This window comes from Staurois parvus, unplaced genomic scaffold (genome assembly GCF_062004578.1).
Source record: "Staurois parvus isolate SC_StPar_1 unplaced genomic scaffold, SC_StPar_1.0 ptg001258l, whole genome shotgun sequence".
In the NCBI taxonomy this organism is placed as follows: Eukaryota; Metazoa; Chordata; class Amphibia; order Anura; family Ranidae; genus Staurois; species Staurois parvus.
The window spans coordinates 1-71446 of NW_028319054.1; the positions used below are offsets into that span (position 1 = coordinate 1).

The following is a 71446-nucleotide window of genomic DNA, read 5'->3' on the forward strand; positions in this document are numbered from 1 at the left end:
ATGGATACTCGACATCTGTTCATTAAGCATCAAAGTGGACATATGGTCCCGCACCCCCTGAAGAGGGACAGATGTACGTTTCCAAGCTTGAGCAATTGCTTTAGTTGCCCACAAGAAATAATAGCAGGCCAATTTCTGCAGGTAAGCTAACAGGCCCGGTATGGGACAATGAAGCAAGGCATACCAGGCTTCCCGACATATGGAGAGATGAAAATGTGTAGAGAAGGCCAAATACACGAGACCAAAACCGGATCAGTCTCGGGCATGACCACCATACATCTCCACGATGGCCACAACCCCAAAAGTAGCGATCGCTATAGGTAGAGTTCACCTGGGCTACAGTGGGGCAAAAAAGTATTTAGTCAGCCACCAATTGTGCAAGTTCTCCCACTTAAAAAGATGAGAGAGGCCTGTAATTGGCATCATAGGTAGACCTCAACTATGAGAGACAAAATGAGAAAAAATATCCAGACAATCACAGTGGCTGATTTGGAAAGAATTTATTTGCAAATTATGGTGGAAAATAAGTATTTGGTCACCTACAAACAAGCAAGATTTCTGGCTCTCACAGACCTGTACCTTCTTCTTTAAGAGGCTCCTATGTCCTGCACTCATTACCTGTATCAATGGCACCTGTTTGAACTTGTTATCGGTATAAAAGACACCTGTTCACAACCTCAAACACTCCAAACTCCACTATGGTGAAGACCAAAGAGCTGTCGAGGAACACCAGAAACAAAATTGTAGACCTGCACCAGGCTGGGAAGACTGAATCTGCAATAGGCAAACAGCTTGGTGTGAACAAATCAACTGTGGGAGCAATAATTAGAAAATAGAAGACATACAAGACCACTGATAATCTCCCTCGATCTGGGGCTCCACGCAAGATCTCACCCGGTGGGGTCAAAATGATCACAAGAATGGTGAGCAAAAATCACTGGACCACACGGGGGGACCTAGTGAATGACCTGCAGAGAGCTGGGACCAACGTAACAAAGGCTACCATCAGTAACACACTACGCCGCCAGGGACTCAGATCCTGCAGTGCCAGACGTGTCCCCCTGTTTAAGCCAGTGCATGTCCGGGCCCATCTGAAGTTTGCTAGAGAGCATTTGGATGATCCAGAAGAGGTTTTTGAGAATGTCATATGGTCAGATGAAACCAAAATAGAACTGTTTGGTAGAAACACAACTCGTCGTGTTTGGAGGAGAGAGAATGCTGAGTTGCATCCAAAGAACACCATACCTACTGTGAAGCATGGGGGTGGCAACATCATGCTTTGGGGCTGTTTCTCCACAAAGGGACCAGGACGACTGATCCATGTACAGGACAGAATGAATGGGGCCATGTATCGTGAGATTTTGAGTGCAAACCTCCTTCCATCAGCAAGGGCATTGAAGATGAAACGTGGCTGGGTCTTCCAACCTGACAATGATCCCAAACATACCGCCCGGGCAACAAAGGAGGGGCTTCGTAAGAAGCATTTCAAGGTCCTGGAGTGGCCTAGCCAGTCTCCAGATCTCAACCCCATAGAAAACCTTTAGAGGGAGTTGAAAGTCCGTGTTGCCCAGTGACAGCCCCAAAACATCACTGCTCTAGAGGAGATCTGCATGGAGGAATGGGCCAACATACCAGCAACAGTGTGTGCCAACCTTGTGAAGACTTACAAGAAACGTTTGACCTCTGTCATTGCCAACAAAGGATATATAACAAAGTATTGAGATGAACTTTTGATATTGACCAAATACTTCTTTTCCACCATAATTTGCAAATAAATTCTCTCCAAATCAGCCAATGTGATTGTCTGGATTTTTGTTTTCATTTTGTCTCTCATAGTTGAGGTCTACCTATGATGCCAATTACAGGCCTCTCTCATCTTTTTAAGTGAGAGAACTTGTACAATTGGTGGCTGACTAAATACTTTTTTGCCCCACTGTATATGAGCCAGGACCTAATACCAACGGAGCAGTACTTTATATGCCGCCTCCAGCGTATATGTGTTAAACATTCAGCTATAAACAACCAGGCCTTATTCCAGTCCTCCGGATCTACGACCGCCCTCAAATTGCGCTCCCATTGAGCAACATATGATAGGGAAGCATGCGTCGAGTGCCAACTCAAAGATGCATAGAGTAGGGAAACAAAACCCGGGGTGCCAGGATGCTTTAGGCAAAGCTGTTCAAAGGCAGATTTCTAGTATGGAAGGGTGGATGTGCCACACAGTGAGGTCAGCCAATTCCGCAATTGAAGATAACAAAAAAATTCAGCTTGGGGAACAATCCGTGATTCCCAAAGAGAATTCCAGGTAAGGAAAGACCGAGAGGTCAAGAAGTGTCGCACCTGCGAGAAACCATTGGCTGTCCACCAGGAGAACGCCCCCAGTTGATCTAAGCCCGGCGAGAAAAGAGGGTCATTAGTAATTGGGAGCAGAGGTAGAAAGGGTGACATCAAGCCACCAGAGGAGCGATCCGAGTCCCATACACGCAGGCCATGAAGCAAGATTGGGCTCAGTGTCGTCGGGCGTAGAGCAGGGGGAGCCATAGAAGCGTCGATGTTGCAATAGGGGCACAGCTAGGCCGTTCCAAAAGAACCCAAAGTGGAACATCAGAGGAGGCGTGCAACATAGTCAGGTAATCTGACTCGCCTGGCTACATTCGGCACCCCCAGACCTCCCTACAGCCTATAGACGAAAAGCCTAGTTCTGGAGACTCTGGGGCACCGGTCAGCCCAGATAAATTGCATAATCCTCGCCTGAATCAGACGGAGGAAATACAAGGGAACCCGCACAGGGAGGGTGCGAAAATAACAATTTTGCCAGGATAGTCATTTTCATCTAATTAACTCGTCCTATCCAAGACAGGAACAGGAATTGCCAAGAGCGCATGAGAGAGGACACGGAGCGAAGCAAAGGAAAATAGTTTGCCGCAAACAGGTGGGGGTCAGGTGAATATCCAACTATTCAAGCGAAAATGAAGCCCATTTGTAAGGGAAGTGGAACTCTAGGTGCGAAACCAAATCCAGAGCCAGGGTGATATTGAGAGCGACATTCTTATCTAGATTTATACAGAGACCTGAAAACAAGGAGAAACGCGCAAGAACCTGTTGCAAGTATGGGACCTTAGTTAAGGGACTAGTGAGAGTCAAGAGGGCATCGCCCACAAAAAGATTCAACTTAAATTTCTGTCCCGCGTAAGAGACCCCTGATATGTTGCAATCATTGCTAAGGCCACTGAATCAAGTGCCAGGATAAAGAGCGCCGAAGACAGGGAACATCCCTGTCTCGTCCCTCTCCAAATGGGAAAGGGATCTGAGAAATACCCTACATACTTAACCGATGCCGAAGGGAAGAATACAAGGCCTGAATCCAAGAAAGGATAGAATCCCTGAAGCCCCAGCGGGACAACACGAACCGCAGGTATTCCCAGGATAAGGAATCGAAAGCTTTATATATGTCCAATGACAGCAAGAATCCCAGAATTTTCTGTTGCAAAAGGTGTATAAGATGAACCACCTTGCGAACATTGTAGCCCGCATGCCTCCCAGGGACGAAACCCATTTGGTCCCTATGGACCAGGCTGAGCAAAAATTTATTGATCCGAAGGCCGAGAATGTTGCCCAAAATCTTCAAATCCTCGTTAAGAAGTGAAATGGGCTGAGACTTTCGGTTCCTGTACATCCTCCGTTGTCTTAGGAATCATTGAGATATGAGCTCTAAGCGCATCCGGAGAGGGCAAAGAGCCATGTCATAATTCATTGAAGTAACTAGCCAAGAAGGGCGTTAACAGGGTTGCGGGGCCGCGGAGGACCACAAGGATTTAATAGCTCAAAGTACTTCCAATACAGATATACCTGCATTAAAGGCCAACTGCGCCACTTCGTACAATCCAGGGAGCCGCAAATCTTGAAAAAAAGCTTCCGCCTAAGCTACAGGGAAGGGGTCCGGTTTGGTGTACAGATGCAAAAGGAAGTCCGTGAAGCGCAAGACAATCTGCTGGAGATTGGAAGTACAACCCCCACAGGGAGCCGAAACTGGACCGGCTTATAGGGTTTCCCCACAGAATTGAGTTTCCTAGTTGGCATAGGACCCGGTTTAGAGTATTAGCACAGGTAAAAAAAAACAAAAAAAAAAAAAAAAAAAAAAAAAAACTTACATTTGGTTCAACGCAAGGCCCGTTTAGCCTCCAAAGAAGCAAGTCCAGTTCTGCAGCTAGGGTGTCTCATGTACGTTTATGGGCCAGGGACAGTTGCAACTTCCACTAAGCATCCACCGAGGCCAGAAGGGAATGAAGTTCAGAAAGGAGTCGCTCCCGTTCCCGCTTCCGAGCCATGGGCAGGTGGATAACGTGGCCCCGCACCGTAGCTTTATGCGCCTCCCACAGGGGCACCGCCGAAGAAACAGATCCTGAGTTGTCCGCAAAATATATCCGTATAAAAGATTCAATTTATTGACAGGTGACCTGAGTGCTCAATAAAGACTCATTAATACGCCAATGAAAGGAGCGCAGTGCCATACCAGAGAAGTAAGACAAGGGGATCATGGTCCGACCAGAGTGAGGAAGGAATAGATATCCATCTAACTAAAGGAAGCTGTTGCATCTGCATGAATATGTGATCAATTCTGCAAAAACTGTCATGAGGATTGGAGTAGAATGTGAAATCAAGCTCAGTAGGTCGAAGTTCCCTCCAAGAGTCTACCAGCCCCACAGACTGCAGGAGCGAGCGCATGCGTTCCTCCTGCACCAAGTTGTGGGAAGGGGTCATCCCCCAAGCATAGCGCTTATCTAGAGCGGAAACCAAGGTAACATTTGAATCCCCCAAAAGAAGGTGGCCCTTTAAATATCGGGAAATGATAGAACAAAGATGTGATAATTTGTGCTGAAAGCAATTAGGGGCATAATAGGAGACAAAGGTGACCTCCTGGTATCTGTTTTGCATTTTTGAGAGAGTTTTCTAGCAGACGCTAGTACGCACGTTAGTACAAGCAGACACTCAAAAAGTACCAGTTACACTTACTGGTAATGGTGTTTCTGGGAAATCTTTCAGGACGGCACACCTGAGAGATGACTAGCTCCACCTGACAGGAAACACAATCAAAACAACAGAATTTAAATTCCCTGCCCTTCCCTCCACTCTTCAGTTATGTAAGAGTATTCCTGTATCCTGGTGCACGAAAGGTAATCTGCCTCGAATTAACCAACACCTGACATAGGTGGGAAGTAGGCATGCAGTCCTGGAAGATTTCCCAGAAACAAAGTTAGCGGTAAGTGTAACTGGTACTTTTCTCTAGTCATCTTCCAGGACAGTACACCTGAGACGAGAAACAAGGAAATCAGGCCTACCTTAGGGTGGGACAACTGCCTCTAATACTTCGTTGCAGAATGCCAGCTCCTGAGATGACAACAAATCTAACCTGTAGTGTCTCACGAAGGTCTCCTGGCTTGTCCATGTGGCTGGTCAGCAGACCTGTTCAATCAATGCTCCGGCCCTCTCCACCCAAGAGGTCGCAAGTGATCTAGTAGAGTGAGCCCTCAGGTGTAACGGAACTGAAACCCCTAATTGCTAATAAGCTAAGGAGATGGCTTGTCTGATCCATCTAGCTATTGTTGGCTTATAGTGCCTTGAAAAAGTATTCATACCCCTTGAAATGTTCAATATTTTGTCTTGTTACAACCAAAAATGTAAATGTATTTTATTGGGGTTTTATGTGATAGACCAACACAAAGTGGCACATAATTCTGAAGTGGAGGCAAAATGACAAATGGTTTTCTAAATTTTTTACAAATAAATATCTGAAAAGTATGGCATGCATTTGTATTCAGCCCCCTTTACTCTGCTATCCCTAATTAAAATCTAGGGGAACCATTCGCCTTCAGAAGTCACCAAATTAGTAAATAGAGTCCACCTGTGTGTAATGTAATCTCAGTATAAATACAGCTGTTCTGTGAAGAATGGAAGGAAAATGATAAATGGTTTTCAACATTTTTTACAAATAAATATCTGAAGAGTGTGGCATGCATTTGTATTCAGTCAAGACAAAATGTGGAATATTTCAAGGGGTATGAATACTTTTTCAAGGCACTGTAGATGCTTGCTGTCCCTTCCTTGGGCCACTAAACAAAATCAGAAGGTGACTCGACTTCCTGAAGTCACTTACTCTATCCAAATATGTCAGTAAACATCGCCTGACATCTAAAAATGAAAACTTTTCCCTCCCATTCCTAGGGTTTTGACAGAAAGACGGTATTACAATCACCTGTGTCCTATGAGACCGTGAGGCAACCTTGGGCAAATAAAGAGGATTCTGTATAAGCACTACCCTATTCTCATACCACCAGGAAGGGTTACTGGATAGACAGGCTCTGAAGGTCGCCTATCCTCCTTTCTGAAGGCTAACTTAAAAGATAAAACCCTAATAGAAATCTGAGCCACTGGCTCAAATGGTGGCTTGGTTAAAGTTTTTAACACTAAGGTCAGATCCCAAACCAGAAAATTATGCAACATAATGGGTGGTCACCCTTTCCCTGGCTCCCAGAAACCTCTTACTAGGGACTCCAACACAAGTCTCTGATCCAAAAAGACCAATAAGGCTGCCACATACACCTTTAGGATGCTTACTGCTATACACCTTTATCCACCCCTGCTTGGAGAAAGTCTAGGATCACTGGGACCATGGGAAGAGAAACCCCCTTCTCCTGACACCAACTAGAAAACACTCTCCACACTTTGGCGTATATTTTTCTAGTGACCTGCTTCGTACTGAGGAGAAAAGTGTCTATCACCCTCTCAGAACACCCCCCTTCTTTAAGAGAACAAACTCCGTATTGGAGTGCAGAGTTGGCCCCTGCAAGAGAAGATCCCTCCCGACAGGCAGAGGCTGCAGGGGAGCTACGGACCACCTCTTCAAAGTGGCGAACCAGGCTCTTCTTGGCAACCATGGAGACAGCAAGATCAGTCTGCAACTTGACCGAATAAGCTTCTGTAGTACCGGCAGGATCAATGCCAGAGAGGGGAATGCATATGCCAAATCCCAGTCCTGCACTAACGCGTCCAGACCCTCAGACCCCTTCTCCTTCCTGTTTCCCCTGCAGGCAAACAGATCTATTTCCGGGCTGCCAAAAACCTGACTTATCTGAAAAAGAAAAAAAAAAAAAAGACCTTGGGGTTGAGTTCCCACTCCCTGGCGGATTAATTTTCGGCTGAGAAAATCTGCTTACATGTTGGTCAACCCCTTTATGAAAACCAACAAAACTGAAAGGACCCTGCTCTTTACCCATCCTAGAATCTCCTACACTAGGTCCAGGATCTTCTGGGATCTGGTTACCCCGATGATTCAAGTATGCCACTGTCGACATACTGTCTGACAGAATTGGGACTTATTTTCCACCGATCCTTCAAGGCCTGACCTACTGCTAGCAGCTCACTGCAATTGGAAGAGGTCCCCCTTAGGTGTGGCGCCCACAGGCCCTGGGCTTGTTGTTCCTCTAGATCAGCTCCCCAACCTCACTCGCTTGCGTCTGTGGTTACCTGAACTTGGTCCCACTGTGACCATGATAAAAATAAAAGAAAGATATTCCTGCTCCAATACAAATTAAGTGAATCACCCTTCTAAATTGCTGCTGTGCAAAAAATGTGAATACACAATGAAATATATAAATAAACAGCGCAAAAACAGACCTAAAATCAAATATTAATTGATATCTTGAGAACGCCCGATGGGAGGGGCGAAACGTGTTGACGCATTTCCGGTTCATTCGCCTTACGTCTGACGTCACTTCCGGTGAGTGGAACGCACGCCGAGTGGTGCGTTCCAGCGGCCATTTTGCGGGATTTAGGTTGGTTCTCTGTTGTTCCTCTGCTCCATCTGGCTACATTGGTGTGGGAACCCTGGAGTATGTTGGCTGGTTTTGATCATCAGGCTGTCATGGGCTTAATAAATGTGCCTTTTACAAGCTATTGAAATGTGAGTGGCCTGGATTCTGTTCGTTATGGTATAAGATTGATCTGGCAATATTACACTATGTAAGTTTTTCTCTTTGATGATAGGGTGGAGCAAACTAGGGAGCCACGGTGAGGACCTGAAAGAGGATCTTATCTTGGAAAGGCTATCATTGAGCTGATGAAAAGAGGGTATAGGATTCCCCATAAAATCCTTAAAAGCTTTTCATTCACCAAAATCTGGTGAGTGTATTTGATTTTGGTGTGCACGGGTGAAAGGTGGAAGAAAAATCTATTTGGAGTTCGTATTTCTCACCACAAGGGACTTTATGGTGTTTTTTTCTTGAAAATGTTTTCTGATACAGATATGCACTAATTGATATGGGACATTTATATTTTGTGATTTATTAATATTTGATTTTAGGTCTATTTTTGCGCTGTTTATTCATATATTCCACTGTGACCATGGTCTTCCTTCCCCCAGATTCTGGGACCTGAGCCACCACCCCAGCAAGGTCTTTACATTCTCTGGGAGAGAAACCCACCCGTCCAGCGACTCCACTTTCCTGCTCCAAGAGGATAAAAGGAAGAATTGAGGCTTCCTGGAATGTAACTGTACCCACTCTATGGTCAGAATAAAGGCTGCCAGGCTCCTGAGTCCACACTCCCCAAGGTTATTTCTGGGGGCTCCTCACCGGCCTCATGAGGAAGGGAACACTGACTAGCACCGCCATCTTTACGGCGGAAGTCCCGCCTTACCTGGAAGTCTGACTGAGAACGAAGCTTGGTCCGCAGCCTCACTCCCCTTCCTATCCTGCGCCCACGGACTGTGGGTTCTCAGTTGACTGTCCACCAGCCCTAGCAGAGCTATCAGGGAACTCCACCGCGGCACTCCTGCCTGCCTACGGGTGCACGCCACGCAGTTCTCGGCCAGAGTTCCCACAGCACCCGCGAGATAACCTCACAGCCTGGTCCTCTTCTGTCTGCCTTCCGGCTGCCAAGAATGAAGGAAGAAGGGCGCTCGTCCCCGGAACACGAGGCACATCTCCCCTGTGCCCGGAAGGCTCCTACGTGCTGGGCCCCTGGAGTGGGTGAGTGACCCCAGTTCACAGCCTGCCCTCCACGGCTCAGCTGCTTAACTCCCCAGGGGGAACCTTCCAGTCCCAGGCCTTAGGTTTCCAAAAAAGAAAAACATTTTGCTGCCAGGGAAACAATTGAAAACTGAGGAGTGGAGGGAAGGGGGGGAATTTAAAAAGTTTTTTTTAAGCCAGTGTGCATGAAGCCTTAAAGCAGAAATCGGGGGGAAAAAAATGTTGCCGTCACAACCCCACTGTACAGGTCAAACGCTCATTTTTTTGTTTTAGGGGAAAGGACACCGAAGATATACTCACCTGACCCACCAATCCTCCCCACACATGACCGTTCCCCTTTCAACTCCTGCCAGACCCCCCACCCCCCTGTGGTCCAGTGGTTTTGTGAATGGGCTGTTCCTGACATCAGCACACTCCAGACAGGAACAGTCTAACACTAGACCATGGGGGAGCACTGTTTTCTGTAGGATCGGTGGGTCAGGTGAGTAAAACCTTTGTCCTTACCCCTAGAAAAAACAAGCAGCTGATCCATGCAGTGGGGGCACAGCCCCACTGCGTGGTAAAAAAAAATTAACTGGAGTTCTGCTTTAAGGCTGCAGAGGAACACATTAATGACTAGTGCAGTATCTCTGAAAAATGCTGGACTATTAACTATGGGGATGCTGCAAAGCTAGTGTTAGGTTTCAATAGGTAGATGGTCACTTTCATTCATAAGCTGATAGGTCAGGGAAGGGGTGTGGTTGGGGGAGGTTAGGGGGTTGTGGCTTTACTGAGGGAACTCAGTGAAGAGCTGGAAATTTTTCTGCTGCACTGTATAGTAGAAGCACAAAAGCAGCTATGAATAAAGCAGAAGGGCAGGTTCGGTGTTAGGTTGCATAAATTTATTAGGAGTCAGTTTAACAGTTAAGGATGGGTTAAAGGTCAGGGACATCTATGGTCACTACGCAGTGTTTTGCAAGTTCTACACGGAAAACTGGATGAGGAATTCCCAGAGTCAAAATCTAAATCTGAATAATGACTATTCATTTAATTCAAAACTTAAAAAATTAACATTGCAAAGATGTATTAAGAAAAAAGTAATTAAACTGTATTATATTCAAAATAAGCAAATATAAAGTCCCCAATTCTTAACTTCAATATAGTGAATCAGTAGATTATTTAGATAATGGATTGATACTTACTTGGTCTTGTGTTTTGTACCACTGATGTGAGCCTCATACTGTGCTATAGAATTCACAACAATATTGCATATGTCACAGGTGAAACCGTTCCCAGCTGAAAGACACAGGAATAGCATGCATTTATTATGATGGGTATCCCTAACGTAAAGGGCCACAATGCGCAAGACATCTCATGAATTGCGATGCTTCCGACTCCAACTGCTATGCGGCTTTGAAATCATTTGTGGTTACCCATACTTATTATTGCAGCAAGGTTCACAAAAAGAAATATACGGGTACAAAAGATAAGGATCGCCAGGTCTGTACAGAACACAAAAGGCTAAGCTCCCTGAAAGCTCAGGGAGAAATAGAAAAAGCAGACACTTTTAAAAATATTTTTAGATGCTAAGGAAACGTTAAAATTCATCTGCTTTTTGCTGTTTGTCATTGGAGAAAATTTCCCTTAGCTTCCTACCCCATAAAAACACAACCAAAAGTGAGGGGACCTCTCTCCAAGGTGTGCAAAGTCCTTATCCCAGTAACAATGGTCAGGAGCACAAAGACAACGATACACCTCTATCCAAAATTTAAAAAAAAAAAAAAAAAAAAAAAAAAAAGCATGACACACTTTTAAGTCCCATGTGTGATCATTTCAGTGTACCCCACACCGATTTGTTTTCTCAACATGTACACTTACCAATCCCAATATGCATGTTGGTTGTCTGACAAAATGTGTCAAATTATGTCAATATATGACTGTCCTCTATTGCCAGCCTAAGAGGGACCTAAACTTACATTTTGACTTTTAAAACTGAACTCCAGGCAGATATAATAGGAACACATTAATACAGCTCTGTATTCAGTAGTACATTATTCAGTGTATTTTTACTAAATACAAGGAGTTTAAGTACCTGAGTTTAACCACTTGCCTACCAGGCACTTATACCCCCTTATTTACCAGGCCAATTTTCAGCTTTCAGCGCTGTCGCACTTTGATTGACAATTGCGCGGTCATGCAACATTGTACCCATATGAAATTTTGATCATTTTTTTCTCACAAATAGAGCTTTCTTTTGGTGGTATTTAATCGCCACTGGGCATTTTACTTTTTGCGCTATAAATAAAAAAAGTGCAAAACATTTGAAAAAAAAAAAAAAAAAGTTTCTTTGTTTCTATTATAAAATTTTTCAAACAGGTATTTTTTCTCCTTCACTGATGTGCGTTGATGAAGCAGCACTGATGGGCACTGATAGGCTGCACTAAAGGGCACTGACAGGCAGTACTAATGAGGTGTCACGGATAGGCGGCACTAATATGCAGCACTGATAGGCGGCACTGATAGGTGACACTGATGATGGGTACTGATAGACGGCACTGACTGGCATCACTGCTGGGCACTGACTGGCACAACCCCTGGGCACTGACTGGCAGCACTGCTGGGCTGCACTGGTGGGTGGGCACAGGTGGGTGGACACAGGTGGGTGGCACTGCTGGGCACAAGTAGGTGGCACTTCTGGGCACAGGTGTGTGACACTGCAGAGTGGCACGGGTGGGTGCACTGCTGGGCACAGGTGGGTAGAGCTAGTGGGCGCACTGCTGGGCACAGGTGGGTGGAACTTGCGGGTGGCACTGCTGGGCACCGATCATCAGGGCACTGATCATCAGTGCCCTGATGACCGGTGCCGATCCCCGCTCTGACAACTGCCAGTTCTCGGCAGTACTTTCCTCACGATCTGACAGCGTGAGGAAAGTGCAGCCGAGAACCGGCACTTGCATTTCCCTCTGATCAGCGTGTCACTGGACACCGCTGATCACGTGGTAAAAGGCCACTGTGATTGGCCTTTTACCACATCACGTGATCAGCTGTGTCCGTAGGACACAGCGATCACGGAGATCGCCGGGTGCGTGCCCCCTGGGGCGCGCAGGAGAGTGCGTTCTGGGAGGATGTCATATGACGTCCACTCAGAACTGGCCGGCCGCAGTGTAGCCGTCATTCGGCTATCTGCGGTCAGCAACTAGTTAACCTGACAACAGCCTGGTGCAAACCTCTTTGTAGCAGAGCCCAGACTGGAGAATAAGAAGTGGCACAAGCAGCCAACCAGTTGTGCTGCAGTGCAATGAGTTTCCTGTTAGGAGGAGAGAGAAGTGTGACAGAGATGACCTCATTAGTCTGTCGATTCTCCTTTTACTGGCAAGTCACAGGCTGGGAGAAGCACAAAGCATGTTACTGAACTGCAGCAGATAAAAATTAGGTGGTTATTTACTAAAACTGGAGAGTGCAAAATCTGGTGCAGCCTGTGCATAGAAACTAATCAGCGTCGGTTTTTTTTCCAAAGCCTAATTGAACAAGCTGAAGTTAGAAGCTGATTGGCTACCATGCATGGCTGCACCAGTTCTAGTAAATCTACCGCCAGGTCTCCTGCCCTGCTAAACTAGGCTGTGCTATCATACAAAAAATTGGTATTTCACAAAATGGACTGTGACAGCAGTCTGTGTGCACATCCAGCAGTTATTACATCCCCCTCCACACAGCTCACGGGAACAGAGCTGAGGCTGTCAATCACAGCCTGTGCCCTCCCCTTCACCATATTTCTCTTGGTGTCAGGAAAACTTGTCAGAAGTGACTCATGCTTATAGCAGAGGAATGAAGCAGCAGACAAAAATGACTCTTAGTGCTCTGGATTGAGACAATCATACACTACGAGGGATATGCTTTGTTCATATTTCATGTCCGACGTTTACAACCACTTCAAGTCAAGAGGAAAGACTGCAATAGGCCATAGTGATCGTTTCCATGTAAGGACAAATGTGTCATTGCCTATAACTCTTGGTGAGACACCTACCCAGCTAGTTTGCATTGACAGTCTATTTTGTGAAATAATAAATGTTATTTGTATTATAGGGGAAAGCCTTGAAACCTACTTTTAACAGCTGAAACAAAAATTATACCCTGCTGGTATGCACTAGTGGCAAAAAAATAAATTATAAGATATGGTGTGATCTGTATGGACAGGCACTGCATTTGTGGCAAGGATAGATAAAAGTAAAGGTATCAATAAATGAGATGTTGGAGACTACACTTTACCAAACCTATGGTTTTCTGCGGCTATGAACAACCATTGCATAAGCATTTTATAATTGAGAATGGATTTACTTGCCAAAGGATTTGTAATCCTTTTAAGCTAGGTTTGTAACCCGCCCCTAAAGAAGAAGAAAAATAATGGCTACAGCGCTGACTGCATAAATAATTTTAAGGCTATGGTACTGCTAGTTAAGCCAGGGATGGATAGGGCACAGTCATATGAATGAGAGTTCAATGTAAAAGTTAAAATAAAAGTCATTAAAGAGCTGGCTACTGCTCCCCTAAATCAGATTTTGAGTATACCTAATACATATGTAAATATAAGAGAGTAGGCACCTCCATCTAAATGTAAACCATTTTATTAAAAGGAAAAAAAAAAAAAAAAAATGAATATGTGCTCACTGTATGAGATTACATCAGCATATGTGGAGAATGGAGTCATCTGTGAAGCGGCTCAATCTTGCAGAGATTGACAGGCAAGTGGCAGTTCCAAGGTTCAGCAGGTAAGTGGCTGGTGTATGCAGTGTTCGGCCGGGAAGTTTGTGTTCTACCTGCCACCTTGACACTGCCTTATCTCCTCCATCCAGTAGCTTCCTGGCCAAACTGGACATATGCCCGCTGTTTGCCTGCTGATATCTGTACCTTGGAAAAGACGCTGGCCTGCCGATCTCTGCATGACTGAACTGCTCCAAATTTAAAACACACTGCCCGAATCTGTCATGCAGTGAGTGAATAAATTTATTTTGTTTTTAATAAAATGGTTAACACTTAGATGAAGGCACCCTTTCTTGTTCTGATTTGTAACCCACCCCTGCCTGGCAGAAAAGCCAGATTCTTGACTGACCTCCAAAAGCAGCAGAACAGGTTGGACAAGAATACTCCCATACTGCAGCAGAGCCTGACTACCTAAAGGGCCTCAGTTCACTTAGGTCTTGCATTAAGACATGAGTTTAAGGAAATGCAAATTCACTTTCAGCAGATTAAAAAAAAAAGTTCTCAGAAGCCTCTGATGCAATGGACAAGCCTGAGTGCTGCTAGAATGATGAGCAGAGACCGATATGAATAAATACAGTTCAGGTTCTTTCTCTGTAAGAATTTAAAACATAAAATTGTAATGGATTAACCTACTGCATTAATCTGCATTGTATTAGGACTGTCTAGAGTTTAGATTACAAAACAGGCGTTTGTTCAAGGTTTAAATTAAGAAAATAGGAAAATATTTTTTGGAGTTTGTTAAAAAAAAAAAAAAAAAAAAAAAAAATGTATGCCTTATTGGGAGGAGTTGGGTGAAGTTTCCTGTGTTGACACCTAAGTCCAATAGTACTCCTGTACAAATTTAAAGTTGTGGCTATTGTGAATGTTGACAGCCTTCATCCACTGCTGTGCAAAATTTTATGAAAGCAGCACTACATGCTACAGTTTTTAAAAACATGCATGCTTTAAATGTGTCACAAATTGCAGCATTTAAGAAAATAGAGGCTAGAAAATATACTTTTATTATGGCTGCATAATCAAACGTTAACCACCGATTTTTCTTAACTGGAACCAGTAATTAAGATTTTCACAAGTAGATTTACCTTCACCTAAAGTGTTACTAAGCCCAAGACCCTGCATTCACTATATTTGGTCTTCCACAGTACATAGAACATGGAAATGCAATTACTTTAGTAAATATAAACTGCTAAATACCTTTTCGCATCAGCAGTATATAGCAGTCTTGTGACTTCTATCAGTGTCCGGCCAAGCACTGGTTAATCATGTAGTTTTCATTCTCCTCTGACTGTCCTATGAGGATGCATGACTCCTGACCCTCTGTCCAAACAGCGCTGCTGATTTGCCCACATGCACCCCCCCCCCCCCCAAAGAAAAAAGTCTAGCAATGCAGAGTATGTGCAGACTTGCTACTGCTGCTCTGTACGATGGAATGGGGACAGTAAAAGAAGGGGAGGATCAGAGAAGACAGGTTCAAACAGCCTTTTTACACACTGTGGAGGATTACCCTTTTAGGTTTCACAGCAAGTTTAATAAGCATGTTTTATTGCATCTACAGACGGATTTTACTGTTGTATTTAGTAACACTTTAAAGCGGTAGTAAACACTTGATCACTAGTACTTACAGGTAAGCTTATAATAAAGTTTACCTGTAAGTACAGTGAACAGCTCTTAAAATGTGCACCATTTAGGAGATATTCCTATTTTGTAGCAGTTGTGACATTGCAAGTGCACATGCACTGCGATCTGAATGGTTTGGTTGCTATCCATTCAGAGTGGCTGAGCCTGCAAACCTAGAAAGACGACCGGGTGAAGATGGAAGCCCTGGCAGCAGTGACAGCACACCGCTGGAGGGCTTCGTTTTAAGGCAAGTCTTTCATAATGTGCTAGTACGCAATGCATACTAGCACATGACATTAATCTGCAGGGGAAAATTCTCTTCTTTTTTTTTTATTCAAGAATTTACTACCGCTTTAAATGCTGTAGAGCAGAGTTTAAAGCATGATTCCAGGAAATGGCAACTTTGCAAAGTAGCTACATAACACTGGAACTGTGATATACTCCAGGGTACATTGAATGGACTTTGATGTTACCTATACCTAGGAATAAATACGTAATACATTGCAGTTTTTCAGTTGTTAGATGTGGTGGCTGAATTTGTTTTCTTTTCTCAACCCAATTACATTTTTGCAGGTATATAAAATGTCTTTTGATCCTACTAGTCCTTGTATCTTTCTGTGCACTAAACTGAAATATCAAAGTCATAATCCATCGCATCTTTCTTTCGTAACTTACAGAACACCTCCAAGAGGAGGTGTTTGTAGTTCAAAATGGGACAGCAGCTTAGGGCAACATTAATTCTCCCCAGACAAGACACAAAGGAAAGCACTGCTACTCCAGGTGAAAAGTGTTACAGGCAGGACCACACTGAAAATGTTTTCCTAAAGTGTTTTGGTACCTTCAAATATATTAGGATATGTTTTTTGAATTCATAAACTTGCAGGTAAATTTAACCTGTCTTTTTTCTTTTTCTTTTAATACCTTGTGGTCATCGTGCCGTTTTTCCTTGTTACTGCTGACAACACTGAGCATGGAAGCATATCCATACGGACGTAGTCATTTGTGTACCTGGGATTGCAGCCAGGTGTAACAGGACACAGTGCCGATGAATCGTGTGCATCTTCCATGGTCAGCTCTGCTACCGTGCCCCGTTAATACTTTCCAAAAGGAGCTACCATGCGGTGTGCCTATAGTGACATGCTGCCTTCCCAGTCCTGCAGAACTTGACTGACAGTTGCCCTTGGCAGAGATGATTGGCAAGACTCACCCTCTGCTCACCCTGCAAAATGTGACTGACAGAGGCTCCTGGGACTCATCAGTAGGGCTCTCCCCCAACCCTCAAAAGCTTGGGAGCATGAGCCGATATAGTGATCATGTGACTGCCAAGAAATCCCATTTCAAAAAGGTTTTAGAGAAATGCATTTCTCGTAAAAATAATCAGTTATATGGCATTTCCATCAACGCTGATAAATAGGAGCATGTATTTATGTACTAAATTATGTTGACACTTTAAATCGTACGTTGAGCAAAATACATTTGAGGAAGGGTTAGAATTCCTGTCAGAATTTTACAGCTATCTTGGGTTCCATTAGAAATATTTTCCCTCTCATTCCCTATCTGGTAAATCTGTTAGTGGCACAAAAAAAGTGTGAGAAAATCTACAAAAAGGACACACAGACTTCCCCTACTCTAATAAACATTTTTAGATCTGGTGTTGCTATTGAGGAGACCCCCTAACTTTTAGTGTCAGGAAAGTAAGTGAGAGTAAATCTCTAAGCCCTGGATAGCAGTAAAAACCCAACAGAGGTTCTAACCCTCCCTATTCTAGCAAAAAATAAATAAATATATATATAATACACACTCAAGTTAACATAATTTTTTTTTTTTTATAAATCCTTGTCGGAAATGTACCAACTTGCATTTGGTTTTGTCCGTAATCAAATCCCAGCAGGAGCTGGGTAAGCAATGCAAAAAAAAAAAATTAAAAAATAAAATGCATATGCAAGTTGAAATGATTTTACACAGCTTTATGCTTTTGGCTCTTGGTCTGGATGAACAAACTGAAGTGACTACCTGCGGCTGTCATCAATTTTAGTCCAACCATTCTTGTGTTTTGCAAATGCAAGAAAAGTAGCGGTGTGAACAGAACTCTACATTTTGTAGATCCAAACCAATACAAAAAACGTAAATTAGCCAGTTTTTAGTCATCTCTGCAGCTGCATACTCTATCATTTTATTAGTTCCTTCTTGCTTTTCTAGTCTACAAGGCGGTTGAGCTGCGGTTTAATCATACCCTTCAAGTTACAAAGGCTGGATGGGTTTATACACATGCTGCGGCTATGATGCTTTGTGGTATGGCAAAAGTTTTATCCCCGGTCATGTTCAGTGGGAAGCAGGGTGGATAAAAATCAATGATAAAAAAAAAAAATAAAAAAAAATCCGATGTTTTCATTTAAATTGGATTTTTTTTAAATAAAATGCTTTTTGAGGAAAATATATTACCATCCAAAGGTTATTCCATCATGAAATAAAGATTAGTTTTTTAATTATGTAGAATAAGGCTGTATAAGTTTACTTTTTTTGGTAAATAAATTCCATGAATCCATTCACAATGTCATGCTCTTCCAGAGGTTTTTGTAAGATTATTGGGCAGTTTCTCTGCCTACACGATATTATCACAGATGCTTGGTTTACTTTTGCAGTTCTCAAAACTGAATTTGACTCAGCGGAGATCACATGCCTCTTCTTCACAGCAAAAATGTTATAACATGAACAGAGTTAAGAAAAAGACCTTAATCCTAACTTCTACAAACCTATGAATACAGAATCCACCCCTTCAGTGCTAAGTTTCAAGAAGTTCAGTGAATAGAAACAATATTTTTCTGATTGTTTGGAGTGCAATAGATCTCCACAAGAAGAAAGTGAAACTAAGTGTGAGGAGGAAGGGGCTGACAGTCTAAGTTTCTTAAAATATATATATTCTGTTTAGCCAAATTAGTTAACAAACATGGATGTTTGTTTAAGCAAATAACATATGTTGTAATGTTATTGTTTCAGTTGAATAAATCTATTTAAATTGTTATTATTAAGGTAATGATTATTTTTCTCCTTCCTAAGTAAAACAGAAACGTTGTCCAAATATGAATGATTAACCTATTAAACTGGGGATAAAAAAACTAATATGAAAAGTTGTTATTCTAAAAATCTTCATCTACTTGCATATTAAAGTTATACCAGCAAGAATTAGTCTTTATGTAGAAAACTAGGATTTAAATCAAGCCTGACTAGTGATTTAAATTAGTTTGATTTAAATCAAATCCACCCTGGTGGGAAGTACTGCTAATGAACTAGTTATTAAGTGAATGGGGTTTAGAAGGGGCAGAGATCTTCCAGTTTATAATCACAGACTTCCATCATTATCAATATCAGAGTATCATCAGTCAAGCTTTAGTGCTCTAGAAAAAGTCCACTAGTCTCATGTCTTACAGGCCTCTCAAAACTTCTCTTAAGAGGCCCTAAAACAGCTGACTATTGTGATATAGGGAGATGGACACAAATATCTACAATTAAGTGGATCTCCTTTTTGTTGAAAGTGAAAAATCCCAGTGAGTAACACCCTTCATATGTATGTACGGGTGTCATGGCTCATATTGCTGAGGAAAGCGCCAAGAAACTGAAAAACTTTTAAAACATTAGGAGCATGGCACAGCAAATCATGAATAATACTGATTATTTTTAATATTTGGTGACACATTAAAAATAATTCAGCTACAATTTCCTCATTAAATAATGTCAGACAACTATATGAATGTGAAAGTTTAATACATTTTTTATTTTTCTTTTCACTCCAGGAAAGAATAATTTTATTAATCACAATCACATCTTCCAGTGATTCAGACCTACAAATACTAGTCAATACAACAGTAATGTTGGTTATTTAAAAATAGAATGAGTACTTATGATGTGGCATTAAAGGAGAACTTCAGTCTCCCCAAACAAAGAAAAGGAGAAAAAAGAAGCTATTTAAAAATGTACATCTTCCAACCCCAACCTATAAAAAAAAAAGACACTTCTAAAAAAGGAAACCTTCAGTTTTGTATCTACGGAAGAAAAAAACAGAATGGGAAAAGAAAAAAAAAAATTTTTCTCTCTCCTAAACTGAAAAAAAACTAATGCTCTTGCTCCTGTAAGTGTATACAGCTCTGGGAGAGGCGATAATGATTACTGGCACCCCAGACAACGTCATCCACTGGCAATCTTTGGCAAGATACTTGTAAAATAATGTACAGCTAGGAGGTATTCCGAGGGTGGGCTGTGATGTTTCTCATTACAACAGTGGAACTAACTGATCAGTTGTTAAAAGTAGGCAGATCTATCCACGTAAACACTTATCCCCCTCCCCCAGTAAGTCTAAAACATTTATAGAAGAAAACCAAGAATGAGCTCCGATAAAAGTTAGTTAAAATCAATGTAATGTATATGGAGGACTAGGAGGGGATATTTTGTCCATGCAACAAAACATGAGTTCACTTTAAGAGTAACCTGGCTTAAATCTATAAAGGCATATCTACAGTATCTAAAGTATGTTATATTTTACTCAAATGTTTATGAGATTTACAAAAGCAAATTGATTCTATGACTGCACAGTATACCCCTTCCTGTGTGTAGACCCCCTGCACACTGCCCCAATCTACTGCTGCAAGCCCCATAAGAGACTTGAATTCTGAGTATGGGGCAAACATTTCTTCTCTAATCCCGCTGTGGTGACTCCATTATGAAGATGGAATAAACAGCCAAATACAGCGTTTTAAAATGTAATGGTTTGGTAGCAACCTTCATGGCTGTAGTGGCAGATTTGGGGGAAAGGGGTGGGCAGGAGCACAACAGGCTTTCAATAAAAAAAAAAAAAAAAAAAAAAAAGTATGAACACAACAGCATCTAAATTTCTTTTGCACACAAAAAACCAATGTCAGGTTTTACTGCTGTAGGAGGCTCCAAATTGAAAGGATTTCCCTTCACTTCCTCACTACCTTTTTAGCTAACAGAGGTGACGGAATTTCTCCAACAGCAACACAAACAGGAGTAAAATATAATTTTCTTGCTTTGCGGAAAAACCTTTTCTTGGGATCCAGTTAGGGACACAGAAGTCTCATCTTCGGTTATACTGCCACTTGCAAGAGGATTAGACACTGGCAAAAAAAAAAAAACAAAAACCCTATAGCCCTGCCAAAGTATCCCTCCCACTACCAGCCATGTCTCGTTTTTTTTTTTTTTTTTTGCTACCAAGAGCTGCTCGATGCAAGACCAAGAAGCAATCACAGATCTAACAGAGTGAGCATCGGATGATGGTCTGTCTGAGCCATCTAGAGATAGTGGAACGAAAAGGAAATCTGTCTTTCTAAAAGAAGCAGTTGCTGAGAAACAGATCCTCACACAGCCTGAACCACACTCAGTCAATAGATGGGAAGGTGCCTTTGGTGAACAGGAGACAGACAAAAGGGATGGAAGACTAATGACCTGAATGAGGTAAAAAGGCACAAGCTACAAAGAAAGGAAGTCCTTGGCCTCACCCTCACACCATCATGTCCCTATGCAAAACCAGAAAAAGGTTCTTTGCAGGCGAACGCCACCAGATTAGACACTCACATCACAGAGATGACTGCTACAAAGAATACCGTCTTGAGGTGAGAGTAGAGAGAATAATGTCAGAGAATACCAGATTCAGTACAGGAACAGGGATACAAACTGAGGGAGATAGATGGGAGACTCCCTGTACAATAGCTATGCCCATTACAGCTAGCAATCAAGAAGCAGCATGGTAAATCAGACCTTAAAACAGAAAATCCAGACAGACAATCTTGTGAAGCCCAGAACTATTACTGATTGGCATACCACAACCACCTGGATCAGTCCAGCGCAATGAGGTCCACCAGAATGTACTCCATTTCAATCCTGCAAAGCAAATGAAGAAGAAGGTTTGGGGAAGAAAAGCATAGATCAGTGCATACTGATCCATGGAGTTACCCTGTACCTGGAGCCTTTGTTTGCTGTGGAACCTGGAGTCCAGACAACTATGTTGGAGTGAAGAAAGCAAAAGGGAGGTTTAACAGAGGAGAAGACTTCGGGCTCGTTCACACTTGGCTGTTTTACCAACGCTTGCCAAACTTCCCTATAGCGTTTGGCAAGCGTTGGTCCGGCATTTGCAGAGCGGTTTTTTAACGCTCGGCAAACGCCGCATGCGCGGTTTAGCGGCCTTTGCTAGGCATTTGCCGAGCGTTAATAACGCCCCACAAATGCCTATAATGCAGTTTGAGTGGTGTTACCGCTCCGCAAACGCCCCGCAACCGCCGGCCAGGCGTTTGCGGAGCGGTACCACAGACGAGAATAGGAGGCTTCAACGCCTCCTGACTCGACCAGAGGCGTCCGTTTTGCCCCGATGCCACGCAAACGCTCCCATTAGAACAGCACCATGTGCTGTAATGTGCAGAGGCGTTTGGGAAGCGGTAAAAACGCTTCCCAAACGCCTCTCTGCCGCCTGCACACAACGCTAGTGTGAACGTAGCCTTAAGAATCTGTTCCTTAGTTTTCCTCCATGTTTCAGATTTATTGAAGAGATGTCCCTTAAAGGCAAATGAAGATATGCAGGTTTTGCAATCCTTAACTTTGGTCAAAGTGTCCTCCATCTGTGTACAGACAGGAGACCCATGTGGGACAGGAGACAGGAAGTTTCCAGCAGACTGAATCCTAAAGCTACAACCTTTTGCTCCAAATGTTCTGTAATTAAGGGATCAACAGCAGCAGTGGTGGTAAGATCTTTTAAAAGCACTTCAGCCAAAAGATTTAGCGGAGTAAGGTCACAGGATCTGCTAGCCAGAACAAAGCTCTACATTCCTTAAAGCGGAGCTCCACCCAAAAGGGGAAGTTCTGCTTTAAGGGCTGCTCCCGATTAAGGATTGGCACCTTTGGGGAGGCGAAGGTGCACTGGTAATAGGAGGGGCTATCTTGGGCTGGCTTACACTTTTTTTTTTTTCTTGCAGTGTTTAATCCTCCTGTAGGCAGCAGTATAACCAGAAAGGTGAGAGACTCCTGTGTCCCTCAATGGACAAAAAAATAAATAATTTTTTTTTTTATTCTGCTACAGATCTTTAAGTAAATTTATTATAAGGCTTCTAAATCTCATTGTATGAAATTCAAAATGGATGGAATTTTCCAGCAGACACAAAACAAGAGCATCTCCTCATCTTCGGTCATTACCATAGAATTTCAAGGTGGGCACAGTAGGAGCAAGACAGACCAGTTTACAAAGCACAAAACAGTACCAGTCCTAATCTACATTGCATGTGTTGGTTTCTTTAAACTATCAAGCTACCTTTTAAAATATATACATCCCTAACGATATAGCATTGAATACACTAGCAGGTCATGCATACATTATGCAGAGATACAATAAATGCTGTAAACAGAAAAGGCTTGTAAATAAAAAGTATGGGACAATGGAAATATTTCCCCACTAAAAAAAAAAAATAAAATAAAATAAAAACGCTACGACATTCCCTCACACATTAGCAGGTTTTTCAGAATCAGGCTCAGCATTGAACTCACTTGAAGCAGAGCCTGGCGTTAGAGGTTTGAGAGGTGTACTTTGCGGCAAAGCATTCCCATAGCTGGTATATATAGTCATAAGCTCGCTCTTGGTCTCCTGTTTCTTGTGTTTCTTGCCCGCATAATGCTGTTGTGCCATATGAGGATTGTTAAATGTGGCCCTGCAGAGTTGACAAAACTTTTCAGGGTCTGACCGATCGACTGCCCCTGTGGTTTTTTCTGGAGCAGGTGTCGTTAAACGGAGCTTCTTAGGAAGAGGTATTCCTGTCAAGCACAAAAACTCAAGTTTATGTAAAGATAACACCTTAAAGGAAAGTTATACATATTCCATTTAGAATTTAAAAACTCAAAAAAAGGGCACATATAAAAATTACCTCTTACTATGTAAAGTTTAAAAAAAAAAAAAAAAAAAAAAAAAGTGTCAGAATAGAAAATGCTTTTTTTTTTTTTTTTTTTAAATCAACTCTATTGCTATCCCAAGGGATGAACAACATCCCTTGTGATAGCATGGGCCAGAACAGGTCCTCTTTACAGAGAGATATGGGGTCTATTAGACCCCAGATCTGCCATCTAGCCTCCAAAGCACCTGATCTGACAAAGATCGGTGGGAACGGCTGCTACACAGGTCGGTAAGGGCCTATTTACATCAGACTGGAAGTAACCATATACTCTCTGCTTCCAGGTTCTTGCTCTCTGATCATCTCTGCGGTCTGTCTTATCCTTGGTCATCTCTATGGTAAGCAGTCCGAACCGCTGGCTTCAGTCCCAGGCTCCCCGTTACTATGGAAGATCCCCTTCCGCCACGTTTAAAGCAATCCAGCTGCTCGGAATACTTTTAGTTTTCAGCATCACTGAGAACACGGATACCACAGTTATGGCTGCAGCTACAATCATGGTCCTGGTATACCCGCTTCAACCAGAGGACATACAGATACATCCTATGGTGCTGAAGTGGTTAAAGTGGAACGTTAATTATCAAATGAAGTCCTGATGTTATTACTCAATGCTGACCCCTTTTGCAGGTATTGCCTTGTAAAAAAAATTAAAAATAAGTACCCATACCATTTAAAATCCAATAAGGCGCTGTCTCACCCTGCTCTGTGTAACCTCAGTTGCTCTATTCTCAGCACTAGGCTGAGAAAAGAGCAGTGAGTCACTGAAGGCTGATATGCTGAAAGCCACAAGATTTACTTTCTCCTGAAGGGGAAGGCACCAGGAATGACACAGACTGTGCTGAAGAAACACACATTAGGGAGAGAGAAAAGCAGGAGAGGTGACAAGACAAACTCTGCTGCCAGGGAGACACAAAAGTTAAACATACAAGGACAGACTTATCTCCCTTATTTTCTCTCCTTTTTCCCTCCACAGCCCTGTGAATCTGAGCACTGTGCAGAGTCTGTCCTTCACCTCTAGCCAAGACAAACTTAAGGCTGGAAATACACACATTTTAATTGCAGAAATTGGCATAGTTTGAGACTAAACAGAGGGGGAGACCTTTCAATAAGAAGCGATTGCTCTGGGTCGCAGCAAATGGTGAAACAGGAGCAATGCTGGAGGCAAAGTTACAGTACAATTATGAAAGTGGAATGTATATTTGTTTTTTAAAGAACTTTAATTGTTTTCAAATTGTTATGCAACATTACCAATCATAGGATGTGGTGGCTGCATTAGTACTTTTTTTTTTTTTTTTTTTTAGGCTTTTCTCTGTGTTTACCTGGTGATCTGGCCAGTAAACAACTCATGTATTAGAGTGCGCCCACTCTGGAGGAAGGAGTACATGGGCACCTTTAGGCACCAGCATTGTTAGTCTGGGAGAAGGGGAATGTTAGATGCACAAGCAGATTTAAATACACTAAAATTGATGCTAAACTCCAGCTAATACTTTAAAAGCAGGTTATAGCAAACAGTTTTTTTTTTTCCTTTTGGGAAAAAGGTTTAACATGAAACCAACGCTGATCATTATAAGCACCCGCACTAGTGTAAAATGGTTTGTCTCATCCTTGTAACTGATTGATTCGCCTGGAGAGCTTTTTTTTTTTTTTTCAAAAGAACAACAGGCTTACTGGCTGGATCACCAGATTTAAATAGAAAAAAAGCCAGCCTAAAAAAGAAAACTAATACAGCCATCACATCTAAGAATTGGTAAGCTGCATAAATGTTTGATTTCGAGTTTAATATCACTTGAAGTTTAACAGTTGCTGGCCTGTCAATTGCCTGACCTCATGTACCACCGCCTATACCCTAAGGCTCCATGCATACTAGGAGTTTTAATAACTTTGGTAGCGTCAGCTGTGTAAAGTCATGATAAAAACGCAACTTTTTTCAGCAGTTTTTAGCGTTATTTGGCATTATACACACATTGTACTTAAACTGTTCTGAATTGACATTCATAAAATGCTTATGGGATCTCAGTGACAACAGACTGATGAATGGTAAGAACATATTGATTATGGTATGGAAGCACCAACATGATGGATGGCACATGTAGTACATTTTCTGCCCACAGTTCATTCTGATTTTTGGTAAAATATAAAAAGATGGTTGTATCAAGTATATAGCTACCAAACATGTCAAACTTTAAAATTATGCATACCTGTGAGACAGAAACAAGCGACAGTACCCAAAGTTGTCATAGGTGACATTTTAAAAGCCCTTATAAGTTATTAGTTTAGTGTTTACCATGAATGATAACCCTAGAATAGCTGCTCTCACTCCTGCGCACATGGCAATACCAAATATGTGGGGTACCATTGACACAATTTTCATGCAAGACATGCATGTTTACTTGTTCCTTGTATATGCACAGCCACCTGAATCACTTCCACTAGAAAGCCAACCGTCAGCTGAAGAGAAGTAAACAGACTCCTGGCTGCTATAGCAGGCAGGAGTTAATTTTTAAGGGCTTTGCTGCTGCGAATATAGTAGTTATGTCCATGGCAGCAAAAAGGGTTAAAAGCAATGGTGCTGCAAAATTAATATTCTAAAAACAAGGTTGACATGTACAGTGGGGATCGAAAGTTTGGGCACCCCAGCTAAAAATTTGTATTAATGTGCATAGAGAAGCCAAGGAAAGATGGAAAAATCTCCAAAAGGCATCAAATTACAGATTAGACATTCTTATAATATGTCAACAAAAGTTAGATTTTATTTCCATCATTTACACTTTCAAAATAACAGAAAACAAAAAAATGGCGTCTGCAAACGTTTGGGCACCCTGCAGAGTTAATATCTTGTACTGCCCCCTTTGGCAAGTATCACAGCTTGTAAATGCTTTTTGTAGCCAGCCAAGAGTCTTTCAATTCTTGTGTGAGGTATCTTTGCCCATTCTTCCTTACAAAAGTCTTCCAGTTCTTTGAGATTTCTGGGCTGTCTGTCACGCACTGCTCTTTTAAGGTCTATCCATAGATTTTCATTTATGTTGAGGTCAGGAGATTGTGAAGGACATGGCAAAACCTTCACTTTACGCCTCTTGATGTAATCCCCCGTGGATTTCGAGGTGTGTTTAGGATCATTATCCATTTGTAGAAGCCATCCTCTCTTTAACTTCAGCTTTTTCACAGATGGCATCAAGTTACCATCCAAAATTTGCTGAAATTTTATTGAATCCACTTTTCCTTCTACTCGTGAGATGTTCCCTGTGCCACTGGCTGCAACACAACCCCAAAGCATGATTGATCCAACCCCATGCTTAACAGTTGGACAGAGGTTCTTTTCATTAAATTCTGTGCCCCTTCTTCTCCAAACGTACCTTTGCTCATTCCGGCCAAAAAGTTCAATTTTAACCTCATCGGTCCACAGAACTTGTTTCCAAAATGCTTCAGGCTTGTCTATATGTTCATTTGCAAAGTTCAAACGATGATTTTTGTGGTGAGGACGTAGAAGAGGTTTTCTTCTGATAACTCTTCCATGAAGACCATATTTGTACAAGTATCTCTTTATAGTGGAATAGTGTACCACAACTCCAGTGTCTGCCAGATCTTTCTGGAGGGATCGTGCAGTCAAACGTGGGTTTTGAATTGTTTTTCTCACAATCCTGCGAGCTGTTCTCTCTGATATTTTTCTTGGTCTTCCAGATCTTGCTTTAACGTCCACTGTTCCTGATGACTGCCATTTCTTAATTACATTCCGAACAGAGGATATTGACATCTGAAAACGCTTTGCTATCTTCTTATAGCCTTCTCCAGCTTTGTGAGCGTCAACTATTTTCAGTTTCAGTTTTCTAGACAACTGCTTAGAAGAACCCATGGTGCTGATTGTTGGGGCAAGGTCAGATGAGTCTGAGCATTTAAAACCTTTGAGATTGACATCTGGTCTTCCCAGACGATGATTGAGAACAATCCATAACACTGGCAGGTCTCAGCTTTGCAAAGGGGGCAGTGCATGCTATAAATTCTGCAGGGTGCCCAAACTTTTGCAGACGCCATTTTTTTGTTTTCTGTTATTTTGAAAGTGTAAATGATGGAAATAAAATCTAACTTTAGTTGACATATTATAAGAATGTCTAATCTGTAATTTGATGCCTTTTGGAGATTTTTCCATCTTTCCTTTTTGCTTCTTTATGCACATTAATACAAATTTTTAGCGGGGGTGCCCAAACTTTCGATCCCCACTGTAAAGATCTTATACTTACCTGTTCTTCTGCCCACACAGCTGGTGTGCGATTTTCACCAACCCCTACATCATTGCAGGACATAGCAGTTGTTGGAGAGCAGAGATGCTATTGGAGAGCTCAGCTGCTACAATAAAAAGGCAAAAAGCACCCTCCCACAACAAGGAGCTTACCAGGGAGAACAACTTATAACATGGTGGGTGGAAAAAGGTTGACCCCTTTTATTGTTTTGTTTTGTTTTTTTAAGATATTAGTCAAATATTCTAAAGAAAAACAAAGCTGTTTTCAGAATGATGTTTAGGATACACACCTGTCTAGCCATTTTTAAATAGATATAAAATAAATTGATTACCTTCTCTAACTCCACCCTGCATTGTCAGCTTAAGATTTTTTGCATGCGTTTTTCCTTCATAGTGGGATGAAGCAACCACAGGAGATGAAAATGTCATGTTGCAGACTGGGCAGCACTTGTTCCTATCAGTCTCATCACCCATATCCTGCAAATACAAAAACAGGGAGTAGTTACAGAACAAAATTAAACCTTGTACAGTCAGAGTGCATTCTTTGATAACTTCCATTTTTAGGGATCGTTCACACCACGTTGCAGAGTGAGTTTTTCTGCACACATTCTGCAATGGCACAACAAAGGTGCCCTGTTCACACCACGACACTGGTATCACGTGCAGATTTTTTTCTGCTCAAGAATCTACGTGTATAAAACTCATCGAAGCTCACATGAAAACAGATGGCTCTGCAAGTGAAATCTGCACTTCAGTTTCCATTAGTTGTTTTTGCACATATTGTGTGAATGAGGCCTAAGATCAACCAATTAGGTTTTATCTGTGCAAACTAAAAGTGTATTTATTATGCAGCATAGAAGCAACAATCAAAATTTTTGAAATGTTAGGAATCAACCCTTTAGATACTGTTAATGTTTATAACAGACTCAGTCCTTTGAAATGTTACAACTTTACTTCCAATTTGCCAATATACTGTGCTTCATGGCAGATTTGAAACCGACTCTTGGGCCTCGTTCACACCAGTGTGCAGAGAAGTGAGTTTTTCTGCACGTGTTCTGCAAGGGCACAAAGAAAACCATTGCTCTTTATGTGCCTTGTTCACACCACAACACTGGTATCATGTGTGAATTTTCTTCTGCACAGGAAACTGCAACGTGTATAAATCTCACTGAAACGCAAATGAAAACTGTTGTAAACTTGTGCCTCTGCAAGTGAAATCTACCTGTTTTTCCCCATCAGTTTTTCTGCACATATAGTGTGAGCAAGGCCCTAGAGAGGTGAATACGGTTCAAAAAGTTCCACTTGGTGACTAAAATGAATCAACAGAAACCTTGGTTTCTAATTTTTTTTTTTTAACCACCACCCACAGTAGTGCTATACTTTTTAAAAAGGAATCAAGGAATAGATTCATATAAAATGTCAGACCAGTCAAAACCTTAAAAGCGGTAGTAAACTCTCCTATAGTATTGTTCCACATCATAACCACACTGCATTAACTTACATATAGCGGTGTTTTATATTCCTCAAAGCTTTGCTGTTTGTGAGAAATCCCCTGCTGTTCCCTGCAGTGGTGTTATTTGCGCATGTACCTTTCTGCCGTTTCAAGGCATGCTCTATGTACCATCAAACCTTTCTAAAAGGTGCCATGCCAACGTTATCGGCACTTGGCATCCATTTAAATTATGGGAGAGCTCTGGGCCAGCAGTGTAAATATCGGGCCGGGTCAGCAAGAGAAGTACAGCGCATGCACTGCCATACTATTGTAGGAAGGGCGGAAACGCACTCTGCACTGGAACAGGATACCAGGAGCTGACATGGTGCAGGCTGCAGCCGAAGGGCATATAAAGAAAGTAAGGAGAATTGACATTACAAATTACGCAAATAAGGAATTGACATTCTGGTGTGCTTTTTAAGGTTTGCAAATATTGATGCAATGATGAAATTGGATTCTGTGGGCTGTGTTTACTTCAGCTTTAAATGGGCAAAGTAAAAACTCACCTACTTATATAATACTAACCAACAGATAAACAGCACTGCATTTATGAATACTAATTAACCATTTTTGAGTAACATAAGATAATTACCAGAGCACGTTCAGCTCTTCTTTTTACTGGTGCAATACCCTCTCCTTGGTGAATGGTCAAGTACCGTCGAAATTTACTTGCATGTTTCTTGCTCTAAAGAAAAAGAAAAAAAAAAATACATTTACATGTTTGACACTGCAATATTAAAACTTTAAAGTTGTCATAAGAGAGTTAAAATGCAGATCTTGCAGTGATTTCAAAGTATGTGTGTTAATCTCAGTAGCTCTAGGGAGCCTCTAAAACTGAAGTGGCGTGGATTAAAACATAAATAAAACTTCAACTTCTAACCCAATTTGGTACTAAGCCATACCCACCCTTCTTATGCCATTTAATGGTCTAATTTGAGAACCACAGAGATTTGGATTATAAGGGATAGTTTTTATGTATGTTATAGATCTGTGCTCAAGCAGCTTTCAAAGCCCACTGAAATTCAATTTGATCAACAACTACTTGTGGGAACAATAAGTCCATGCATTTTAAACATTCATTTTAGATTATTCATCTGAAAAGTTCACTGTAAAAATGAATAGAAAGTTACCTGGTAATGTGCAAGCTTCTGTGACTCAGAAATCAAAACAGCACTGCACACTTTACAGTGGCCATCAGAGAAAAGGTGGCAATTTTGTCGGATTAAACGGTTTACTGAAAAGAACACAAGAAATGTGTTAAAATGTTTATCACATAACCAATTAAAAAATACACATACAAGAAGAGAGAATTGTAAAAAAATATAAATTCCAAAATATATGGTTCATGTTCTAAATAAGCCAAAAGGGAACTATGTGACTGGAAGCCACTCTGTCTTCGCATACCCACATGCTGTATATACCCCTCTTTCTTCATTTCTGAACATTAATTCTAAAAATTTTTCCTAGAGTGGAGCCTCAAGTTTAGATCTAACCAAGCTTAAAACTGCTGTACAAGGAAGATGCAGTCACGTGATCTCTTCAACAGCAAGGAGAGGAGAGAGTGCCAACAGCTTGAATGCCAGGGCAATGACATCACCCATAGGCTTACTATGGGGCATCCCTTGTCAGCTGTCCCTCCTCTCCCCTGAAGCCAGCGCTGGGAGCCGATCATGTGAGCAGACCAGAGCACCCTGAGTATAGGTAACTAAAAAGATCCTACTACTACTGGGTAGTTAATACAGGTGTTACCCGGGGGAGTATGAGCGGTTTTAGGCCCCTTTAACACTGACCGTCCGATCGGGTCTGCCTGTCAGTTTTTCAGGCGGACCCAATCAGACCATCCATCTATGGACTGGCGGGTGTCAGTGGACACCCACCGGCAACCGATCATGTACGCTAAAAACAGATGGATGGGGGTCAGTTTCCTATCCGTCTGGCAGATTAGATGACAGTCGGGTGGAAATGGACAAGCGGTCCTTTTCCATCTGACCGCCCCATAGGAAGACACAGGATGTGTGCCCCCGCTCTTCAGCGGACACAAACCTATCATCCGCTTGCTCAGCAGAAATTTCCCGCTGAGCAAACGGATCCCACTGGCGGGCCCGCCCCGTCTGAAAGGGGCCCGAAGCTTAGTTAGATTAACTTCTACTCTATTATTCTACTATTAACCTACTGGCTCTCACTAACATATGTGCAGCGGCAAAGAGGGTAGGCTTTAAAGTGATTGTAAACCTCAGACATGAAATATGAGCAAAGCATATCCCCTCTATTGTATGTACTTGTCTCAAGAGTACCAAGTGTCATTTCTGTCTGCTGCTTTGTTCCTCTGATATCCGCACAAGTAACTTTGGACAAGTTTTCCTGACACCAAGAAAAAAAATGGTATCAGGGGAAGAACCTCCAGCAGATTGACAGTCTCAGTTCTGTTTCTGTGAGCTGTGTGGAAAGGGTGCGTCTCTTCCCAACAACCAGTATGTATATTCAGCACTTTGAACAAATGTAAAGAAGACTGCACATAAGACATGTACAATTTATATAGGAGGATTAATTACATCTCTGTGTATCAGCTGAGGCCAGTCACTTCACATATGGCAGGGTTTACAATCTATGGCCAGAAAACGTTTTCTGCACTCACTGCACACTCTCAGCACGATGACCAAGCTGTCAGACAGCTCCCAATCCCAATAATGATTGAGAGCTGGCGGGACTGTTTTCTGATTATTGGACCAGGGTGACAGCCAATCACAGTGGTCATGTGATCAGACATGTTCCACCCACCCTAAATACGGGTGGAACATGTAACATGCTCCAAAGGTGTACTTAACCTTTAGGATCACAACACACTCCAAAGTTGGTTTCAGTAGGTTACTAACCACTTCGAAACATCTAATGTATGTTTACATCAGGCTTCAAAGAGTTTGATGCAATAAACCGTAACATGAAAAACAAAATAAGATTTCTGTGCCTCACTTTGAGAAAAAAAAAATCCATACTACCTATATTTACAGAGGTGAACAAGGGCTTGTTTTTACTGCTAGTTCAGAACATCTTAACACTTTAATCTGTACATAATCTGGACATGGGCTTTGTAACATAAACTGGCCATGCATGCCCTGTGTAGACAGCCACTGGGGACAAAAGGAAGAAAATTCTAGTGGCAAGTTTTCCTCCATAGAATGACTGGACAGAAATAAGCCCAGTCAGGACAGGTTCCCTTTTGAGGGGATGAAAGACTCCCAACACAGATTTTTGGAAACTTAAAATGACACTAAAAATCTGTATTCTTCATACATTTTCAATACCCATCCTCAACTAAATGGCCCTGTAATCTACTTTTCATGAAATTATGTTTTTCTGTCTTCCTGTAATGCTCCGTTACCCGCTTTTTTTTTTTGGTCCAATTGTGGCAGGGTCTTTAAGCATTTAAGTACTGGCCACCCTCAAAGAAACTGTAGCAGATGACCACAGAAAAGCAAGAATGCTCTCAAACATTTATGAAAGAATACATTTTTTTTAAAACACACAAAACACAATGCATTCCTTAGTAGGCATTTTAAAGCATTGCTGCCTTTCCATGGCTGTGATCACATAGTTCTTTTTCCTGTTCCTCCTGGTAATAGGACTGAGGTTGTCCTGTGTCTCCTGTCTTCCCTGAGCTGGCAACCAGGTGAAATACTCGCTAAACATTTAAATGAAACATTTTAAGAATAGGCTATGCATGCACACTTGAGGGGAAATGAGTGGGTGGGCTGCCCAAACAAACATTGATATCTTTTGTTTGGCCCATTAGGGAATATCAAATAAGACCTCCATCCTCCCTAAACAGCCTGCATGGAGGAATCTCCACTGCCAACTATTTTACTCTGACAGCCACAGCACCTACAGCAGAGGAGTACTCAAACAGTGACTGAATCTGATTGGATGTAGTCACTATTAAGCAAACTATTTTATGCCCAGTTATTTTCATTTTTTTAAATCCAAGTTTGTCAAGCCGGTTGGTGCTGAATGGGCAACACATGGCTACAATTTAAACCAGTTCAGCAGAAATTGGGCAACTCAGGCTGCTTGTGGATAGCATTAGTTTACCATGTCAGTCCTATTTTAAGGCCTTGTTCTGAAGTATTTTATTCCTTAAAGTAAAGGGGAAAGGTGATCTCAGTGCCTCCATTTTTTTGCACTTTGAAGATTAATTTCTACACAATGTTCAAGCCTGTATTTAATCCCTTTATGTTTTTTTTTTTCTTTTTTGCTGGAAGAGTCACTTTCAGGTAAGATATAAATTCAATCACTAAAAAGAATCACTGGAAGAACACATTGATGTGATTTCATAGCACATAAGGCTTGAAGGGAACCCATATGTACACTAAACCTCATACTCCAACCCCGCCCTATTTATCTTTCTCTTCCCACATTCTTGCTCACGCCATTCCTTTCACAAGTTCCCTCTCACTCCCGCCCCCTCATTTTATTCCCTTATCTTTTCCTGCATTCTTCCCCCCTTCTACTGCTCCCCTTTCAGCTATCCATTCATCTCTCCTGTTTATAATTCCCTATCCCTTCATTTCTTCCACTCCCTATCCTTCAATCTCTCCTACTCTTCATTCCCGTATCTTTCCTCCCACAAACTCTCCCACTCTCTGTTCCCCCATCATACTTCCCACTCCCAATCCCCCCCACTTTTTATCTCCCTCATCCCTTTAATTCTCTTTTTCCTATGCTTCCTAACCTGTTTCAAACACCCCCGCCCATCTCTGTCTTTTTCATCCTTTCCCTACTACTCTTTCGTCCCAAAACCCATCCTCCATCTCTCCTGTACTCTAACCCTATCCCCCCCCCTCTGTCTCTTGATATCTTGCACTCTCTCTCCAATTCTCTTTCCCTCCATCTCTCCCACTCTTTCAGTCTCTTCTCCTATACCTCCATCTCTCCCAACCCGTATCCCTCCATTTCTTCCCCTTACCCTCAGCATCTCACCCATGCTTTCTTCCCCTTTCCCTCCGTCTCTCCCACTCTTTTCTTCCCCTTTCCCTCCCACTTGTTGTCTTCCCCTTTCCCTCAGCCGTCTCCCCCACGCTTTCTTCCCCTTTCCCTCAGCCGTCTCCCCCACGCTTTCTTCCCCTTTCCCTCAGCCGTCTCCCCCACGCTTTCTTCCCCTTTTCCTCCCCCACGCTTTCTTCCCCTTTTCCTCCCACTCGCTTCCTTCCCCTTTCCCTCTCCCACTCACTTCCTTCCCCTTTCCCTCTCCCACTCACTTCCTTCCCCTTTCCCTCTCCCACTCACTTCCTTCCCCTTTCCCTCTCGCTTCCTTCCCCCCCGTCTCCCCCACTCGCTTTCTTCACCTTTCCCTCCACGTCTCCCCCACTCACTTTCTTCCCCTTTTCCTCAGCCGTCTCCCCCACGCATTCTTCCCCTTTCCCTCCGTGTCTCCCCCACGCTACCTTCCCCTCCGTGTCTCCCCCACGCTTCCTTCCCCTTTTCCTCCCACTCACTTCCTTCCCCTTTCCCACTCGCTTCTTTCCCCTTCCCCTCTCCCACTCGCTTCCTTCCCCTCCGTCTCCCCCACTCGCTTTCTTCCCCTTTCCCTCCGCGTCTCCCCCACTAACTTTCTTCCCCATTCCCTCCGCGTCTCCCCCACTCGCTTTCTTCCCCTTTCCCTCCGCGTCTCCCCCACTCGCTTTCTTCCCCTTTCCCTCCGCGTCTCCCCCACTCGCTTTCTTCCCCTTTCCCTCCGCGTCTCCCCCACTCGCTTTCTTCCCCTTTCCCTCCGTGTCTACCCCACTCGCTTTCTTCCCCTTTCCCTCTGCGTCTCCCCCACTCGCTTTCTTCCTCTTTCCCTCAGCCGTCTCCCCCACTCGCTTTCTTCCTCTTTCCCTCAGCCGTCTCCCCCACGCTTTCTTCCCCTTTCCCTCCGTGTCTCCCCCAGGCTTTCTTCCCCTTTCCCTCCGTGTATCCCCCACGCTTTCTTCCCCTTTCCCTCCGTGTATCCCCCACGCTTTCTTCCCCTTTCCCTCCGTGTACCCGCCACGCTTTCTTCCCCTTTCCCTCCGTGTATCCCCCACGCTTTCTTCCCCTTTCCCTCCGTGTATCCCCCACGCTTTCTTCCCCTTTCCCTCCGTGTATCCCCCACGCTTTCTTCCCCTTTCCCTCCGTGTATCCCCCACGCTTTCTTCCCCTTTTCCTCCCACTCGCTTCCTTCCCCTTTCCCTCCGTCTGCCCCACTCGCTTTCTTCCCCTTTGTCTCACCCACAATTTCTTCCCCTTTTCCTCCGCGTCTCCCCCACTCGCTTTCTTCCTCTTTCCCTCATGCTTTCTTCCTCTTTTCCTCAGCCGTCTCCCCCACGCTTTCTTCCCCTTTCCTTCAGCCGTCTCCCCCACGCTTTCTCCCCGTTTCCCTCAGCCGTCACCCCCATGCTTTCTTCCCCTTTCCCCCAGCATCTCCCCCAAGCTTTCTTCCCCTTTCCCTCCGTGTCTCCCCCACTCGCTTTGTTCCCCTTTCTCTCCGCGTCTCACCCACTCGCTTTCTTCCCCTTTCTCTCCGCGTCTCCCCCACTCGCTTTCTTCCCCTTTCCCTCAGCCGTCTCCCCCCACGCTTTCTTCTCCTTTCCCTCAGCCGTCTCCCCCACGCATTCTTCCCCTTTCCCTCAGCCGTCTCCCCCCACGCTTTCTTCTCTTTTCCCTCAGCCGTGTCCCCCACGCTTTCTTCCCCTTTCCCTCTGTGTCTCCCCCCACGCTTTCTTCCCCTTTCCTTCAGCTGTCTCCCCGTTTCCCTCAGCCGTCACCCCCACGCTTTCTTCCCCTTTTCCTTCGTGTCTCCCCCAATCACTTTCTTCCCCTTTCTCTCTGCGTCTCCCCCACTCGCTTTCTTCCCCTTTCCCTCAGCCGTCTCCCCCACGCTTTCTTCCCCTTTCCTTCAGCTGTCTCCCCCACGCTTCCTTCCCCTTTCCCTCAGCCGTCTCCCCCACGCTTCCTTCCCCTTTCCCTCAGCCGTCTCCCCCACGCTTTCTTCCCCTTTCCTTCAGCTGTCTCCCCCACGCTTCCTTCCCCTTTCCCTCAGCCGTCTCCCCCACGCTTTCTTCCCCTTTTCCTCAGCCGTCTCCCCCACGCTTTCTTCCCCTTTTCCTCAGCCGTCTCCCCCACGCTTTCTTCCTCTTTCCCTCAGCCATCTCCCCTACGCTTTCTTCACCTTTCCCTCCGTGTCTCCACCACGCTCCCTTCCCCTTTTCCTCCCACTCGCTTCCTTACCCTTTCCCTCTCCCTTCCCCTTTCCCTCTCCCTTCCTTTCCCTTCCTTTCCCTCAGCCATCTCCCCCACGCTTTCTTCCCCTTTCCCTCCGTCTCTCCCACTCGTTTATTCCCCTTTCCCTCCCACTTTCTTCCAACTCCCCCCCATGCTTTCTTCCCCTTTCCCTCTGTGTCCCCCCCATGCTTCCTTCCCCTTTTTCTCCCACTCGCTTTCTTCCCCTTCCCTCCGCGTCTCCCCCACACGCTTTCTTCCCCTTTCCCTCCGTGTCTCTCCCACACGCTTTCTTCCCCTTCCCTCCGCGTCTCCCCCACACGCTTTCTTCCCCTTTCCCTCTGCGTCTCCCCCACACGCTTTCTTCCCCTTTCCCTTCGTGTGTCCCCCACTCGCTTTCTTCCCTTCCCTCCATGTCTCCCATACTAGCTTTCTTCCCCTTTCCCTCCGCGTCTGCTCCACTCGCTTTCTTCCCCTTTTCCTCCGCGTCTCCCCCACTCGCTTTCTTCCTCTTTCCTTCCGCGTCTCCCCCACTCGTTTCTTCCCCTTTCCCTCCCACTCACTTTCTTCCCCTCCAACTCCCCCCATGCTTTCTTCCCCTTTCCCTCCGTTTCTCCCCCACGCTTCCTTCCCCTTTTCCTCCCCTTCCCTCTCCCACTTGCTTCCTTCCCTTTTCCCCCTCCCATTCGCTTCTTCCCTCTTTCCCCCTAACCTCCGTGTCTCCCCCCCACGCTTACTTCCCCTTTTCCTTCCTTCCCACTCCTTTCCCTCTCGCTTCTTTCCCTTTTTCCCCTCCCATTCGCTTCTTCCCCGTTTCCCTCCCACTCACTTCTTTCCCTCCGTGTCTCCCCCTCGCTTTCTTCCCCTTTCCCTCCCACTCACTTTGTTCCCCTCCCTTTCTTCCCCTTTCCCTCTGTCTCTCCCCACTTGCTTTCTTCCTCTTTCCCTCAGCGTCTCCCCCACGCTTTCTTCCCCTTTCCCTCAGCGTCTCCCCCACGCTTTCTTCCCCTTTCCCTCAGCGTCTCCCCCACGCTTTCTTCCCCTTTCCCTCAGCGTCTCCCCCACGCTTTCTTCCCCTTTCCCTCAGCGTCTCCCCCACGCTTTCTTCCCCTTTCCCTCAGCGTCTCCCCCACGCTTTCTTCCCCTTTCCCTCAGCGTCTCCCCCACGCTTTCTTCCCCTTTCCCTCAGCGTCTCCCCCACGCTTTCTTCCCCTTTCCCTCAGCGTCTCCTCCACGCTTTCTTCCCCTTTCCCTCAGCGTCTCCTCCACGCTTTCTTCCCCTTTCCCTCAGCGTCTGCCCCCACGCTTTCTTCCCCTTTCCCTCAGCGTCTCCCCCCACGCTTTCTTCCCCTTTCCCTCAGCGTCTCCCCCCACGCTTTCTTCCCCTTTCCCTCAGCGTCTCCCCTATGCTTTCTTCCCCTCAGCATCTCCCCAACGCTTTCTTCCCCTTTCCCTCAGCGTCTCCCCTATGCTTTCTTCCCCTCAGCATCTCCCCAACGCTTTCTTCCCCTTTCCTTCCAACTCCCCCCACGCTTTCTTCCCCTTTCACTCCGTGTTTCCCCCATGCTTGCTTCCCCTCCCGCTCACTTTCTTCTCCATTCCCCCTCGCTTCTTTTCCCTTTCCCTTCCTTCCCCGTTCCCTCTCCCACTCGCATCCTTCCCCTTTCCCTCTCTTCCCCTTTCCCACTCGCTTCTTTCCCCATCTTTCCCACTCGCTTCTTTCCCCTTTCCCTCCATGTCTCCCCCACTCGCTTTCTTCCCCTTTCCCTCCAACTCCCCCAACGCTTTATTCCCCTTTCCCTCCGTTTCTCCCCAACGCTTCCTTCCCCTTTTCCTCCCACTCCCTTTCTTCCCCTTCCCTCTCCCACTCGCTTCCTTCCCTTTTCCCCCTCCCATTCGCTTCTTCCCTCTTTCTCCCTCCCACTCCTTTCCCCCTTACCTCAGTGTCTCCCCCCGCGCTTTCTTCCCCTTTCCCTCCGTCTCCCCCCGCGCTTTCTTCCCCTTTCCCTCCGTCTCCCCCCGCGCTTTCTTCCCCTTTCCCTCCGTCTCCCTCCATGCCATCTCTCCCCCTTTCTCTCCCTCCATGCCATCTCTCCCCCTTTCCCTCCATGCCATCTCTCCCCCTTTCCCTCCATGCCATCTCTCCCCCTTTCACTCCATGCCATCTCTCCCCCTTTCCCTCCGTCTCCCCCCACGCTTTCTTCCCCTTTCCCTCCGTCTCCCTCCATGCCATCTCTCCCCCTTTCCCTCCATGCCATCTCTCCCCCTTTCCCTCCGTCTCCCCTGACGCTTTCTTCCCCTTTCCCTCCGTCTCCCTCCATGCCATCTCTCCTCCTTTCCCTCCATGCCATCTCTCCCCCTTTCCCTCCGTCCCATCTCTCCCCCTTTCCCTCCGTCCCCCCCACGCTTTCTTCCCCTTTCCCTCCGTCTCCCTCCATGCCATCTCTCCCCCTTTCCCTCCATGCCATCTCTCCCCCTTTCCCTCCGTCTCCCCTGACGCTTTCTTCCCCTTTCCCTCCGTCTCCCTCCATGCCATCTCTCCTCCTTTCCCTCCATGCCATCTCTCCTCCTTTCCCTCCATGCCATCTCTCCCCCTTTCCCTCCGTCCCCCCCACGCTTTCTTCCCCTTTCCCTCCATCCTCCTCCATGCCATCTCTTCCCCTTTCCCTCCGTCTCCCCCACGCTTTTTTCCCCTTCGTCTCTCTCCATGCCATCTCTCCCACTCCATCTCCTCTGTCCTCCCTTATCCCTCCATGCTCTCTTCCTCTTAAAAAAACTCTCCCTCCCACTCCATCTCTTTCTTTACCATCCTTTCCTTCCTCCTTCTCAACCGCCCTCTTCCATTGTCCCTCTCTTCCTCCATCCTTTCACCTCTCCCACTCCCCCTCCTCTCTCACGCTCTCTCCCCCTCCTCGGAGCCATGTCCGGTGTCTTCTATCCCGTGATCAATGAAGGACGAATGGTGCTCGCTCTGCGCCCTCCCACCTCTGTAGGTCTCTGCTCTTCTATCCAACAAGCAAACGGCCCCGTCTTGATAAAACCCCGGAATACAGAGAATATCCTCCCCCTAGCCGGCATGTCTGAGCAGCATGCGGAGATTCGCGCTTCTTCTTGTTCGGTGATCCGGCGTCCATGGAAGGCCCACGCCGGTCACACCCCTCCCTCTCGACCTTGGACACCCGTATCCCGTCGTAACCTTCCTAAACAGATCTTACCCGCGTCTATCCCCACAGGAAGGTCCATATCGTCCCCATTATCGAATATGTCCGCCATCTTCTAGCTGCTAAGTGACCCTCCGTGCACACGACAAAGTACACGCGCTGAAAGAGCTAATCTCGCGAGATGGCAGCCAATAGCTCGAACGTAATTCAAGCCGCCAAGCGTGTCCGCCCAGTTACAACAAAGCTTTATTGATAGGAGAACAAAGAACAAAAGCTTCACGTTAGCCGACCAGAGGGCGGGAATAAGTCACTTTTGTGTGGTAAAGACCTTAAAATGGTGTACGTGCACGTGTAGACAGAGGAAGTCCTATTAAGAGACTGCTAAAGCACTGCGTATAATAAACAGTTGACATTTTTTAAAAGCTTTTAGAACATATTAGAATGACTTAATAAAGCAGTTGCAAAACTTTTCTAGCATTGTTGCCCCGTAAACCACTTGAAGACTAGGCCTATTCAGACATGTAGAAATCGGGGTTTTTATAGCTAGAAAATTAAATAGAACCCCCAAATTTAGATTTTTTAAGCAGAGGCCCTAGAGAATAAAATGGTGGGTTTTGCATTTTTTTCATGTCATGTAGTATTTTCAAACACATTGAAAAATAAAAACAATTTAAAAGAGTTCACCTTTGTTCACCTTTTTTCTAAATTCCAACTCCACCTGCAGGGCTGCTGTTAGAAACTACGGGGCCCTATGCAGCCAACATGACAGGGCCCCCGCCCCAAGAAAAACTGTTTTCTGCTTTATTTATGAATGAACACAGTGATCAGTACCAATCAGTCATTGTGTTAATTCAGGGAAGGAAGGGGCTTGTAAATGTGACATATTTACTGCCACCTTCCTCTATTCTCCACCCTGAAGGATCCTATTGTGTGCTTGCAGCTGCTGGAGGGAAGTCGGCAGTACTGCGGGGGTGGGGACACACAGGGGAAACTGGCAGGGTGAAATATATGGTGCACAGGTAGGGTGATGGGTGCAGCAAGGGGGGCAGTTACTGGAACCCATCCCCTGTATGGCTCTTTCCGCAGCAGCTGAAATCAAGCAGAAGGGAGAGGAGAAGAAGCCAGCTTTCAGCTGCTGCAGGCAGAGCCATACAGGGGATCGGTTCCAGTATCTGCCGTGCCCGCCATACTGATAACCCTCCCTGCCCACATCTGATTCACCCAGCTTCCTTGGCCCCCCTACTGGCCTGGGCCCCGTACAAGAGGATTGGTGGTACCCCCTTATCCACAGCCCTGCTCCCCTGTGTATCAATATAGCATTAACCACATGCCCACTGCCCTATAGCAGAAATACTGCTGCAGGGGTGCGCAAAATCACATATATATACGTGATTTTGCATTTCTGGGAAGGGGCACGCGCGAGATGCACGTGCGCCCTACCAGCGCCACCATTCGCGGCCGCAGCTGTCAATCACTGGGTCCCGGCTGGTAATTGCCGGCAACTGGTGATTTACGACAATCACTGACTGGGGGGGGCGCGGGAGGACCGTTTTGTTTACTAACAGTCCTCCTCCCTGTCAGCTCGGGCATGGATGGCTGTGCACAGCAGTGTGATTACAGTTAAACACACACATCCTGCCCCCCAGTAAAACACTCCTTGCACACAGTTAACCTTTTGATCACCCCAGATGTTAACCCCTTCCTGCCCAGTGCCATTAGTGCAGTGCCAGTACTTTTTTTTAGCACTGATCACTGTATTGGTGTCACTGGGGATGTCAGTGACACCAAGTCAGTTCCCCCCTAGTGTCAGAATGTCTGCTGCAGTCCCGCTATAAGTTGCTGATTGCCACCATTACTAGTTAAAATTAAAAATGAAAAAAAAAATTCCAGTATATATACCGCCATTTGTAAACACTATAACTTTTACATAAACCAATTAATTTACACATATTGGGATTTTTTTTTAGCAAAGACATGTCGCAGAATACATTTTGGCCTAAATTTATGATGAAATGTGATTTTTTTAAATTTTTTTTACTGGAGATGTTTAATAGCATAAAGTCAAAAATATTGTTTTTTTCTCAAAATTGTCAGTCTTTTTTTTTCACAGCACAAAAAATAAAAACCGCACTGGTGATCAAATACCACCAAAAGAAAGTTCAATTTGTGGGGGAAAAAAAAGGATGTAAATTTCATTTGGGTGCAGCGTTGCATGACTGCGCAATTGTCAGTTAAAGTAACAGCGCCGTAACGCAAAAAATGGCCTGGTCAGGTAGGGAAGTAAATCCTCTGGAGGGCAAGTGGTTAATGTACTCCATTTGCAGACATTCAAAAGCTTTCCATTTATGTCAGTGTCCAGATGGCTGTCCACAAATCTTCCCCATTACTTCTGCCTTACTTCCTGCAGAGACTTTAGGTCATGACACAGGAAGGAATTGACCAGCTAACCTCATTAGCACACACCCTACATCATCTAAGTTAAATACCAAAAAAAATCCCTGATCACAACTAGGTCTTATTTTCGGTGTACGTCTTATACTTTAGCAATTCCCAAAAATAGCACTAGGTCTTATTTTTGGGGTAGGTCTTATTTTAGGGGAAACAGGGTAGTGAATACTGCGCTACCTTAAACTGGTGACTGTGCTATTCAAATTAATGTATTATGAAATACCAGTGAGTGTTGTGTGTTTCTCTTTCAGCCCTGGTTTACACTGATGCGGTGTGGAATTTGCAGCGTTTTCAGTGCAAATTCTGCACCGCATCACAATTGCATCCCATTCATACGAACCTATGCAGGTGTGTATGTTAAGTTAACAACACCCCGACATCGGTCCGCAAAATGTGGTGCAATGTGCAGAATCGGATCGCATAAGTGTGAATACCTATGCGATCCGATTCTAGTGCGGACCGAAAAAGGGGCCTGCATGTTTTTGGTGCTGGTGCGGCGCGAATAGAGCCATACAAAATGTATGGCTCTAATCACAGCAAATACAAATCGCAGGTGATGTGTACAGGAAAGCGATGCGGTTCCTGTGCGAATCACATGAGATTTATCGCACCGCTGTAGTGTGAACCTAAGCTAAGGGGTCAATTCATTAAAGGTTACCGCATGCGATATGAAGGTCACTTGACTCATTTTTGAGAAATATTGTATGAGATAATATGAGTCAATTCATCAAAGTAAAATATCGAATGTGAGATAAATACCGCACATTTGTTAAAATAGTGAGATGAATACCGCACATTTGTTAAAATAGTGAGATGAATACCGCAAAAACTTGAGATAAATAATTAAAGTCACACACATTCGTTATTTATCACCAGGTGTTTGCTGGCGGTATTTTAGAAATGTGCAAAATAACAATCAACTCTGCACTGGCCAGAATGTGAAAAGTATACAATGTATCATTGTAAAAATGTTCTCTTCTGAGCTCAGGAATGAAAATAAATTGTAACATTGCATCAGAGGGAGATCATTTTGTGAACAGAAGCACACTACAATGTTTTTATAGTTTCACAGTATTCTGGTGCAACGTTAGCCTGCAAAAGTAAAAAAAATTGTGAAAAAACAACACCAAAAATAAAGCAAAATGTAAATATCACAAAACATAAATATTTAATGTATTTGGTAAATAACGCATGTTTTTTAGTGAATTGACTACTTTTGAAATAAATATGTTATTTTAACTCAAAAATTCATGCAGTATTTATCTCTTAGTGAATTGACCCCTAAGTGTCTTTTGCTGCTGCTAGCATACACATGTGTTCCCACGTTAAATAAAATACTATACTGTGATAAGTGATGCTGTAGGAAATTTTTGATATAAGTGAAATAAAAAAAAGTGTATATAAATCATTATTAGACAAACAGCTGAATTATCGTGCTTAAATAAATAAACATATACAAACTTCTAGTTCATTCCAACATGTGCAGATATAAACTTAATGATTGTAGAAGTTCATAAATTCCGCACTGTGTGCGTGATTATCCAACCCCAAAATTATACACGTGCTGCTTATTATCTTCACACAAAAAGTGATCACAGAACTCTCACCTCTAGATTTATATCATAATGCGCGTATATTATTATTATTATTATACAGGATTTATATAGTGCCAACAGTTTGCTCAGCACTTTACAATATAACGGGAGACAATACGGCAACAATACAGTTCAATACAAGAGAGTTAGGAGGGCCCTGCTCCTTGTATATGATATTCCATCCAGATTCCACCAATTCTATATGCCTTCTTCTCCACTCCTTTCGTACTTGGAGCCAATGAAAGGAAGGTATGGTGCCTTTAAGACTTTCATGGACTCCACTGTCTCCATCACCTTACCTGTATGTGGAGAGAGAACTGTGCCTCTTATGGTGTAGTATGTTACAACATTCCAATATTTTTTAAATTATATTGCACCTACACTTTTACAATATAAAAATCGCTTCTGTTACAGAGATAAGGGCTTCTGCATGACATCACTTCCGGTCTGTGTCTGCCTCCACTCACACCCTACGCGTTACGTTCCAGTCACGTGACTTCATCAGGGGATAATGGTAGGCAGACTACAGTACCCTTAATTCACTATACCTGGTTCCTCTGCCTACTTTATCAATTTTTGAAAAAAAAACAAAAGATAAATTTTAGATGGTTCTCACAAATGTCCTCAACAGTTGACAAATAGTTGTATTGTAATTATAGCCATGAACAGGGGCGGACTGACAACTCATGGGGCCCCCCGGCAATAGGGGATCATGGGGCCCCTGTGTCCTTGCCCAAACTCAAAAAAGCCTATGAAAAAGGCACCAGGGGCATCTCATGGGGCCCTCTACTGACCCCGGGCCCTCGAACAGTGCCCGAGTTTCCAAATGGTCAGTTCGCCCCTGGCCATGAAACAGTAATTATTACATACAGCACCTGAAGCACACTGGGGAATTCATAAAGATTGTGTAAGAATTCTGATGTTCCTCTGCATGACAAATGTCTTTTGCAGGTGATAAATTAATGTACCTTTAGAGAGAGAACCTGAGAAGGAACTAGTATCTCAGCTTCCCCGTCAGGCTCTGCCCACTGTCACCCTCACTGGTTGCTAGGAGGCTGTCAGTTGTGAGATGTCTTTAACAGCCAGCAGTGAGGGGAATATGTAGCAGTGACAAATAGGCCGCCTGCTACACAGCATACAGAATCAGGACCCCTGACTTGTTCTTAAAGTGTTACTAAACCCAGGACCCTGCATCCACTATATCTGGTCTCCCACAGTACACACAACATGGAAATGCAATTATTTCAGTAAATATAACTGCTTAATACTTTTTCTCATCAGCAGTTAGAGCAGTCTTGTGACTTCAGCAGAGCACTGGTTCAAGCTGGTAGGAGGAGTTTTCTTTCTGCTCTCGAAGGATGTGAAACCTCTGACCCTCTGTCTGGACAGTGCTGATTGGCCCTGTGCTGAACACATGCACCCTCCCCCCAAAAAAAACCCTCTCTAGCAATACACACCAAACTGAGTATGTGCATGTGACCACAGGTTCACTCTGTATCAGGTGGTCATTTCAACAAGAAGAGGGGCAGAGAAGAAAGGATTAAAAATCCTTTTTAGACAATGCAGAGGATTAATCCCTTAGGTTCCACAGTGAGTATAACAAGGATGCTTTACTGCATATACAGACTGGTTTTACTGTTGTGGGTTTTTGTAACACTTTAAATACTCTATAGATGTAGTTGGATCTGTGTCTATCTTGTTGTATCCTTTGCAGTCGATATTAGCAATGGCCATTTTATCTATGATTTTTGGAACTAAAAGCCATTGGCAGCCATATAAGTAGAGTCCACAAAGGGAATCTGGGCTAATAGATTTCTGCTCCCGCTACGCTTGCATAATAATAATACAATACATATAAAACATTGATCTATAAGAATATATGCATATCCATAATTAATATATTATTAAAATCAGGGAAAGACTGATAACTCATGGGGACCCAGGCAATAAGAAATAATGGGGTCTCCTGTGTCTCTGCCTACACTCAAGCCAAAGCCACACCCACACAACACCCCACCTAAATATTGCAGTTCATTTGCATAGAAAGCAGGGTGGATAAAAATCAATGATTTTTTTTAAAACATATACAAATTCGGATTTTTTTTATTTAAATCGGATTTTTTTTTTTATTTAAATCAGATTTTTTAATATAAAACGCTTTTGGAGGAAAATATATTACCATCCAAAGGTTATTCCATCATGAAATAAAGATTAGTTTTTTAATTATGTAGAATAAGGCTGTATATGTTTAATTTTTTTGGTAAATAAATTCCATTAATCCATTCACAATGTCATGCTCTTCCAGAGGTTTTTGTAAGATTATTGGGCAGTTTCTCTGCCTACAAGATATTATCACAGATGCTTGGTTTACTTTTGCAGTTCTCAAAACTGAATTTGACTCAGCGGAGATCACATGCCTCTTCTTCACAGCAAAAATGTTATAACATGAACAGAGTTAAGAAAAAGACCTTAATCCTAACTTCTACAAACCTATGAATACAGAATCCACCCCTTCAGTGCTAAGTTTCAAGAAGTTCAGTGAATAGAATAGAAACAATATTTTTCTGATTGTTTGGAGTAGAATAGATCTGCACAAGAAGAAAGTGAAACTAAGTGTGAGGAGGAAGGGGCTGACAGTCTAAGTTTCTTAAAATATATATATTTTATTTAGCCAAATTAGTTAACAAACATGGATGTTTGTTTAAGCAAATAACATATGTTGTAATGTTATTATTAAGGTAATGATTATTTTTCTCCTTCCTAAGTACAACAGAAAAGTTGTCCAAATATGAATGATTAACCTATTAAACTGGGGATAAAAAAACTAATATGAAAAGTTGTTATTCTAAAAATCTTCATCTACTTGCATATTAAAGTTATACCAGCAAGAATTAGTCTTTATGTAGAAAACTAGGATTTAAATCAAGCCTTACTAACTAGTGATTTAAATTGTGATTTAAATCAGTTTGATTTAAATCAAATCCCCCCTGATAGAAAGGGCATTAAAAATAATTTAAAAAACAATAAAACAATGTCATGGGGTCCCCCCTCCATGCATACCAAGCCCTTCGGGTTTTGAGGGGAACCCCCCATGCCACAATAAAAAAAATGGCATTGGGTCCCCCCCAAGATCTGTACCAGACCCTTATCCTAGCAGAAAGGGGGAGAGACGAGAGAGCACTCCCCTCCCTCCGAAACCATACAGGCCACATGCCCTGAACATGGGGGGTGCTTTGAGGGTGTGGTTTGGGGGCCCCCCCCCCAAAGCATCTTATCTCCATGTTGATCGGTACAAAGGGCCTTTTCCCCACAACCCTGGCCTGTGGTTGTGGGGGTCTGCAGGCAGGTGGCTTATCGGAATCTGGAAGCCCCCAGATCCCACTCTCCTAGTGTGAATGAGTATGATGGTACTGCTACCCATTCACAAAAAACAAAAGTGTAGTGTTAAAAAAGACAGGAGGCAGTCTTTGACAAGTCCTTTATTAAAAGAAGAAAAATAAAAGTAGATCCAACGTCACTCATGATGCCCGCCGCTGCCACTACCCAAATAAAAAAAAAAAAAAAAAAAGGTTCCGCTCCCGATGCTGGCTCCCGGCCGTCTGCCTGCTCTGCTGGCTTGACAGTTCTTAAATATGTAAGAGGCTGGGCCACCCAGTGACATCACGCATGTGGCCCCACCTCCTTGGACATCATTGACCCAGCATGCCTCGTTTGATGACGCCACAAGGGGTGGGGTCACATGTTTGATGTCACTGAGTGGCCCCACCCCATACATATTTAAGAACTGTCAAGCCAGCAAAGCAGGCAGACAGCCAGAAGCCAGCGTCAGGAGCGGAGCCTTTTCTTTTCTTTTTCTTGGTAGCGGCGGCAGCGGGCATCGTGATTGACGTTGGATCTACTACAGGGGACATTCTTTTATTTTTCTTCTTTTAATAAAGAGTTGTCAAAGTCAAAGACTGTCTCCTGTCTTTGTTCACACTACAATTTTTTTTGCGAATTGGTACCATGTACCCCATACTCATTCACATGGGGGGGGGGCGGGATATGGGGGCCTCCTTGTTAAAGGGGACTTCCAGACTTCGATAAGCCCCCCCCACCTGCCTACCCCCACAACCACCGGCCAGGGTTGTGGGGAAGAGGCCCTTGTCCCCATCAACATAGGGACAAGGTGCTTTGGGGGGGAGCCCACTCTGCCCCAAGGCACCCCCCCATATTGAGGGCATGTGGCCTGGTATGGATCTGGAGGGGGGGCTTCACTCGTTCCACCCCCCCCTTTCCTGACCTGCCGGGATGCATGCTCGGATAAGGGTCTGATATGGATTTTGGGGGGGACCCCACGCCATTTTAGAAAAAAATTTTTGGCATGGGGGTTCCCCTCAAAATCTATACCATACCCAAAGGGCTTAGTATGGATGGAGGGGGGATCCCACACCATTTTTTAAATTATTTTTTGACAGCAATTCTTTCTTTTATATTCAGCTGTCAGCCAGAAAGCCCAATGCCAGTTGAAACATTAACGCATGGTTTTCACTATTAAAATACCGCATGACTTGATAAAACAACTCATGCGGTATTTTAGTAGCGTTTTTTTGGTAAATAAAACTTTTTTTTTAATGCTTTTCAGTATCCTACCGCATACTCGGATGCGGTAAGATACTGCTTAGTGAATTGAGCCCAGTGAGCCTCTCACCGGGCCCCCTACTGACCCCGGGCCCTCGGGCAATGCCCGAATGCCCAAATGGTCAGTCCACTCCTGATTAAAATATATATAAAATCTATACTAATCATCTAATACAGAGACTATCGTAGGTGCCAAATGGTCTATAGTTTGTTCCAGCAATATTTATTATTTATCATGCCGCCATTTGTCTATGAATTTTTGGAACTGGGAGCGATTGGCAGCCATATAGTTGAAGTTCACAGAGGGAAACTAAGCTAATAGATTTCTGCTCACACTGCGCACACGTAGTAATAGTACATGTAAACATTAATCTATAGGAATAGGTACTCATATCCACAATGAATATATTATTAAAATATATATAAAACCGATATGGAGACTATCTATTGTAAGTGCTAGATAATCTGTAGTTTATACCAATATTAAATAGTCTACTATTCTGTTAACCATGCTAAGACCAAATATTATATATTATTTAACAGGGCATTGTTATATCTACATAATGAGTGTGCTTAGATTACTTTTCCTGAACAAACAACAAAAGGGGAGTTAGTGACGGTTAGTTTCTGTGAGAGGAGTCAGATGTTATATTTGTGGATAATATTTGAATAAAAAAAATCACTAATAAAACAATTTAAATTGAATTTTACATTTAAACAATTGGGGGTGTCAGCGGGGTCAGTGTATTCAACATAAAAATTCATTTCGATTCAAGCTGGCTAACAGTTCTTACTTTATGACTTCCTCTCCAGTGTTTTTTTTTATACCTTTCAACTGTGAGGGGTCTTTATTATGTGCCACTGCACATAATAAACACATTGTGTTTACTGCATCCCTTTTGGATGTTTTTTATGTGCTCCTTTAGTCTGACTTTCAGGGGTCTTTTTGTTCTTCCCACATATTATAGTTTGCATGTACACTCAAATACATACACTACTCCTTCTGTGTTGCAACATATGAAATCTTTGATGGGGTAGGTCACTGTTGTTTTTGTGGATGTGAATGTTGATTTTCCTCTCATTGGGTTTCTTGGTGTGATTGCAGACAAAACATTTTCTGCATGAATAAAAACCTTTTCTTATTGGTGGCGGTTCTATCACATTCTTAACTATTTTGTCTCTAATTGTTGGAGCTTTTCTATATACAAATTTAGGTTTCCTTGGTAGACTGGGTTGTTTATCCGCTGTTAGTATATGCCAATGGTGCTGGATGATCCTTTCCACTTGTTTATGTTGTACATTGTAATCTAGAATAATAGGTACTATATTAGGCTGTGTAGTTTTTTTTTTTTCTTTCTTTTTCCATGGTGATCATTCTACTTCTGTCTGTATTTGCCACTTCATCAATCATTTCCTTTATAAATTGATTCCTATGTCCTTTGATGGTGAATCTTCTTCCTATCATTTTTGCTTCCTCTATAAAATCTTCTTTCTTTGTGCAGTTACGTCTTAGTCTCATCAGTTGACCCTTTGGCAGTTATACAGCCATGAGTTGTGATGACAACTGTCAGTTGGTAAATAACTATTTCTGTTCACATTTTTAAAGGTTGTTCTAGTTGCTAGCCGATTTCCTTCAAACAAAATGTCTAAATCCAGAAAGTTTATCTTCTTATTATTTATTTCCCATGATAGGGTTATTCCATTTGAATTTAAACCCTCTAGGAAATTTCGTAATGTTTCTTCACTCCCATGATGTCATCAATGAATCTTTTATATAATAGTAGTTGAGATGGTGTGTTATCATAAATGGACTCCTCTTCCCATTGTGCCATAAAGACGTTTGCAACACTGAGTGCAAATCTTGCACCCATTTCTACGCCTGTTTGTTGTTTATAGAAGGATTGATCATACCAGAAATAATTATTTTTTAAGCAAAATTCCAGATTGAGAACTTTGCTTACATGATAGATTACTGTGTTCTCTTAATGCAAATTTTGTGGCCTCACATGCCTGATGATGATGGATGAATGTGTAGAAAGATGCTACATCTGCTGTGGAGAGTACTATGGATCCTTCTCCAACTTCTATATTATTTAATAATTGTAAAACATGTTTTGAGTCCCGTAAGTATGCTTTTGTTTTTTCTACCATTACTTGTAAAATATTGTCTATATATTGGCCAAATCTTGCCATGATAGAATTAATGCCATTAACTATGGGTCTTATCAGCAGATCTACATGTATTCTACACGTCTCTGGTAATAAATATCTTGCTTCTTTCCTATTTAATATCTCTTTTTTCATTCCAAGATGTATTCGATTTTCTAATTCTTTTTTATATTTTGTTGTTGGGTTACCCAATAGTTTATGATTTGTGTTGTCCTCTTCCAATAGCTTACACATCCCTTCATGATATTTCTTCTTTGTTTGTATCACAATTCCTCCCTGTGACGGGAGTCACTTTGGGTGTTGGGTTCATGGAACCCAGCTCACTTTAGAGAGGTGGGGAGACCCCTGTCTCAGCTCCCCATATCCCTATTATGTGTAAGTCACCCTGTGGCTGTTAGGGGTACAGGGTGATCTGTCCTAATATTGGGGTGGGGGGTTGTTGATTGTTTAATGCCATGTGGTTGCATCCCATTGTTTTATGGCTTGGGAGCAAACTATTGTGGGATGTATGTGTTTGTGTATTAGCTTGGGGGGGGGGGGAAGGGGTGTCTCCAGCAGCCCTCTCTCCTGAGACTGTCTGCTGGTGTGCCTCTTGTTACTAAATGTAGATTGCCCCGCCCTGTGTCATTATGCAGGGAGGGGAGATTGTTCCCTGAGGGTATAAAAAGCCAGTTTGAGTTTCAAATAAAGAGTTCCATGTTCAGATAGATTGGTGTTGTCTGGTCTTGTATGTTCATCTGTGGTATCTGTGGTTGGTGTTCGGATGGGGAAGCGGTATTATAATGGAAGTACCCAAGTGCAGTCTGGGGTTGGTTCTGTTACACACCCCCTTTGTCTGCTGGTCTTATCACTATATCCTTTCTTTTAGCCAGACTTTGTATTCCTTTCTTCATATATTCAGGTTCCCTTGTCTTCTTAATTTTCAAATTTCCCAGTTCCTGTGTTGTTTGTTTTTTTAATACCTCAATGTGTTTATTATCATGGACTGATGGATTGATATCATGAACGGGGCTTGACAGCTGAGCATCTCCATCCACTCCCTCCTATGTACTTGTATAAAGATGGTCATACACTATGCAATCTGATTGTACAACCTCTGTACAATTTCCTTTAAATTTTGCAGAACTATGGTATGGGAGGACACACCTATCTACCCAATCGTTCTGTTTCCAATCAGGCAGGTCCTTGCACTACATAGTTGATGGTAGATCTAAAGGAGATTGTACAATCAGATTGTATAATCAGATTGTATAGTGTTTGTGAACTTTACAGAACCCAGAACGCAATTCTCTCCTGTTTTCAATACTACAGCTCTATCCACATAGGCTATTATCTGTTCACTCAGCACACTCTGCTGAATAAATGATCTATGCAAGATGAAAGTTAAGGTAGAAAAATACAAATCTATGCCTGTGTATTTAGTGATAACAGTGATTGATTGCATTTCATTTAATATTCGTGCTCCTGGAAGTGGGTGGGAGGTAGGAGGGTAGAGGATGTACGGTGTGTGCTAATGAGGTCAGCTGGTCAACTCCTTCCTGTGTCATGAGCTAAAGTCTCTGCAGGAAATAAGTCAGAAGTAATGGAGAAGCTTTTTGGACAGTCATATGGACACTGACATAAAGATGGGTAAAAAAATTAAAATCTTTTGAATTTCTGCAAAAGAACTAGATTAATGCTATACTGGTACATAGGTGAGCTGGAATTTAGAAAAAAAAAGGTAAACTTATACTTTGATGGATTTTCATGCATGAAAACACAATATAATACCCAATTGTTTGGTAAACTATAAAAGATTATGTTACGCCAAGTAAGTAGATACTTAACATGTCACACTGTAAAATTGGGCACGTTTGTGTAATGGCACCAAACTACAGCACTTAAAAACCTCCATAGACAATTAACCACTTCCAGTCCGGACACTTTTACCCCCTTCCTGTCCAGGGCAATTTTCAGCTTTCAGTGCTATCACACTTTGAATGACAATTGCGCGGTCATGCAATACTGTACCCATATGAATTTTTTACCATTTTTTTGAGACAGATAAAGCTTTATTTTGGTGGTATTTATTCACCGCTGGGATTTTTATTTTTTTTACTATGTAAATGAAAATGTCCAAAAATTTTGAAAAAGTGTTTTTTTTAAATAAAATTTTGCAAATAAATAATATTTCATCATAAATCTTGGCCAAAATTTATTCCGTTATTTTTTTAGTAAAAAAAAAAAAAATCCAAATTAGTTTATAACCAAAAATGATAATTTTTAAACAATTTTTTTTTAATTTTAATTTTATTTTTAATTTATTTATTTATTTTTACATACTGTCACCCTAGCAGTACACTGTCACCATGGTGACACTGTACTACTTGTGGGGGGTGATGAAGATTTTTTTTTTTTTTTTTACACTGATTGCTTTTACACCCATATAGGATGTAAAAGCAATAATTTCTCTTTCTCTCTGTCTGCATTCTTGCAGTCATTAAGTACTGAGTGAGCTGTGATTGGTCACAGCTTGTCACATGGTACAAGGCTGTTGTGAATAGCCTTGTACCATGTGACCTCTGTGATCATTCACAGATTTCACACGTAGTAAGCAATGATGTCACAAGTGACATCTTGCTTACTACTTTGCATGTGATCACTGATTCGCCAATCAGTGATCACATGATCGGGACCTCGTACAGAGGTCCCGTCCGACGTCCGGAGGACACAGCGAGCACCGAATCGCGGTGGTGCGTGCTCCCAGGGAGCACGCACAGCTAGAAAAGGCGGGTGCCGTTTAGGAACGGCAACCCGCCCCTGGACTGTCACCGCCCTGCCGTTTATAAACAGCAGGCGGACAGCAAGAGGTTAAAGTCTTTCCAGGTTACCAGTTTAGAATTACACAGGAGGTCTGGTGCTAGAATTATTACTCTCCCTCTGACTTTTGCAGTGATTCCTCAAATTTGTGGTATGATCGCCGTTTATGCACCGATGCGCATTCACCTTTGCGTGTGAGCGTGGTGGAATGAGGGAATTTTAAACATTTCTCTTATTTTGTCATATATTTTATATAAAACATTTTATTTTTACACGGTCTCTTTATGTTTTTCTAATCACTTTTATTGCTATCACAAGGAATGTAAACATCCTTTGTGATAGCCATAAGCAGTGACAGGTACTCTTTACTGAGACATATGGGATCCAATGCTTTTCTAAGCCAAAAAATAGCTAACTTTCTGCCAGGGTGGATTTGATTTAAATCAAACTGATTTAAATCACGATTTAAATCACTAGTCAGTAAGGCTTGATTTAAATAATAGTTTTCTACGTAGACTAATTCTTGCTGGTATAACTTTAATATGCAAGTAGATGAAGATTTTTAGAATAACAACTTTTCTTATTAGTTTTTTTATCCCCAGTTTAATAGGTTAATCATATTTGGACAACTTTTCTGTTGTACTTAGGAAGGAGAAAAATAATCATTACCTTAATAATAACAATTTAAATAGATTTATTCAACTGAAACAATAACATTCCAGCATATGTTATTTGCTTAAACAAACATCCATGTTTGTTAACTAATTTGGCTAAACAAAATATATATATTTTAAGAAACTTAGACTGTCAGCCCCTTCCTCCTCACACTTAGTTTCACTTTCTTCTTGTGCAGATCTATTCCACTCCAAACAATCAGAAAAATATTGTTTCTTTTCTGTTCACTGAACTTCTTGAAACTTAGCACTGAAGGGGTTGATTCTGTATTCATAGGTTTGTAGAAGTTAGGATTAAGGTCTTTTTCGTAACTCTGTTCATGTTATAACATTTTTGCTGTGAAAAAGAGGCATGTGATCTCCGCAAATCAAATTCAAATTTGATAACTGCAAAGTAAACCAAGCATCTGTGATCATATCTTGTAGGCAGAGAAACTGCCCAATAATCTTACAAAAACCTCTGGAAGAGCATGATATTGTGAATGGATTCATGGAATTTATTTACCAAAAAAATTAAACATATACAGCCTTATTCTACATAATTAAAAAACTAATCTTTATTTCATGATGGAATAACCTTTGGATGGTAATATATTTTCCTCAAAAAGCATTTTATTCAAAAGAATCCGATTTAAATAAAAATAAATCCGATTTTTTTTATTTTTTTTAAAAAATCATTGATTTTTATCCACCCTGCTTTCTGCAGAAACCCGAAGTGACAAAATCTACGTCACTTCCAGTTTCTCAAACCACAGAAATGATTGGGGAAGATCCAGTCCACGATCACCTCTATGGTAAGCCGGCAGAACCGCCGGCTTCAGTCCCGGGCCCTCCCAGTGAGATGGGAGAGCCCACAAAGGCACCAGAGGGTGGTGTGGGGAACAACTCCTTCCGCCGCATGTAAAAGTGATTCAGCGGTAATTAGCCACTAGTATTGCTTTTACATTATAGAGCATGACAGCTCTATAAAAAGATACCGGGCTCATAACTGCAGATGCAGCCATGGCCCTGGTATACCACTTAAACTGCCCCTACAAACCTGTACGCCGCTTGGGGGCAAGTGGTTAAAATGTCATGTTAAAATTTTTTAAAAAAGCATTCTGACAGTTTTTTGCGTAATTGAAGAGTTCCAACACGTATGACAGATTCAGGTAGTTCTTACTTTATGACTTTTAGAATGTGCCATTATTTTTGTAACTAACTGAAAAAGAATTCCCATTATTTCATAGATAATGGAGCGTGGGTGATTAAGGTGGATCTTCACCCTCAATTTGAAATTCCCTCCTCTCCACACCTCCTCACCTCTGCTGTGCAAATAGCCCTTTTTTGTTTGTTGATCACAAACCTCTGGCCAGCCCCCCCAAAGCACATTACTTGTTTAGGTATTATGCTCGCTGCATGCAGTTTCCACCTCATCCCTTTAAAACCAAAAACACATATTAATTACACATGTTTTGAGGCTAATTTAAAGCTGAACTCCAGGATCTAGAAAACTTTGCAAATTCAGATCCCTCTCCCTAAGCTGTGTTAAACCGCTAACATAGTTATTAACGTTACTTTTCTTGAAATCCAACATTTTCAGTCCCAATGACATCATGAGATCCTTGGAAAAAGGTGTTTCTTCCTGGAACCGGGAGGAGGACCTTCTCTCTTGCTACACATCACATCCAAGCAGGGAAAAGGACTAAGGCTGGCCATACACTATACAATTTTCTTACAATTTTCTGTCTAATTTCCTTCAGATTTTCTGTCCAATTTCCTTTAGGTTTATCTTGAACTATGTAGTGCGATGGCCTTCCTAACTGGATACAATTGAAAGTGTTGTTTAGGTTTGACCTCATATTATATGGTTTTTGGTAAATCTAAAGCAAAATTCTCAAGAAAATTGTATAATGTATGGCCAGCCTAAGTTTCCCATGATGCAAAGGGAAATGCAGGAAATGAGAGGTATTGTGTACAGCGAACCTATGTAGGATAGGAGGGGGAGCAGAGGGTGGAGTTGGAGACAAGGACTGCATGCCCGCATAGCCAGCCTCTATCCTGATAGGCACAGTGGGCAGCTCAGACTGAGAGTTTCAGACTCCTGAGTCCTCCCACTACAGTGAGCAGGCACACACTTATGCTATAAAGAACTACAGTGGAGCAGAGACAAGACCAATGGCCAAGGGGATACACAGCATAGCGGCCACCGGTCTTGCAACATGGATGTTACAGAGAATGAAGCCTTGATTCAAAAAATGCACCCTGGAATTCTCAAACAGGGCACACTGGGGAAAGAAAGAACAAGCATTAAGTATTAAGGTATGAAACCACCAGTGCTTACTGGTAATAAAATGTCTGCCTGGCTGTAATGCACATAAGGGACTAAGTGAGCACTGTGCCTCCTGGGATACACACATCACATATTGCAGGAGGCATAGTCCTTCACTAATAAGGGAGGAGGGGGGTAGGCCTAGTGATGCATCCAGAGTCATGCTGGCTGAACCCATATTATGTCACATAAGAAGATGGCATTGCGGGACCGAGCAGGGGCACAGAAGAGGATTCTGCAGGACAACACTGGATCCATTGGGTGGGTGAGTATCTTAACTGTGCAGGACCCACAACCATGTAAGATTAGAAAAAAATTGGGGAAGAGGTGAAAATCTGCTTTAACCTCTTGCATAATAATCTCCATTGCACATAGATGGCAGACAGGAAGCTTTTCCAATATGGGTTAATGTATCTGTATGTCAGCCCGCATTGGTGGCTCCTGCACGGCTCACAGAGCACACACTCCAGAGCCCAGTGTGTCACCCAGACACAGTGGATCACATTATTGCTGTGTCCGGGTGATCACATGGAATTTTACGATGTGACTGCTGTGACCAATCACAGCACTCACATAGTAAATAAAGGAAAGTAAAAGTAGAGATCACTTCTCTCTCGCACTGAGAGCAGAAAGAATCTTGCAGTCTGTGAGTGTACAGTAGCCTGTCAGGCTATTGTATACTCAAAGACTGCTGTTCCAGCCACTCCAGTGTCCCTGATCACTGGCCAAGTATATACATAATAAAATATGCAGCCAACCCCTGTCATCTGTCCCAGTGAGCACAAAAATACCCTTATACATCATACCAATGTCCTGATCACCGCCATGCACTATACCAGCAGAATACATTTTGGCCTAAATTTATGAAGAAAAATGATTTATATTCAAAATATTTTAACAGAAACTAAGAAACAAATTATTATTTTTGCAACATTTTCAGTATTTGTTCATTTATATAGCAAAAAAATAAAAACACAGTGGTGATCAAACACCACAAAAAGAAAGCTCTATCTGTCTCAAAAAAAGGATAAAAATGTCATATGGGTTCAGTGTTGCATGACTTTGCAATTGTCACCTAAAGTGTGATAGCGCTGAAAGCTGAAAATTGGCTTGGACTGGAAGGGGGTGAAAGTGTCCGGACTTGTAGTGGTTAAGAGCAACTCAAAGTTGGTGTACAGATAGAGGCCAGAGCTATAGGGGGAAGGGGGGGGGGGGGGGGTTGTGTGTTTACCTTTTTTTATTGTGTTTTGCATTTACACTACTTCATTGTTGCTAGAATGCAGGCCACCAGTGTCCTAGCAACCAATAATGCTGGCCAAACACTGACAGTGGGCAGAGCCTGATGGACATTCTGAGAGACTAGTTCTCCATCATATCCACCTTCCTTGTGATTCACAGTGGGCTGATTCCATAGCTGCTATTGATCTGAATAGTGTTTTTGAAATCCACCAACTGCCTTCCACTTTTAATCACATGGGAGGCCACACAACAATTCAATTCCATGGCTGTTGCACCAGTTGGGTGGGTGGAGCCTGATGGTGAACTATGAGGATAGTTCTTTATCAGGTCCATCTTCCTTGTCATTGGCAGTGGGCTGATTCCATAGCTGCTATTAATCTGAATAGCGGTTATGGAATCCACCCACTGCCTTCCACTGTTAATTACATTGGAGGCCACCCAACAACTCAACTCCACAGCTGTTGCACCAGTTGAGTCAGCAGAGCCCAATGGTGAACTATGAGGCTAGTTACCCATCAGGTTCACCTTGCATGTAATTGATAGCAGATGATGGTAGCAGGAGTATTTCAAAGCCACTGTTGGTTCAAATAATGGCTATCGAATCTGCCTCTGCATTCTGCTGTCAATGACAAGGAAGGTGGACCTGATGGGGAACTAGTTTCTGTGAAAGACTCAGTGGCTAGGCAGGAAGCTCAGGGTTACTGAGCTGTACTGAGAAAGGTATGTCTGGTACAGATCCTCCAACTTCAGTGACTGCCCCTTGTGACAGATTCATGTACCTGTTTCTGACAGGTACATGTATCAGTTACAAGCAGGGTGGATAAAAATCAAGGATTTTTTTAAAACAATCAAAAAAATCTGATATTTTTTATTTAAATCGGATTTTTTTTATTTAAATCGGATTTTTTTTAAAATAAAATGCTTTTTGAGGAAAATATATTACCATCCAAAGGTTATTCCATCATGAAATAAAGATTAGTTTTTTAATTATGTAGAATAAGGCTGTATATGTTTAATTTTTTTGGTAAATAAATTCCATTAATCCATTCACAATGTCATGCTCTTCCAGAGGTTTTTGTAAGATTATTGGGCAGTTTCTCTGCCTACAAGATATTATCACAGATGCTTGGTTTACTTTGCAGTTCTCAAAACTGAATTTGACTCAGCGGAGATCACATGCCTCTTCTTCACAGCAAAAATGTTATAACATGAACAGAGTTAAGAAAAAGACCTTAATCCTAACTTCTACAAACCTATGAATACAGAATCAACCCCTTCAGTGCTAAGTTTCAAGAAGTTCAGTGAATAGAATAGAAACAATATTTTTCTGATTGTTTGGAGTGGAATAGATCTGCACAAGAAGAAAGTGAAACTAAGTGTGAGGAGGAAGGGGCTGACAGTCTGTTTCTTAAAATATATATATTTTGTTTAGCCAAATTAGTTAACAAACATAGATGTTTGTTTAAGCAAATAACATATGCTGGAATGTTATTGTTTCAGTTGAATAAATCTATTTAAATTGTTATTAATAAGGTAATGATTATTTTTCTCCTTCCTAAGTACAACAGAAAAGTTGTCCAAATATAAATGATTAACCTATTAAACTGGGGATAAAAAAACTAATCTGAAAAGTTGTTATTCTAAAAATCTTCATCTACTTGCATATTAAACTTATACCAGAAAGAATTAGTCTTTATATAGAAAACTAGGATTTAAAATCAAGCCTGACTAGTGATTTAAATTGTGATTTAAATCAGTTTGATTTAAATCAAATCCACCCTGGTTACAAGTGTCTGCAATTGTGGTGCAGAGGCCTGACAGAATTCTCAAAAGTGTCTGCAACATTCTTTATGAATTCTGGGGATTGTTTTTCACCATTTTCATCCCGTGTTGCATCTCAGTAGATTTCCTGCAGCCAGATCCCTTTGGGTTTCCTGATGGTGATAATAGTGTAGCATGCCTCAATATTGTGTGATGAAATGATTACTGGCAGTCTGCATCTGATGTCTGTGTTATAGAGTGACAGAGGAGCACTACTGGGAAACAGAGCATAGTTACCCTATGACAAAATATGCCTAAACATGGGCCCTCATGGCAGGATCACAAGGTGTCATATTTTAATGAAAACTGGATAAAATAAAAAATTACTTTTGATATCACAATATCAAATCAATGGCTGTCCAGCCCTTGTGAAGGAGCCAGTGGTGGACAAAGTCACCAAAGGGCTCTGTGCAGACAACTCCAAATGGGTCCTGAATTTAACTGCTGCCTAAACAGCAACACTAGTTCACTGTGTCTAGATAAAGGCAGATGTGATACCCTGAGCCATAAATCTTAGATGAGAAAACAAGCAGCCCATTTACTGTATGTCCAGCCCAAATGGTGTTGTCAGGGCACGGTAGAAGCTGCATAAGTCAGTGCCAGTAAGGCAAGGAGGGATGAAGAATTTCTCTGCCTAACACCACTTAAAGTGGAACTAAAGGCAGTTTTTTAAACTCACTTTTCCTCCAATGGTCCTGTCTCTTTATGAGGCCAGCATCTTCTCCAGTGTACCTATTTTTTGAAAATTTTGTTGGCCAGTGCAGGATGGTGTCACTCCTGTGAACGTGCAGGAGGCTGTTATTCCAACACATTGCAGATCAGGTAAGCAGCGTCCAGGTTAGCAACTCTGCACTACACATTTAATATGAACAGGTTCCTAAAGCTGACCAAACACAATTTTTTTTTCATTCAGATAGTGTGTTGCACAATAAAAAAAAAAATAACAGGTTCCCCCATCCACACAAATGAGGTGGATGGAGGAGTCCCTTGCAAGGACACTGTGTTCTGATAGCTGTACCTACTGCTCTAAGAATGGTCATGTGGGGAGCCCACACAACAATCAAAATTCTTCTGGTCCCTGCTGGACCAGTAAAATTTTGATTAGTGTATGGCCAAATATAGACCCAAAGGACTCTTGTGCAACTGCACAGTATATACAAATAGCATGTCCACCCCTGAAAGGAGCACATCCAACCATCTTGGATTTTCTAAAGAATGTCAACATTTGTTAGGCTGTATATTTCTCTTAATGTAGGTTTGCTTCCATGTTCTTGGGGTGGGGGTGCATCTAGTAACAAGAGAAGTGAAGAAGGACTTCTCTTTAGCAATCAAAGAGGAGTGTGGGGGTCTAAGCTGGTTACTACAGAGAGGCTGCTTCAAAGTACTTTGACAAATTAGATCTGTTCTCCAATGCACTGTGTGATGGACAGCAGAAATATTCTTTTATTTTTGTGTTGTTTTGTTTGTGGCCAAACAGTCAGCTTGCCTGCTTTGTCTACAATTTGGAGTTCCTGTGCCCGCAGGGGGTAGGAAATGGGATTGATCTCCACAGGGAGCGCAGACAGCATGGTCTTTTGTGGCTGTGAAAGACCAGACCAGTTCCTACCAGGAAGTTGGGGGTTTTGGACAATTGAAAGGGCCATGCGGTCTCTTGATGAATGAGAGAGCCACTCCTAGCTGAGCCTAATGAGATACATTGAACTGTGCTTTGCTTTGTGCACTACTGGGACTTGTGGTCCTATATTGCCTGTGTCATCTTGAGGCTGCGGCCAAGACACACAGCCCTCTGAAGACCTGTTGGTCCCCTGCTCTGGGAGAGAACAGCTGTGTGAGGTCTGAGCTGAGGCCAGACCCCACAGCCCAGACCCCATTGAGTGTCTGCTGATCATTGTTTGTCCCTGGAAAGCGATCCCTGTCTGCTGACCGCTATTTGTCCCTGAAAAGCTGTTCCTGTCTGCTGACCGCTGTGTCCCTGGAAATCTGTTCTTGTCTGCTGACTGCTGTTTGTCCCTGGAAAGCTGTTCCTGTCTGCTGACCGCTGTGTCCCTGGAAAGCTGTTCCTGTCTGCTGATCGCTGTTTCTGTCTGCTGATCGCTGTTTGTCCCTGGAAAGCGATCCCTGTTTGTTCCTGGAAAGCTGTTCCTGTCTGCTGACCGCTGTGTCCCTGGAAAGCTGTTCCTGTCTGCTGATCGCTGTTTGTCCCTGGAAAGCGATCCCTGTTTGTTCCTGGAAAGCTGTTCCTGTCTGCTGACCGCTGTGTTCCTGGAAAGCTGTTCCTGTCTACTGAGACCGCTGTTTGTCCCTAGAAAGCTGTTCCTGTCTGCTGACCACTGTTTGTCCCTGGAAAGCCCTGTCTGCTGACCGCTGTGTCCCTGGAAAGCTGTTCCTGTCTGCTGTTTGTCCCTGGAAAGCTGTTCCTGTCTGCTGACCTCTGTTTGTCCCTGGAAAGCTGTTCCTGCCTGCTGACCGCTGTGTCCCTGGAAAGCTGAGTGCTGCACGGGTCCCTGTCCCCTGGCTGCTGCCACCCCTGAAATCGTGAGTGTTCCTGCACATGGTCTGCTGGTTGCCCCTGGAAACTATCTGCCGTGAGTGCCTCTACAAGCCGCATGTGGCAGAGTGTGGAACTGTCCTTATTGTGTGCCCCTTGCGCTTGCCCGGACTGCCTAAACGGGTGCCCATATTTCCCCTGCCTGGACTGCCCCATTGAATCCCCATATTGCCCTTGCCTGGACTGCTCCATTGTACGCCCATATTCTCCGTTGCCTGGACTGCCCCATTGAATCCCCATATTGCCCCTGCCTGGACTGCCCCATTGTATGCCCATATTCTCCCTTGCCTGGACTGCCCGATTTAATACCCGGACTATTGCTTGCCTGGACTGTCCCATTGTGTACCTGGATTAATACTTGCCTGGACTGCCCCATTGTGTACCTGGATTAATACTTGCCTGGACTGCCCCTACTGTGTGCCCGGATTATCGTAGCTACCTGGACTGCCCCACTGAGTGCTCGGGCCATCGCTACCTGAATCGCCCTCTCCTGAGCCAGATTATCACTGTTTGGACTCCTCCCCCTCTTCCCCCCTTTTTTGGGTACCCGGACGCTACCCTTGTTACCCTGACTGAGTGTCTCTCCTATTCCAATAAAACTTTGTGTGTTTATCATCCTCCATGTGCGTTCTGTCCCACCTACGCTTCCGTCACACACTGATATTTATTGCTTCCTTTAGAGGATAAAACCTGATGTAGTTGTCACATTTACACTTTCTTTCAGGGCGCAATTTTACATCATAATGGCCATATTACCATATGTGTTGGATGCATTGAGCTGTGGAAGCAACCAATTTTATTAAACCCAATATGTTCATGCATCTGTCATGCATTGGAAAATGTATGATGATGCATCTGGTGTGAACAAGCCAATAGTCCAATTGGGCTTTTTACATAAAACTGTGTTTCAGGGTCAGAAATGAATCCTCCTAATTGGTTCTAGACATGTGCGACTCATTTAGTTTCGTATCGAAATTTGGGAAAAAAAGTTGTCATGAGGAGATTTGGATGTATCTGAAACTCTGTATCACAATAGTAACAAATTTCAATAAATTTGGAATAAATTGTAATGAAACAACAAATTAATTTGTATTCATTAATTTACCCATTTGACGCCCAGCCTATGGCCAAATGGCGTCCGCAAAAGTGCATTACCTTTCCGGGAGGCCACCATAGGGCGTCCTCCCGCACATGCGCAGTACGTGCGCTTGCAGAGCCGCGTAGCGGCGCGATCTGTCACCGGCCGTGTGCCTCGGACACAGCCGATGACAGATCTGAGTACCGGCCCCCGTTACCGGTACCATGTGACCTGCTGTGACCAATCACAGCAGGTCACATGACAGTTGTATACAATGGATGGCTTCATTCATGCCATCCATTGTATACTACTACCTAGCAGTGAATGGTCACAGCTAATCACATGCACATGTCATGTGATTAGCTGTGGCCAAATCACAGCTAAGCACAAAAAAAAAAACCCTGAATGAATCGGTCATTCAGGTAAATGCTTGCTTATAGCAAAGTAATTCTTTGCTATAAGCAAATTGTGTAAAAAGAAAAAAAAAAAAAATACTGATCACTTCCCCAAAGTAGTACAATGTTACTATGGTAAAAAATCTTTAAAAAAAAAAAAAATTTAATAAAAAATGTAAAATAAAAAAAGAATATATATTTTTTTTTTCACACTGTCACCAGTTAGTGTCCCTGATCAGCACTATGCCAGTTATATGATGACGCTGTATGTAAAAAAAAAAAAATAGTGAAAATATTTTTTTTTATTTTTTAATTTTCCGAAAAATTATGACAAAAAAAATACGACTTAAAAAAAACTCACCATTCCTCTTATGGAGTACGTTGGACTGTCTACTTTGCAAAAAGGGGTCATTTGGGGGATATCTGTACTATTCTGACATTCTTGGACCTCAAGAAATTAGATTGGCTGTCAGTACTTCAGGATTGATCAATATTCAGATCTATCCCATAGTTTGTGAACTCTATAACCTTCCTACAAACTAAAAAATACATCCTAATTTGGGTTATTTTCACCAAAGACATGTAGCAGAATACATCTTGGCCTAAATTTATGAAGAACAATTATTTATTTGCAAACTTTTATAACAGAAACAAAGAAAAACGTGGGTTTTTTTTCAAAATTTTCGGGCTTTTTTGTTAATTTAGCAAAAAATAAAAACCCCAGCAGTGATTAAATACCACCAAAAGAAAGCTCTAGTTGTGTGAAGAAAATGATAAAATTTTAGTTTGGGTACAATGTTGTATGACCGCGCAATTGTCATTCAAAGTGTGAGCGCTGAAACCTGAAAAATGGTCTGGGCAGGAAGGGGTAAAATTGCCCGGTATTGAATTGGTTAATTCAGATGACATGATAGTTTGGTCCTTTTGCTAATGTCTGATGCATCCAAAATAACTACATAACAAATGATCCAAATTGACTCAGATTACTGTTTTTATTTTTGCGTTAACATTTCTTGTATGCACTACATATGAAATGGAAACATATTGCAATACATACAAAAAGGTATAAAAGTGAAATAAGATGATTCCTACTTATTGTGTTTGGGTTGGAAGGAGGTGGATCCAACAGAATCTCTGAATCATAACATAACAAATGAATCCGAAATGAATTTCATTCCATTCATTACGCTTGGTACTCCAGTCAATATCGTCCAATCAAACAATTCCATTTCTCATTTTGGGTTGGACTAGCAGGGATGACTCAGAGTGCATAAGATTTTTCCCGAAATAAGGAATTACTATGTTAAAACTAATATAGCCAATCTTCTAAAATAACTTCTGAAAATACGAATCGATTCAGAACAACGAATATATGAAACTAATCAAAATATACAAAACAAATCCTGAAAAAGAATCATTCTAACAATGATTATGACAAAACAAAATTATTTACTTGATGAATGAATCTGAAACTAAACACATTTTGTAGTCGTGCACATCTCTAATTGGTTCTTTTATTGATACTTCACAAGCCAGTTTCCTCTGCCTACTTTATCTATTTTTGAAAGAAAAAAAAGATAAGCTTTAGATTGTTCTCACAAATGTCCTCAACAGTTGACAAATAGTTGTATTGTAACTATAGCCATGAAACAGTAATTCTTACATACAGCATCTGAAGCACACTGGGGAATTCATAAAGATTGTGTAAGAATTCTGATGTTCCTCTGCATGACAAATGTCTTTTGCAGGTGATAAATTAATGTACCTTTAGAGAGTGGACCTGAGAGGGAACTAGTATCTCAGCTTCCCCATCGGGTTCTGCCCACTGTCACCCTCACTGGTTGCTAGGAGGCTGTCAGTTGTGAGATGTCTTTAACAGCCAGCAGTGAGGGGAATATGTAGCAGTGACAAATAGGCTGCCTGCTACACAGCATACAGAATCAGGACCCCTGACTTGTTCTTAAAGTGTTACTAAACCCAGGACCCTGCATCCACTATATCTGGTCTCCCACAGTACACACAATATGAAAGTGCAATTATTTTAGTAAATATAAAATGCTAAATACTTTTTCTCATCAGCAGTTAGAGCAGTCTTGTGCTTTCTATCTGTGTCCAGCCGAGCACTAGCTAAAGCTTGTAGGAGTTTTCTTTCTGCTCTAGGAGGATGCAGATCCCCTGACCTCTGTCTGGACAGTGCTGATTGGCCCTGTGCTAATCAAATGCACTCTCCCAAGAAAAAAAAAAACCTGTCTAGCAACACACACCAATCTGAACGTGTGCATGCCTACGGTTCAGTCTGGAAATAAGAGGTGGTCGCTTGAAAAAGTGGAGGATTAACCCCTTATGTTGCACAGTGAGTATAACAAGGATGCTTTACTGCATATACAGACTGATTTTACTGTTGTGGATTTAGTAATACTTTAAAGTGATTTTAAAGGTTGTAATTCATAATAAAAATAAAAACATGTCATACCTGCTCTGTGCAATGGTTTTGTACAGAGCAGCCCCAATCCTCTTCTTTTTGGGTCCCCTGCTGTCGGTCCTGGCTCCTCCCCCATGCCGAGTGTCCCCAGTTGCAAGCCTCTTGCTATGGGGGCACTCGAGCAGGCTCACACATGTGGTATCACTATACTCAGGAGCAGTAGCAGTATTTTTGGGTGTAAATGTAAATTTGCCTATGCTGTGTGAAAATGAAAACTTAAATGAGTTGAAGAAAAAAAAAATGAATTACTTTCATAATTTTCCAAATAATTTCGGAAATACCTAAATGCCTTGGACTGTCTACTTTCCATGAAAGCGTTCATTTGGGGGGGGGGGGGGGGGGGTTGTACTGACCTTACATTTTAGGGTCTCAAGAAATGAGATAGACAGCCAGAGGATCAGGACTGATCAGTCTTCCAATATATGCCAAAGTTTGTAGACTCTCTAACTTTCACACAAATGTAATAGTATACACCTATTTGATTTTTTTTTCACCAAGGATATGTAGCAGAATACAAGTTGGCCTAAATTGATAGAAGAAGGATTATTTGCAAAATGTTATAATAGAAACTAAGACAAACATAATTACTTACCACCAAAAGAAAGCTCTATCTGTCTGATATGAAATTCATTTGGGTACAGTGTTGCATGACTGAGTAACTGAGTAATTGTTATTCAAAATCTGACAGCACATAAACCTAAAAAATGGCCTGGATTGGAAGGGGCTGAGACAGTCAGGTTTTGAAGTGGTTAAAGGCTCTGTCCAAAGACAGGACATCAGTGGCCACTAAAAAAAATCTTAAAATAGTGACCCTGCTCATGCTGCTCATTTTGTCTAGGGGGATGCAATACAGAAGAGCAATTACCATACATTGATCTTCTCTCCTGATCCATAAAGTGGGTGGGCCCTCTACATCCTTACATACAGTACAATTCAGAACTCTTGGTCCTGCATTGATATGATGATGTTGGTGAGGGGACGAACACAGGATCGGAAAAGAGAAGTGGCTTCAGGGGAGCAGTCATCCTGCAGGGTTGATCTAAAGGACTAAATTATTATTATTATTATACAGTATTTATAAAGCGCCAACAGTTCGCTCAGCGCTGTACATTACAATGGGAGACAATACACGAGAAAGTACAATAACAATACAATGCAATACACGAGGGGTTCGAGGGCCCTGCTCCTTGGAGCTTACAATCTAGGAGGGAGAGGATAGTGGTACAGGAGGAAATGGCTGTGGGGGATGGAGTGGTAAGAAGAGTGGAGGAGGGCGGCAATTAGCAGGGGGTGGGGTAGGCTTCCCTGAAGAGGTGGGTTTTCAAGGTGCACCTAAAGGAGAGGAGAGTAGGTGATAGTCTGATGGATTGGGGTAGGGAGTTCCAGAGGATGGGTGATGCCCTGGAGAAGTCTTGGAGGCGGGCATGGGAGGAGGAGACCAGGGAACTAGAGAGAAGGAGGTCTTGTGAGGAGCAGAGAGTGCGTGTTGGGTGGTACTTGGATATTAGGTCGGTGATATAGTTTGGGGCAGTATGATGGACAGCTTTGTACGTCAGTGTTAGGATTTTGAATTTGATCCATTAGGCAATCGGAAGCCAGTGGAGGGATTGGCAGAGGGGGGTGGCGGAAACGGAGCGGTTGGTAAGGTGGATGAGTCTGGCTGCCGTATTCAGGATCGACTGAGGCGGGGATAGCCTGTGGCGTGGCAGGCCAGTGAAGAGGGAGTTGCAGTAATCGAGTCGTGATATGATGAGGAAGTGGATGAGCTGCTTAGTGGTTTCTGGGGTTAGGAACGTGCAGATTTTGGCGATGTTGCGGAGGTGGAGTCTGCATGAGTTTGTGAGTGATTGGACTTGGGGCTGGAAGGATAGATTGGAGTCACGTATGATACCAAGTACTCTGGCCTGCTGGGCGGCCTGATGGTGGCATTGTTGGACGTGATGGAGAAGTCAATGGGGGTGGTGTGCGGGCTGGGGGAAAGACTAGGAGCTCGGTTTTGGAGAGGTTCAGTTTAAGGAAGTGGAGCGACATCCAGTCTGATATGTCGTTCAGTAGGCTTGTGATTCAGGCGGAGACTGAGGGGGTGAGGTGAGGGGTCAAGAGATATAAATATGCGTGTCATCGGCATAGAGGTGGTAGTTGAAGCCGTGAGAGTGTATGAGTTGGCCAAGGGAGGAGGTATAGATGGAGAAGAGAAGGGGCCCGAGGACAGAGCCTTGGGGGACCCCAACAGAGAGGGGGAGTTGGTAGCATTATAGGTAACACTGAAGGAGCGTTGTGATAGGTAGGACGAGAGCCAGGAGAGAGCGGAGTCTCTGAGGCCAAGGGAGTGTAGTTTTTTTTTTGAGGAGGGGGTGGTCGACTGTGTCGAAGGCCACGGAGAGGTCGAGGAGTAGGAGCACTGAATAGTGGCCATTAGCTTTGGCGGTTAGCAGGTCGTTGGAGAGTTTGAGTAAGGCAGTTTCGGTGGAGTGTAGGGGACAGAAGCTGGACTGTAGGGGATCGAGGAAGTTGTTGTGGTTGAGGTGGGAGCTTAGGCGATTGTAGACTAAGCGTCGAGGATTTTGGATGTAAATGGCAGCAGGGAGATGGGTCTAAGGTTGTTCGGGTCATTGGGGTCCAGGGAGGGCTTTTTAAGTATGGGGGTGATGTGCTCGTGCTTCAGAGGGGAGGGGAATGCGCCAGACTAAATAAGTAGTATATGGATGGGTGGTGGCTAGAATTTTGTGGCCAGCCTGGAATTTCCTTTAAAGGACCTGTCAATAGAGAATAAATGTTCTTATAAACCATAGGTAACCTTACTGGCCAATAAAAACTGCTGGATGGAATTGAGACAGCATTTGAGAGCTGAAACCTGTCTAGTACCCTTAGGATAGTGACATGTTCTTTGAAGTGGACATTGTAGAAAAACGCAAGGTCAACTTATTAGGTCCAGGCTCCCTCCCCCTGTAAAAAAACTGTTGCCTAATAGTACCTGAAATTAAAAAGTTAACTTATATACTTAAATTACCCCATCTTCTGCATTGCAGAGCGTGATGTCTCTACCCTTCCAGACTGATTCCTAGTTAATGATAAATACCCTACATATCACAAAAAAAAACACTCCAGTCCAGTACAAAAGCATCTTGTCACCTGTTAAAGTGGAGCTCCACCCAAAAGGGGAGGTTCAGCTTTGAGACATCCTGCCCCCCTCCTCTGCCTAATTCGGCATGTCATTTTGGAGGGTTGGAGAGCGGGTACCTAGTTTTGACAGGTACCCGTTCCTACTTTCACTCGGATCACCTAGGCTTTCCAAGCATAAGTTCTCCTTCCCTCTGCCTCCCCGCAGTTTTCTGGAACACAGGTCCCAGAAGACTGCGGGACCATTCAGCTGGTTGTGAAGCTGAATGCCGCACAGCCGGATGCCCAGAGTTAAGATGCCAGCACCAGAAAACTGGAGGCTAGTACAGGTCTAGCCCTGGTGAGGATGACGCCGGATCCATGGACTAGCAAGTGTCTATTTATTAAAGGTGACAAGCTACTCTTGTCTGAGACTCTGGGAAATTCAGATCCTCTATTTTTCTTGTTTACCATTATATTTGACAGTAAAAGAAAATCCCACATTTTGAGTTGTCACCAACACAGGAATATAGGGGAAATCTTCCAATAGGGACACTAGTTCCAGTGACCCTGGTGGCAACCTGGGATTCCCTCACTTTGGAGGGATATCTTCTCACTTTCTGTTTTGGCTATGGGACAGGAAGTGAAGAGAAATCTCTGCAATGGAGCACAGACGGTAAAAAATATATCTGGGGTTATATCCCTCCCTTACCCTATCCCAAATGAATAAAAAAAATTCCATTTAGCTCTAGTTCAATTTTTTTTTTTACAGGTACATTTTTCAAATACTAATAGGCAGTGATTTAAAAGGGGGAGGAAGTCTGGACCTAGGAAGCATACTCTGCATTTTTCTTCTGAACCCGCCAAAACCTGAGCCATGTTTGACTGACTAGTTTTACTTCTAGCATGTAGCTTGGGGCTTTCTTGCAAAAATGGGAAGACCAGAAAAACGAGGTATAGTACACACCAACTAGTCCAATTTAAAGAAAAAAACAGCTTCTTCATTCCTTCAGAGTAGACTACACCTTAAATTTCTTTTACATTTTTAATACAATATTTCCCCAATAGTATTATTCAACAGGTTTGTGGTGATAAGTGGAAATATATTTTCCACCTAGAAGAATAAGACATTGCAATGCCAATGGCAAACATAAGAAAAGAATTTACTACTGATGATAAATGTTTGGAAATGTAAGTTCTCCTCCATTATCCAGATGACAAAGCTTAAAACATAATGTCTTTATCCTCACAGACACAGAATGTGAGCTGAATATCTACAAAGGATACATTCACTCTTGGGGTTTGATTGACTAAAACTGGAGAGTGCAAAATAAGGTGCAGCTCTGCATAGAAACCAATCAGCTTCCAGGTTTTATTGTCGAAGCTTAACTAAACAAGCTGAAGCTAGAAGCTGATTGGCTATCTTGCACAGTTGCACCAGATTTTGCACTCACCAGTTTTAGTAATTCAACAACTTGGTGTCAAAATAAATATGCGAAATTCCAGATCACATATTCATTGTTCTTCCTTGCCAACATTCCACATCTGTCCTCTACAATAGTCCTTCCAAATGCTAGTCATTAATAGATGTAATATATGTGTATAGGTTTTACTAAACTAAAGCCATGTTATAGGTTTAAATCCTCCGACCGTTGTTCAACCAGCCTGGGCAGTTTCTCACCAGCAGAAACCGTGGTGCGATACTGCAACTCAGAGTCAGCCTATCCTCTCTGCCATCCCAAATAGCTTCTAATCTAGGCTTTCTCAACCTTTCTTACCCAGAAGAACCCCTAAAATAATTTTCAGGTCTTGAGGAACCCTGCTTAAACCAGTTCTTCGGAGGTCAATGGGAAGAATGTTTCTAGTTTGATAGTCAGTGGAAAGAATGCCCCCTATATTGGTGGTCAATGGGAAGAATGTTCTTTACATTGGTGGTCATTGGGAAGAATGCAACCCTTACAGTGGTGGTAAAATTGCCACCCTAACAGACAGCTAAAAAGATTGTTGTTATCATGCTGCTGGCTGTGCCAAGTGGCATTGGCCCCTGAACTACAAACCACCAAATGGGAGGTCAATCAATCACAGTTCAAGGAACCCCTAGCAACCTCCGGAGGAACCCTGGGGTTTCACAGAACCCTGGTTGAGAATGGCTGTTCTAATCTGTCATATCAAGTGGCCATCGGATGCTTAACCTGGCTCTAGCCTACGCTGGTTATCGAGCCCTGAACTAAAACTAGCTATAGAATCCCATACCAGAAAGGACAAGGTAAAATAAAATAACAGGAGCTGCATATAAACTCTATTGCAATAAACAGGTACACTTACTAATATACTGGAAGGTGACCACTACATACAGTAGCAAAAGCATGGTGGGAATGCTGTCACAGTTGTGGCTGTTGTCATAAATGATGACGTGCAGCACCATGTCAACTGCAGATTAGAGGCTAAGATGGCTGCTTCCTTGCCTGTGAAGTATAGGACGTTTTAAAACTAGTTTAAAAATCCCTATTAAATATCACAAAAGACATAAAATATATCACACCATCGAGAGATAAATAGAGCTGCTACAACTTATACAGTATGTGCAATCACTGTACAGATAAAAAAACAACAAAATGAAGCACTCCACACTACAAACATGAAAGTAGATATAAGACAGCATAACACAATATGGCAAATAAAAAAACCTCCTAAATAAAGTCCCAAATGCCACACATGTGAAATATGTCCA

The 71446-nt window shown here is 42.9% G+C and overlaps 1 protein-coding gene across 1 annotated transcript; it reads right to left on the bottom strand.

Annotated features, from left to right (window-relative positions):
* Positions 1-10151: 10151 nt before the first annotated feature.
* LOC149437755 (zinc finger protein 346-like) lies at positions 10152-39648 on the bottom strand. Its single transcript, XM_089660655.1, has 6 exons — positions 39492-39648; positions 30174-30277; positions 29636-29728; positions 27884-28028; positions 22923-23186; positions 10152-10301 (listed from the first exon to the last, which is right to left on the bottom strand). Exons 1-6 carry the CDS (start codon positions 39547-39549, stop codon positions 10204-10206), a joined length of 762 nt encoding a protein of 253 aa, XP_089516781.1. The 5' UTR covers positions 39550-39648; the 3' UTR covers positions 10152-10203.
* Positions 39649-71446: the final 31798 nt, after the last annotated feature.

What these genes read in the sequence shown, in the direction of transcription:
- LOC149437755 (XM_089660655.1), bottom strand. Translation starts at nt 39,549, where the DNA reads ATGGCGGACATATTCGATAATGGGGACGATATGGACCTTCCTGTGGGG. An exon ending in GCAGGGTGGAGTTAGAGAAG is followed by an intron (nt 23,187 to 27,883) that starts GTAATCAATTTA and finishes TGTGCTTGACAG; the next exon opens with GAATACCTCTTCCTAAGAAG. An exon ending in AACGCCAGGCTCTGCTTCAA is followed by an intron (nt 10,302 to 22,922) that starts GTGAGTTCAATG and finishes TGTGTCTTTCAG; the next exon opens with CTGGGAACGGTTTCACCTGT.